At 37.4% G+C, this 60,948-nt stretch overlaps 2 protein-coding genes across 6 annotated transcripts; one reads left to right on the top strand and one right to left on the bottom strand.

The window, feature by feature from the left end:
* Window positions 1-255: 255 nt before the first annotated feature.
* On the top strand, window positions 256-21,275 carry impdh1a (IMP (inosine 5'-monophosphate) dehydrogenase 1a). 4 transcript variants are annotated; one of them, XM_077193680.1, is made up of 16 exons: window positions 740-1,105; window positions 7,752-7,850; window positions 10,157-10,205; window positions 11,939-12,040; window positions 12,125-12,199; window positions 12,386-12,592; window positions 13,208-13,295; window positions 13,376-13,575; window positions 14,422-14,512; window positions 14,661-14,756; window positions 15,628-15,771; window positions 15,890-16,034; window positions 16,923-17,066; window positions 17,955-18,038; window positions 18,289-18,305; window positions 19,814-20,026. In XM_077193680.1, exons 2-16 carry the CDS (start codon window positions 7,753-7,755, stop codon window positions 19,906-19,908), a joined length of 1,635 nt encoding a protein of 544 aa, XP_077049795.1. In that variant the 5' UTR covers window positions 740-1,105; window position 7,752; the 3' UTR covers window positions 19,909-20,026. The 4 variants fall into 4 exon arrangements, with proteins under 4 accessions (XP_077049798.1, XP_077049795.1, XP_077049796.1 ...); XM_077193681.1 differs by lacking the exon at window positions 740-1,105 and adding an exon at window positions 7,208-7,467; XM_077193683.1 differs by lacking the exon at window positions 18,289-18,305 and having other exon boundaries at window positions 256-1,105; window positions 19,814-21,275.
* Window positions 21,276-28,837: 7,562 nt separating this feature from the next.
* prrt4a (proline rich transmembrane protein 4a) lies at window positions 28,838-40,019 on the bottom strand. Of its 2 annotated transcripts, XM_077193678.1 has the most exons (4): window positions 39,860-40,019; window positions 37,881-38,671; window positions 34,007-34,153; window positions 28,838-32,407 (listed from the first exon to the last, which is right to left on the bottom strand). In XM_077193678.1, exons 2-4 carry the CDS (start codon window positions 38,590-38,592, stop codon window positions 30,507-30,509), a joined length of 2,760 nt encoding a protein of 919 aa, XP_077049793.1. In that variant the 5' UTR covers window positions 38,593-38,671; window positions 39,860-40,019; the 3' UTR covers window positions 28,838-30,506. The 2 variants fall into 2 exon arrangements, with proteins under 2 accessions (XP_077049793.1, XP_077049794.1); XM_077193679.1 differs by lacking the exon at window positions 34,007-34,153 and having other exon boundaries at window positions 39,860-40,004.
* Window positions 40,020-60,948: the final 20,929 nt, after the last annotated feature.

Raw genomic sequence — 60,948 nt, 5'->3', positions numbered from 1 at the left:
ACACACACACACACACACACACACAGAAGAATGAATATGATACCCAAATAAACTATTAACACTTATTTTAATTAACACAAATGCATGCTTTTTATAGCCACACAAACTTTCAAGTGCGCACTGCAATGTTACCTTTGGAGAAACAAGAGGTGGGGCGTGTAAAACCCATCCCTTGTCCTTCACCCCATTGTTGAACACCATGCAAGCACTACAAGTTCCTCCCCCTGTTAAAAGCACACACACAAACACACACATGCACACTTAATGCTGCAATCCTCTTTGTGAAAGTGACGCGCTTCTGTCAGAAACAGAGCTTAGCTGAAGTGAAACAGGGAGAGAGAGAGAAACAGGCTCATTCAATTTCTGCTTGCCTGCCATCCGGTTAACTACTGTTTGGTCCTGTCAGATTTTCTGTGATCTGGTTTTTCTTGCAGATTGATCATCGGGACTACAAAAATCACACCCCACTTTTTGGGAAGTCTGCATATCTCATATGGGACATTTTCATATTGGGATTGAAAGCTATTGATAAGAATCTGTCCAACTTCTTTTGAATTGCTGCAGATAAACTACTTTGCGCTCGCACCATTCGACAACTTCTGCCTGTGGTTTGGAAGATGCTAATAGCTTATGCAAATTGGATACAAATCTAACTGAGGACACCGATGTCTAGCTCTTATTGTTATTTTATTTTGTATTCTTTTAAACTTTGTGGAAAAGTTTAAATCTAAAGTACAACCTGGTGTATGAGCAAACAGCAGAAACTGAGAGGTGGTCTCAGGTGAGGGGTGAGAGACAAAAATTAGGTGTTTTTGGAAGGGTCGGTGGTGCTCAAACAGAGCCACGGTGGAGGACGACCCGCTGGATTTCGCTGAAATGGACGGGTTTGACCGTTATGTGGATGGGGACAGGGACAGCTACCAGATTGACTACAGGCGTATTGTGGGGGACATGGAGCCAGCCAGGCCACGGATGTCGTTACGAGACACGGAACATCACTTTCATGGCCCGTTTACCCATAATACACTACATGGGCATGGGCATGAGACGGCTGCCCAGCGCTACAATGCCACCCGGATACAGGCAGGATATGTGAACCAGAGAGGTGAGAACATAGTACAGGTCTATGAATGAATGAAAGAATGAGCAGGTCTTGGTATCTTTTTCTTAAAATTCTGGCTTAACTATTTTAAGAGATTATTGAAGATTACTTGATCAAATACAATAGAGATGGACATACCGTATAAGACACAAATATACTTTATGTCTATGCCCATTATATATAGACACATACTGTATGTATGAATATATTTATTTATTTATTTCAGGCAGCAATAATGAAAAAAATATTGACCATATGTATAATAAATTATTAGAATGATGTATTTTGACCCGTTAATAATTAATACTGTTTGGGTTATAACTCATGTTGGTTTTGGTCCTCTTTTGTGTATGTATGTGAATTATTTATTTATATTTTAAATTTGTGTTGTGGTGAGAATGTTGATGGAATAATAGAAAAATAACAGCTATACATGAGTGGGAGAGAAGAAGGAGGGGGCAGCTCTGTTTTTTCTATTTTGACCTTTATTTTGTCCAGTCAAAACAAGTGAAGATAGTAATTTATTATAGTAGTTTATCTAGTAATTTATCTAGTGCAAAATTCATCATCACCTGTAAATACTAGAATAAATAGAATAAATCAATATAATATATAAGTGAACAAATAACCATTTTAAATAAGCATAAGGAATAAATTCAACTGTCGGCATAACTTAGAGTCATTTGGGTGTTAGACGCTGAATATGTTCAAAGAGCCTTTAATGGTCTTTAATGGTTCATGAGTTCTAACGCAGTGTAATAGTGCATAATTCATTACACCTTTAAATACAGAATAAATCAATATAATGATATATTAGTGAACAAATAAGCATTTTATTGAATCAGTGTTTATGGTTATTATAGTGTGTATATCACATGAATGAATGGCATTGCATTGCAGTGGTTCTGAAATTGTGAATAAAATAATAGACAAGAAAAGCTGACTGGCTGATGTTAGTTATGATAAAGTGTTTTTGCTGCATAACTATACATGAGAGTTAAGTTAAATGTTAAAGGAAATGAAAATATGTCATTAATTCCTCACTCTCATGTCGTTCCAAACTCGTAAGACCTCTGTTCATCTTCAGAACACAAATGAAGATAAATTTGATGAAATCCGAGAGCTTTCTGACCCCCGATAGACTGCAACGTTATTACCACTTTCAAGGCCCAGAAAGGTAGTAAATATATCGTTAAAATAGTCCATGGGAAGCGCAAAAACACACAAAAATAACAATTTTAACAATTCAACAATTTCTCTTCCATGTCATTCTCTGATGATGTTCATCTGAGCAACACAACACATACGTGTGATGCTGATGCAGGAGCCGGCCAATGCTGAGCCGGCGTTCTGACACAGAATCTGGAAGTGCTGCACTGTGTTTACAATGTGAACAGCGTTAGAGACTGACAGGGAAGAGAAGAAAATGTTGAATAAAGTCGTAATTCTGGTTTGTTTGTTTTTGTTGCGCAAAAAAAGTATACTCAGGATACAAGGCACCTTTTCAAAAACCCCATGAGCGTTCAGTTGGATCTGGCATTACAGTTTATTACCTCATCCCAGCCTTGACACTGACACCTGCGAGACGGGTGCTTCTCTGAGGGTCTCGTCTACCCTCATTGTCACCTCTGCGGTTGACACCTCTGCCCTCAGAGGTTTACTAGTATTTATCTGCCTCAGAACTGCAGATCTTTAGCTTAGCTTGGCCACAACAGGGAAAATGTGACTTTTAAGAAATGGCCTACAATCTACAGTGTGTCTGTATAAGATATTCAAAGCACCTTTCACATCTTCTAAGTTGTCCATCATCTGAAATATTGTCTACTAACTGTGTCATGAGGCTCAGAAGTGAAACGTTGCTGTACATCAAATGAAATCTATGGACTCCCCCAAACACACACACACACACACACACACACACACACACACATCTTTTCTCTTTCCCATTAGAGTCGGCTCTTTTGACAGATGAGAAGAGAACTACTTTGGATTACATTGATAGACCACTCTTTACGTTTAATCTACAGTATAAATCCCATTAGGAAAGAACAGCATGCCTGTGTATGTTGAGAGGGCAAGATTAAATGTCCATCAGGAATAAATTCAACTGTCGGCATAACCACTAAAAGTCATTTGGGTGTTAGACGCTGCCTATGTTCAAAGAGCCTTTAATGGTCTTTAATGGTTCATGGGCTCTAAATGCAGTGTAACTATAGTGAAAAATGCATTACAAACCCTGTGTTACAATCAAGACTTCATTAATCATTAAAGCTTAATTTGCAACAATTAATACAAACCACTAAAGTCCACTGAGTTGTTAAATACAAAAAAATACAACACTCTCAGGGAATAAAATGCTTTTTTTAATGGCAAGCACATTGAAAGATTATTCATTTTTATGTGCAGAAAACATAACCCCGCCGGAAGCTTTGCAAAATTGCCTAAAAAAGGTGTTTGGATAAAATATTATTTATATTTTTATATCCTGATATTTTCTAATATATATTTGCTTTAAAGATTTTTTTAACTGCCAAGGTATCACAAAAAATTACATGAATGAAAAAACAAATGCAAATGTACATACTTATTAAAGTACATAGGCTATAATTAGGATTGAAAATTATAATATAAAAAAATATTAATAAAATAAAATATTACATCTCGATAAAAATAAGCTTTGAATTACTTTGAAGATGAAATAGCATATCACTTCAAAGAACTGATTAAAAAAAGATTCAGTGATGTAATGACGTAATACGTAGGCTTATTGCATGATGTTTAAGGCTAGACTGTTTGCTGACATTCTGCCGTATAGTTCCAGGCAAACGTGCATAACGCTGTTCATTACGGGTTTCCGATTTAGTTTTATAAATACGGTCATTGCATGTGCCCCAATTCAGTTTTTGCAGGCATGACTCTACAAAAAAAAGGTCATTTAAATGTAATATAATTATAATCCGCATATTCATTAAACTACAAATCAGACATGTTCAGAAATTTGTGGTTCCAGCCCTGGGTCCTTATGTGCATACTATATATCCTAAATAGTAAGCATATGTGAGATTAGAATAACTTTGTCCAGAAGTATGTTTAAAAGAGTAGCCTAGTCCAAAAGTCCCTGGATGGTTTACTTTTTCTGTAAGTATGTTTTATTGTACTTAAGTTATTGTTTAAAAACGAATGCTTGGTGACTGCACCTCAGCGTACTTCAGGCTAATATAGCTGTCATTCACTTGGCTTCTTCAAATTTCCATCAAGATCTCTAGATCAGAACAAACACGGGATTTTACGCAAATGATGACAATTCGCTGTATAAGCTGTGTAAGACATCGGACGAACCTGAACACAAGCAGCTGATTTTAAATTCTAAAGATTTTTTTTTACGAGATTTGTTGCCCAATGCTTGCATTATTTGGTACAAAGTGCAAATAAAATGTTAAATGGCAAACTCATGTTTCCTTGTTTTTTACCATAATAAAATATGAGTGATAACACTGCTGTTACAGGGCCGGATTAAGAAATCAGAGGCCCCTGTGCACAATGTCTTGTAGGCCCCCCTTAGGCAGGACAAATATATAGTTTTTCCAATTTGAATTTGGCATTAACACTTTTACTGACTTAAAAGGAACTTTGTTGTACTAGTAAAGTTCATAAATGATCGTTCTTTCCCATAGGATTTTTATTTAAAAATAATGGTTATTCCCATTGTACGCACAAATCGCCATGGTTAAAATCACCATGGTTATCACTTAATATTTCTGTAGTAGCCTAGCTACGGCCAAACAGCGTAGTAGATAATTCATAAACTCATAGGCTTCATAAAGGAATGTGCATGCTAATGCCTCAAGTCTACGCCATATAAGATTGCTGTAGGCTATTATACACCAATAAAATCTCCCCGCCCCAATCGTCCAGACTGTACCCTGGGGCAGTGCCATAGAGAGAAAGAGTTGCGACACTCCCATAGACCGCCATAGGGACTTTGGAATGCGGAAGTAACGCGTGTCGTGGAGCAGCCAATAGTTCCAAACACTGATAGTTCCAGCCATCATATAGATAGACGCCCTATCGACCGCTACTGCCTATTGGCGCGGACGAGCGGTGGGGGCGCCATCTTAAACCGGTCACCCGCTCCGCTCAGTGTAATCTGTTTGGCAGGTGCAATGAGCTGCCAGCACATTTAATTAATCATATCTCACTGAATACCGAACTGATTTTCACACGATACAGGACACATTGAATATTTTCCTCACAAAATACAAACAATAGTACGATAATGTTAAATGTTAAATCTTACTTGTGAAAAGTAATCCCCGAGTGATGGTCCGCCGATTTGAGCAGGAATATGCTGCACAGTGCTCTGGCATCTACTGCTGCTATGTAACGCAAATAGGAGTATGACCGGTTTAAGATGGCGGCCGCATTTCTTGCGCCACAGCGGCCAATAGGGCATCAGGTCTCTATATGATGTCTATGGTTCCAGCATTGAACCCCATTCATTTTCAGTGTTTCCGAAGTACGCTCGCTGGTAAATGAATGAAATTACTGTATTTTTTTTACTTTTACACACATTAGCCGACCTCTCGTGAATCTAGTCAGTAGTTATATTTTATGTAGCCAGTTTTAGTTAATGTTTATTGGAAGATAATAGGTTAATTGCAGCTATAGCTTACGTGACACTAACGTTAGCTAACTTACGGTAACCTGATGTATATAATATATAATATTATTAATAATAATATTATATATTTATATATATATATATATATATATATATAATATTATACACACACACAATTCATTTATTTAAATGGGTTAGGGTTATGTGTATATATTATGCATATTTGTCAAAATGTGTGTTTGTGTAATACATATAGGCCTACATAAATACACATGCATTTATATATATATATATATATATATATATATATATATATATATATATACACAATTAATATATTATGTGTATGGGTTAGGGTTAGTAGTGTGATTGAAATATATATACATGTGTAGGCTATAGGCCTACACAGTAGCCTACATCATATACATGTATTTGTGTGTGTTTGATTAGGGTTAGGGTAGGATGAAGGGGTACATTAGCCATACTGAAATGAATCCCGTTAACAGTTATTTAGCAACGTATTTAGGAACATAGTTGCTTTCTACGTTATGGGAGCAGTGCATTTCCCTCCTAAATCATTCATTTGTACATTCACAGCGTAATTATTTATTTTGGTTGGAATTCTCCAACGGACCGCCACTGCAGACGTCTTAGCGTGATCACGAAGTTATGGCTGAATCGGAATTTATTAGCAAGATCACGGATCAATAGCCTAATACAGCCCAGTTGTGCTAAAATAAATATCATGAGACGTCCATCATCAGATGAGCCGCTAAAGCCAGTGCTACTACCCATGCGAACATGAAGCTTTTTCCCTCCAAAAAAACCCTAAAAACCTAAGTAGCCTAATATACAGTTCGTTGTCACCCTGCCTCTCCAAATGCAAAACTGACATTAACTAAATGCAATAATGCAGTAACAGCTGAAAAAGTACTTGGGCGTGTGTTTTATTTTATATTTACCGTTCAATAATGTAATCGCTGCTGTCTGTCCCATAGAAGAACATGACAGCCAGCGTATGTTTTGGAACTGTTGGGGTTTACATGAACCACGTGACAGCCATAGCGGCGACATCAAAGCGTGTCGCAACTCTTTCTCTCTATGGCACTGCCCTGGGGTTAATCGGAGGAATCGGTTCAGAACTACAAACACAAATAAGTGTTAAAAAACTGGACAATGTGAAGTTTTATAAATATCAGTTTCCTGATATTAAAAAAAACAACGCAATTGTATGAGTTAATATATATATAAGGTTTAATCGAAAGTTTAAGATTCGACTCAAAATAACGAATCGTCTAGCAAGAAACCTGTGATGTCAGTCAGGTACTAAGAACATTTTATGCGCTGTTGCTTTAAAATACACCAACAAGTAGGCCTATTCAAAAATGTAAAAAATACATTTCTGACCAAAAAACAAACAAAACAAAAAAACAGGTTTGGGGAGTGTTCAACGACGCAACCTTTCCTCTTCCCTGAGTGTGTTCAGTTATCATGTGACTTCAGTTCACACGGTTGAAGGTCTCTGGACACACGGCTGATTGTCTCATGACACTCTCATCCAGAGCAGCTTCACCCTCCTCAGAACGCTGCGGAACTAGAACTGTTCCCCGCGTTGATATGTAATGGACTTTAATATAGCCGTCACCATGTGAGATACTGTTCTGTATACGAGGGTGAATATTCAGCAGAAAGAAAGGAAGTGTTTTCATAATTGGTCCGAAAGAGAAAGTAGCTTCTCGAACCTGTAAGTGGATTTATATTTGCTTTTCTATCTAACGCGCTTACCGAATGTTTCTCGATGTGAATGAACGCCAAGTTTGATGCAAGTTAGTCATTTTGAATTCGTGCTTCTCATTTTGAATCTATCTATCTATCTATCTATCTATCTATCTATCTATCTATCTATCTATCTATCTATCTATCTATCTATCTATCTATCTATCTATCTATCTATCTCATGACAAAGTCGAAACCAAATTTTATTTGCATGTGTTACAACCTCTCTTTTGTGTGTGTGCATGATTGTAGCATGGCTGATTATCTTATCAGTGGGGGAACTGGGTACGTGCCAGAGGATGGACTCACTGCCCAACAGCTGTTTGCCATCGGTGATGGTCTCACATACAAGTAAGTCTAAAAGATGAGGATCATGTGCACAAAACACTTTATTTTTTCCTGATTCCCTGCTTTGTAATCAGACACATAGGTACACACACGTACTGTCATACAGTAAGTCAGATCGACAAACAGTAATATCAAAGCAGGACCTATCATGTGTAGTTTCACTTTCGCAGGCACATGCACTCTAGGTAGGCATCTCTCTGGACATCTGTCAGAGAGATGGCTCTCAGCTCCATGGCAACCCTCTGTGCATCTCCATAGCAACGGGGAGCTCAAGTGCTCGTCCCAGCACATGCAGCCCATGTTTATGGGACGATGCAAAATCAGAGTGCATGTGTGGTCCATTTCGTCCCTGTTTTTCTCTCTTATTCACGATCCAGATGTAATATCATGCTGATCGTGTGCTTTAATATCAATTAGAAATACAGCATGGGATTTCATGAACATTAGTCCTTTTTATATGCTGTACACCACTGCATTAAATGAGCCTGTTTGTGTGTGAATACAGGCATGTGCTTTCCCAGCCTTCTAAAACCCTTTCTAACAGAGCAGTGGTCTCCGTTTCTATTTTTATCATGCTGGGTTGAGTGTTTAATCTGGTCTAATGGAGGTTTTATGAGCGTTAGGCCACATGGGACGGGACACTGAACTGTGCCTTCTTCTCACACATCCCGCTGCGACAGATAAATCCAGTCCCTATCAAAACATTATGGTGCTTTAAATTAAGGGATATTGTTTTAACACTTTCTAATAGTAGCCATGATACACCGTGCTTTTAACCGAAGTTAGATCCTAACAACATTAATAACATGCTTTTGTATATCAAGTACCACTGGGTACCACTTCAGTTTTGGGGTCATTAATGAATATTTCTATTTAGCAATGATGATGTATTAAATTGACTTAAAGTATTACTGTTTTTACTGTATTTTTGATAAAATAAGGCCTGGTGAGCATAAGAGACTTTCAAAAACAAAACAAAAATATTACCAACTCTAAACTTTTGAATAGTGTCTGTGTAAAACTAACCTAAATCTCTTATCTTTTTAGTTTGCCCACACTTTTTCAGTAAACTACTGCTGCTTTAGAAAGAGGCTACGTGTGTGTGCGTGTGACATTGGTGATACGGTTAAGAACATTAACAGGACGTCTCTGTACGTCACACCTTAAGTAGATTATATAATTCCTCCTTGACAAGATCAGAGACGTACGCATACAAGTGCATCATTTGTGGCTACTCAAAGTATTCATGCTACAGGCAAACACGAATATATTAATTTAAATTCGGCTTGCACTATTGTTCAAAAGTTTGGGCTCGGTCAGATTTTGTAATGTTTTTGAAAAAGTCTCTAATGCTCTTTTGGCTCTTTTTAAGAAACATTTCTTCTTGATGAAAAGAGTTGTGCTGCTTAATATTATTGTGGAAACCATGATAATTGTTTTTCATGATTCTTTGATGAATAGACAGTTCAAAAGTTGAAATAGAAATCTATTATACATTATAAATGTCTTTACTCTCAACTTTGATCAATTTAATGCATCCTTGCTGAATAAAAGTTAATTTCTTTAAAAAAAGAAAAAACAAATCTTACTGACACTATATTTTCAAAAGGTAGCGCACAGCAGTCACACACATTGCTGTCATGTTTGCACAAACTATCAATAATTCTGAATCAACCTTGGTTTGTTTTATGCTTGTTTAATGCCTGGTTTCACAGACAAGACTTAAGGGATAATTGACCCAAATATTTATATTTTGTCATCATTTACATACCCTCAGTTTGTTTCAACCTGTATGAGTTTCTTTCTTCTGTTGAACACAAAATAATATCTTTTGAAGAATGTTGATAATCAAAGAGTTGATCAAAGGAAGTCAATGGCTGCCGTCAGCTGTCTGGTTACCAACATTCTCTAAAATATATTATTTTGTGTTCAACAGAAGAAAGAAACTCATACAGGTTTGGAACCACCTGAGCGTGAGTAAATGATGACAAAATATTCATTTTGGGTGAACTATCCCTTTAAGCCTAGTCCCAGACTAAAATGCATGCAAATTTGTCTCAAGATGCACACCGGTAATGTTTTTTTCTAAGGCTCTTTTAGAAAAGGACTTCAATATCCTAATTTAACTAAGTCCTACTCTTGGCTTAATCTAAGTCCTGTCTTTGAAACCAGCTCTGTGATTTCCCTTTTTTGACACAGATTTGAGTCTTTGTATAAGCGTTCTGTAATTTTGATAATGTTCTGATTCATAAATTGCTGATCTAAAGGTCATTGTTGCCTAACTCTGCCATCTGCCCTTCCTCATTCAGTGATTTCCTGATACTGCCTGGCTTCATTGACTTCACATCTGATGAAGTGGTGAGTACCAATGCTTAGCAGAGGTTAATGACAAATTGCACTTGTATTAGTAGACAATTTAGTGTAAAGGATCAGTTTTGCTCACTCTGTCGATGGAAAAAGAGCTCTTCAACTATCAACGAGGGGGAAAATCTGCAGAGGACAGTATGTGTTAACATTGCTGTGTTAGCATCCATATAGTCCCTGGTGTGCTGGGCATGTTGTCACAGGCAGTGAAGCTCATGTGTGTGTGTGTGAGACAAGGACGACACAAATATCAATAATTTCCCTTGGAGCCACAACTTTAAACACATTTTTAATTAAAGAAGCAGCAAATTCACTTTCCAGCGATAGATTATTAGCAAATAACTTAGTTAAACTGGAAATCACATCAATTTAATCGGGAATATTTTTGTTTGTTGAAAATTATGCTAATTTCTTATAAGATCGGTTTAGGGTTTTTAGGGATATTTGCAGGACTATAACGTATTTTTGTGTTTGCTTATGGCATGTGCGTGGTGTTATTTTACATTTTTGTGATTTTGGAATTGGGAATTTAGGAGTCTAGTTAAAGTGTTTGGATTTTTCCCTGTAGACTAGGTGGATTCGCTTCCTGCTGATGTAAACGCAGATACACAACGCTGTTTGTGATTTCTTTAAGCACTTCTGAGAATTATGCTGTGCTACGGCTAATGATGGGACGCAGGTGTTGCAGAGAAAGAAAAATAAGACATGGCAGTGTCTACAATTCAAAGAAATCAATTGGTGGGGCTCTCTGAGTCAGTGTTATTTTAGTGTTATTTAAATATTATAGTGTAAATTAATATTTTGAATTAGCTTTTATTTTTTAAATAGTGGTTTTAGTCGTGCATTTTTATATTTCTATTTAGCTTTATTTTATTTTTTATTTCAGTTTACAATTTTGTAATCTTTCTTAGTACTTCAACGTCAACTCATTTAGTTGCCAAGGCAACATTTCAAATTTTACTTTATTTCAATTAAAGAAATATGTTTAATATTTTCAGTTTTAGTTAACAGTAACAACACTTCTCAGTTCCCAGTCCCCTGTACTGTAAATTTTTAATTTAAAGAAATTGTTCAACCAAAAATGGCATTTTGTCCTTATTGGCTCACCCTTATGCCGGTCCAACCCTATATAATTTTATTTCTCTCATGAGACACAATTGGTAATTTTTAAATACACCAAAGTATCAGACTTCAAGTCACCTTTATTAATATATACTGTAAGTTTATGCAATACAGATTGTTTCAAAGCAGCTCTGCAGTGATAAACAGGAAACCAATGATGCAAACAGAATTCAATTCTGCTGTAAAGCAGTTCTAAAAAGACAATAGCAAACAGTGATTATTCAGCTGAATTTAGTTCAGTGTTGATTCAGTTCACGAACTGTGTAAAGTTAATTGTTTATTGAAATTTAAGATTTCATTTCATCAATAAATAAAACAGTTCTGGGGGAAAACACTGATGTCATCATCCAGCTCAGTTCAGTTCTCACCCAATAGTGTCAGTGCAGAAGTCAATATTGCCGAATATCAAGTGAGGAACCCAAAATCCCATCGGTGACGGAAATGGTGGAGAAAAAAGCAGGCACTGTCAGGGGGCCAGTCCTTGTGTCAGTTCTTATGTCAAGGTCCAAAACCATCATAAATTAGTTGAATTACTCTCATGTCGGTTTACATAGACACTTTGCCCCCTTAGATTTTTCGTAACGGTCAATGTGTTATGATGTCAGGATTTGACCTCTGCTCTGACCCGGAAGATAACCCTGAAGACGCCACTCATTTCCTCTCCCATGGACACAGTCACAGAGTCCTCCATGGCCATCGCTATGGCTGTAAGTAACACTCACAGAAACGATATATTTAATCTGGTAAAGTTGCGATTGCTTTTCTATTTAATTCACTGCTTTGTCCTGTAGCTCATGGGTGGAATTGGAATCATTCATCACAACTGCACACCTGAGTTCCAGGCCAACGAGGTCCGGAAAGTCAAGGTCAGTCATGTGATTGTTGAGAGACGCACTTTTGGCGGAATTCAATACAAATGTAAAAGTTGTATTTTGTAAATCTGCTCAACTGTTGATGTAAAATTCACAGGCTTATTTGATTTTTTGGTTCAGTATATACTTAATATAATATAAAGCAATAACTGTAATGTGTTGTATCTGTCATACTGGCAGAAATTTGAGCAGGGCTTCATTACGGACCCTGTAGTGATGAGTCCACGGCACACTGTCGGTGATGTGTTTGAAGCAAAGGTACGGCACGGTTTCTCCGGCATCCCGGTTACTGAAACCGGCAAGATGGGCAGCAAGCTGGTGGGCATCGTTACATCACGAGACATCGACTTCCTGTCAGAGAAAGATTACGACAGGCCACTGGAGGAGGTTTGTGTTTAAAATTGTCTAATTTAGCTTTAATAATTTAAATTTTAATTCCAATTTAAGTGATGTTTCATAATCTAAGCATTAATTTAACAGGCACTTTTGAGTGAAACTGAATGACTACATTTTTTAAAAGAAATTATTAAAATTTTGAGATTTTAACTAATTTTATTCAGCAATGATGCATTAAATTGTTTAAAAGTGTCAGTAAAGACTTGTTACCAAAATTGTATATTTCAAATAAACAGTTTTTATTTTTATTTGCAATATTTTAAAAACATCTTGACCCCAAACATTTGAATGGTAGTGTAAATGAAAGATTACAATGTAAAATATACACCACTATAATATATACACTAGTCAAATATCATTGATCAATGTTGAATCGAATAACTATAAAAGAGGTACATATATTAAAGATAACTTATGTAAGATTTTTGTAATAAAATATCAAAAAAACACTTCCACAGTGTGATATTTCAGTTGTGCACTTACATTATCCCAAAATTGAGTTCAATTTTGAGTACATGTTGACCTTAAACACTCATAATAGTCCTAAATGCTACTAATATCAGGGAATGATAATAGTTTCTGAATGATTCATCTTCAATCCTTCAGGCAATGACAAAACGAGAAGATTTAGTGGTTGCTCCAGCGGGTGTAACGCTTAAAGAGGCAAATGACATCTTACAGCGCAGTAAAAAAGGTATGAGCGTGAACTTCTGTCCTGTTTGTGATGTGATGTTTACAGAAGCTTGCTGATCAGGTTGCTGTTTTCTCTTTCAGGTAAACTACCTATAGTGAATGACAGCGATGAGCTCGTAGCTATAATAGCTCGTACCGATTTAAAGAAGAACAGAGACTATCCTCTAGCCTCCAAAGACTCTCGCAAACAGCTCCTGTGTGGCGCTGCCATCGGCACCCGAGAGGACGACAAGTACCGGCTTGACCTGCTCATGCAGGCTGGAGTGGATGTGATAGTTCTGGTGGGTACAAAGGGGAATGGGGTGACCTTAAACTTTAGCAGTACTCAGTCCTATCTCTGGAGATTTAGCTTCCTGCGGCACATTTGCTGCATTCCATTCAACTTGTAATTTGGGAAACTGCAACAGAACTTGAAATCAGAATTTAAATTTCTCATGCAGAAATCCATTATTTGTTCTGCCGAGATGCAAACTTGGCAACAACCAAGTAGCGTGTCAAATTTCAAACATTATAGATGGCAAAAAACCTGTTTAGCTCATGTTTGCAGACAGATGTGTCGAACATGGTAAATGATAATCAAACACACACAGAGCTCATGCAGTGGAGACTGCTTGCAGTGGAGACTGGTTGCAGTTTCTTTGTCCCTTGTGTCAGGTAGGGGAACACCGCATTAGTGTGTGTAGGGCCAAAAGTATTTAGAATTAGAAATAAATTGAATTAAAGTGAACCTGAGCTGCTTTGCTAATCCAGATATTCTCACAAGGCTGCATTGGTTTCAATCAAAAAATTGTGATTTTTTTTTAAACTGATTTAAAATGTAATTTATTCCTGTGAGGCCAAAGCTGGATTTTCAGCAGCCATTACTCCAGTCTTCAGTGTGACATAATCATAATAAATGTCTTTACCGTCACTTTTGATCAATTAAATGCATTGCATATGCTGAATAGGCAAAATTACCGACCCTAAACATTTGAATGGTAGTGTAACCATTTACATCGCTTATTTTAAGTTTGCATACTTTGTATCGAATCAAGGGTCAAAAATCTTACATAAATACACACAGTGTTTGACCTCTTAGCTCTTAACCCTACATGATATATAATGGTTTTTCTGTTGTTCTGTCCCAGGACTCTTCTCAGGGGAACTCTGTGTTTCAAATCAGTATGATCAACTACATCAAACAGAAATACCCAGAACTACAAGTGGTGGGAGGAAACGGTGAGGCTTTTCTGCCCTTTGTGGTGCTTCGTTTTCTATAAACTGAGGGTAGCTTGAGTAGAGTGATATTAGACATTTTGAAGATTGTGCATGGACTTGATTTTCCTTAATGAAGTTTCTTTTCAGTTTCTTATTCTCTTGTCTGCAGTGGTGACTGCTGCTCAAGCAAAGAATCTTATAGATGCTGGTGTTGATGCTTTACGAGTGGGCATGGGCTGTGGATCCATCTGCATCACACAGGAAGGTGTGTGTGTGTGCCCTTCTTACTGACTTAGGAGGACAAAACTGCCGTGGAAAGTGGCCAGAAGTTGGTTAAATATGGAAGAACTTTATGAGGACATACTTTAATGGAAAAATGGTGCCTTTATTCATTTTGAAAAATGGAACAAAGTTTTATTTTATTATTATTTTTTTTATTTAAAAATGAATAAGAATTAAATATTTATATAGCAATGCAAATGTGTATTTGTGGACATACTTGTAAAAATAGTGCCTTTATTCATGTCTAAATTCATGGGTTTGGGTTTTTTGGATTACAATTGTCATCTATTTTATATATAAGCTTGTTTCCGCCACAGAAAAAACATTTTAAAAGATAATTGCGACTTTTTATCTCACAATTGCGAGTTATAAAGTCCGATTCTTAAGGAAAAAAGTTTTTTGTGAGTTTGAGTCTGAATTGTGAGTTTATATCTCATAATTCTGACTCTATAACTTGCAATTGAGTGTTATTAAGTCAGAAGTGATCCTCGTAATTGCGAGGATAAAAAAGTCAGAATTGTGAGATTAAAAGTAAAAAGTCAGAATTGTGAGAAAAAGTCACAATTACCTTATTTATTTTTTTATTTTGTGGCGGAAACAAGCTTCCATAATTTTATTTGAATTATTCTAGAAAAAAAATAATAAGACTGACATTATTTATATAGCAATGCAAATGTGTATATGCGGTCATACAAATGGTGTCTTTATTCACTTCTAAAAATTGTTTTAGGGTTAGGATTTTTGGGATAGCAATTATCTATTTTATTTAATTTTTTAATTTTTTTTGTTAAGAACAAGAGAAATTAATTAGAAGTTACTTAGCAATATATATATATATGTGTGTGTATCATTAGTGATGGCGTGTGGGAGACCGCAGGGCACGTCTGTGTATAAGGTGGCTGAGTACGCCCGGCGCTTCGGGGTTCCAGTCGTTGCAGATGGTGGCATTCAGACGGTTGGGCACGTTGTCAAAGCCCTGGCACTGGGAGCATCCACAGGTGTGTGTTTATCTGAGTGATTTGCCTGAACGATCATTGTTATCAATGGCTGGGGATTTGTTTGCCTAAATTTTAATGTCTATGACCATGCCCTTCCCTTCGGCCTGGTTTGGTTTAGTTATGATGGGTTCATTGTTAGCGGCAACCACAGAAGCACCCGGGGAGTATTTTTTCTCAGATGGTGTAAGACTGAAGAAGTACCGTGGTATGGGCTCTTTGGATGCTATGGAGAAAAACAACAGCAGTCAGAAACGTTACTTCAGGTAAACCAGTATTATGCTAAGATATCTGCATGTGTACAATAATAAAGTGTCTCTTCAATTATAAAAACATTACATTTTGGCTCCTCTGTGCACTGGAATTGTTTGTTTTTTTACATGTCATTTTTTTCTCCTAAAGTCATGAACATTTTCACCAGTGTCAATTGCAATCTCAAATGTGTTCAACAGCATCCTCTGGTGGAAATGAGAGTATTAACTCCTTTGTCTTGCTAAGACAAATTTTATCGCTAGCATTTTAATTATCCTAAATATAAACAATTAAATCAAATAAAAACTTAAAATAATTAATATCATATTTTTTATATTAATAAATATTGAAATCGTTCCTTGTTTTGGACTTTATTTGTAATATTTTATAGTAACAATTCATATTTTAAATTATAAATAAATCTAAATTATATTTACCTTAATTTATCTTTTTTGTCTTCATATATCACATGCATTAAATTTCATTTTATTAGGGGCAAAATATTTGTTGTGGAGGAAATGATACCAAAATAAATGGACAGTGCTGATTTTTGAAAGATTATTATACTTGTTTTTTATGCAATAAAATATTGAAATGGTTTATTTTTATTTCACTTTTTGTTTAGAATGTCTTGTAGTAATTTATAGTAATAGTAATTATTACGTTTTTACAGTTTAGGTCTGAAACTATACATAAATAGTAAAAAGTAAAAATAAATGATGAAAGCATTATTTTAATGTTACCGTCATATAACAAAAATAAAGTGTAAAGTAAAAATCATAAAAGTGCCCATATTTGAAGAAACACCTCAATAATATACATATCATCTGTTATATTTAAAATGTTTATATTGTATGCTATATATAATTGTTTGTGTGTGTGTGTGTGTGTGTGTTTTCCAGTGAAGGTGATAAAGTCAAGGTAGCTCAGGGAGTCTCTGGCTCAGTTCAGGATAAAGGCTCGATACACAAGTTTGTTCCATATCTCATCGCTGGAATTCAACATGGCTGTCAGGATATCGGTGCAAAGAGTCTGTCCATTCTGCGGTAAGAGCGGCTCTTTGGCTTATAGACAACTTTTAGTAGATATATACATTTAAAAGTATTTTTTTCTTCTCGAAAAAATGAACTAAAAATATTGATACTCATACTCTGCACTAGAAAAAATTGTCCAGTAATTTTCTCTGGAATGAGAACATCCCCTTCTTTTGAATTATAAATATCACCTACATCCAACTAACAGAAGCTAGTATCAACTGGTTTACTGTGTCTTCGGTCGTGCTAATATTTATACAGTATTTTCTGTCTCAAACATTTCATTCTGAAAGTGTCCTCATTGCTTCCATTCATTGTATCTGATTTTGCCACGCTGTACACTGTAAAAAATTATATGATCAATAATTTATGACAACATATGTTTTTACATTGCGTTAACCCACCAAAATAAGTTAAGCAATTTTCCACACTGTAAATATTTGTTATCACAACATTTTTTCTTTCATCAAATCAAATTTATGTGGTTCAGATAACATGGTATTTTGAGTTTCTGTTAATTAAACCAATCTCCAACTCAATTTTCTAATTTCAATTAACTTAAAGTTAAGGCAACCATTTTACTTGGTTTTTTAAGTTAAACCAACAATATTTTTTCCACTGTTAAGTTATACAAGATTCAACTAATTTTTTAAGGTCAGTTTAATGTTATTTAAGTTGAAATGAATGTTGAAGTTGATTGTACTTAAAAATTTAAAGCAGCAACTTTTTTATTTATTTATTTTTTACAGTGAATGTTAACCAAAGATTACTAGCTATATAAAAAAAGACAAGCTCTTTAATATGTCTTGCCCCAAATTCCACAAACAAATTCCAACACGAAAAAAGTATAATTTCTGTTTTTATGTATGTCTGTTTAAGTCTCACCTTCGTTACATATAGATCGATGATGTACTCCGGAGAGCTGAAGTTTGAGAAGAGGACAATGTCTGCTCAGGTTGAGGGCGGAGTTCATGGACTGCATTCGTAAGTCTCCGCCCACTCACTTAGCCCTGCCCACTCACTTAGCCCTACCCACCTGACATACCATGTTCATGTCTCTTTCCTCTCAGCACATGCCCTTAAAAGAATGGCTGTAAACACATTTCCCATAAAACTCAAAGTTTAGCAATTCCTCCCAGGCATCCTTAGACCATCCCTTCTTAAGTTGTTATGGAAAAGTAGAGTTTACATGTGAAAATGTCTTCTCTTCCTTTCTCTTTTGCTGTCACCATAGCTATTCTTTTGTGCCATGTAAGTACTCATCCCTCGTGTCTCTTATAATAACGTTGAGTTCTGGTGGAGGGGATTGTGTTGTAAACACTGGTAAGGTCTGAACTCTTTAGTGGGCATAAAATGAGACCATTTAAGTTTCTTCTTGCTGTTGAATCATAGAGACAAACCACTGTCCCAGTGTCCTTCTGTGGTTATGTAATTGTAACACTCTCTAGCCCCTTTCACACAGCGCGTTGATCCCGGGAAATTGCCAGAACGCCTTCTGTGTGAACACAAACATGACCCGGGATTGATCCCGGGATCGATGCCTGGTTGGGGACCTAGTAACATTGCCGGGATCAGTCCCGGAACGCGCACTGTGTGAACAAAAGCCGTAATCAATGCCGTGTCGTAATGATGACGCTGAAGTGAAGTGAAAGCAGGCTAGTGAAACGGTACGTAATGCGCTAGTTTATGATCGAATCAGAGAAAAAATGCACAAGTGTGGTTTCTCCAGTGAGAAATCGCAGCTCATAAGCAAATATAGACACTGCTGAGACATTTCATGTCACATCGATGTCACGTGTCTTTACGGGATTTTTACGGGTTGTGTGTGAACGCACTCTCGGATTCCGGAAAATCATTGGCAGTCTGAATGAACCAAAATCAAACGAACCCGGGTCAAATCCCGGGTCACTTTATCTGTCTATTTTCCGGAATCTCTGTGTGAAAGGGGCTTCTGAGACTTGACTTTGAAAGGGAGGTTATCTTGAAAAAAATCCCACTTCTACTTTTAAAGGGATATTTTACCCAAAAATAACAATTCTGTCATCATTTATCCACCTGCATGAGATCAAGAATTTTAGAACTTTTCTTTTCCAATCTATGGATGCATATGGTGGGTTGGCAAGCTCCAAAAAAAGACAGAAAAGCACCATGGAAACATTTTTGGTAACATTTTCAATTATAATTTCTTATTATTATCACTGCTGAAAACAGTTGTGCTGCTTAATATTTTTGTGGAAATCATTGATGCATTTTTTCAGGATTCTTTGATTCTATTTGAAATAGATTTTTAAAAACTTTATAAATGTCTTTATTGTCACTTGATCTTACTGACCCCCAAATTTTCATAGTGTATTTTAGTCAGTGTATCAAAAATAAATAATCCAAATGACTTATGCGCTATATTTAATATATTCTGATGCCTTATGATACATCTGTGTGAAGAACAGACTGAAATTTAAGTCGTTATTCAAATATGACACAAGATTTGACGTCTAATGAGGCCAATGAGAACTCATGGGCCTCGTAACCGATTGCGATATGCAAATTTAAATATGTGGCTGAATAATTACAATTTTAGTCTGTTCCTTGATCAAATGAACTTTTATGATACTTTCATGGTGCTTTTTATTTAAATTTTTGGGCAAACCTTTCCTTTAATTGGCTGTGTTAATATGTTAGTAAAAACCCTTAATTTGGACTATCACTTTGAATGTTTAGACAATATAACAACATTAATGTTTATTTTCTGTTTCTGGCAGTTATGAGAAGCGGTTATATTGAGCCGGGCAGCAGGGGGCACATGAGAGCAGGACCCAATGTCCCGTCACCAGCCGTCACCAAACACAGCAGCTAAACGTCATTTCTGTTATCCTCACTCCTGTACTTTTTCCTCATGACTCTTGCCTCTAGATCAACATTAAAAAATCGAATAGAACGGTCTGCTTGTAATAAAAGCCAGCAACAGCACTGAATGTATGTATGAATGTTTTGATTCTCTTTAAAAAACTTTTTTTTGGTTCTCCCTGTAAGAAATAGAGAGATTATTTTCAAAATCCTATGAATGTACTACACCATCTGAAATATGAGGATGCCACAGTACATGTGTTTATATGTGTGAGAGAGTGTCTATTAAGGTTTCTGATACAGTAGGCTATGTGATGGTAATTTTTGTCAAACTGTCCTGTTCAAAACGTTCTAATTAAAATTGTCTGTTGGGTTTTTAGCAATAATACTTGTCGTGGTATATGAGAAAATCATGTGCATACCACATTGCCATTAGAGTGTTATGAGTTAAGGCCCGTACACACCGGGACGAATATCGGCGCGCGTTATTCGCACGCGGTTTTCAACGCGTTTTTTGGTTTCACACCCAAGCGATTTTCGCTGACGATGAGCCGAGTGAACATGCATATTCATTCCCTGACATTAGATGGCGCTTAATGTAAAACAGAAATACCCCAGAAATAACAGAAAATGTTGGAAAAAGTTACAAGCCTATGTACATGAAAGACAATTAAACTCACCATCAAGGCCCATTTGCTCTGTAATACCACTCCATATCAGTTCTCTTTTATCAATATTTTTGTAGTCGCTGACGCGTTTGTCATACAGTTCCTTATGTTCCGACACCAACGAGACCAGTAGCTCTACATTTATCTTGGCTTGCATCATCCTCGTCTTCTGACAGGCAGTGTGTAGACGCCACTATGGTTGACGCTACTTGGCGTATATCTTCTTCGCCGTTATGTATGTGTGCTCGGCAAGACCGTTTTGTGTTTGAGCGCCCAAAAGTTGTGTTTACTGTAACTTCAGAAGCTCCAGACACGTGGAGCAAAAGCGCCAATCTCATTGGTCGGATAGTTTTTGACGCGGCGCGTAAGACCAAAAAACGAACCCGAGGCGTTTTTTAAAAATGACGCTTTTACGCGTGGCGTTTTTCGCGTCGGTGTGCACACTCACATTGGCGCCCTTTGTTTAATCACGAGGCGTTAAACGTCGGCGAATATCGCGCGAGAAATTCGTCCCGTGTGAATAGGCCTTTAAATGTATTTGTTTTCTCTTTTTTTCCAGAAGGGCAAGTTTGCAGACTGTTTGTGTCACAACGCTTTTCAGACTATCCAGTTAGTCACATGGCACTAGAAATATATATTTTATGGATCAGATTATTAGTATCAGCCTCAAAATCAGGGATTGTCTACTGTTACTCGCCTTACACTGGTCCAGGGACGTGCACAGGAATTATGAGGGGCAGTTGCTCTGACCTGAAAAAAGGGCTTCCCCTACATTCAGTTGTGCTTCTTGCTCGTATTCAGTTCTGATGGTAGGCTACGGGCAACTACGCATGATTTGAGGTATGATTGCGTAAAGGGAACAGGAATTCCGGTAGGCAACAGAATCGACTGCTAAACCCAGGGCCGATCCTGAACTCCCCCTGGGGCCCTAAGCAAAAGGGGCCCTCTACCTGACCTGTGAGGCCGTGAGCTATGTAAACCATTTGCCATTGCCACACAATCACACCTGACACTTCAGTGCTCCCAATACAATCCTCCCTCCTTTAAACAAAACAGTCAAAGAATAAGTACAACAATATAGAACAGAATGAGGTTCAAACAAACAATATTTATTGAATAGAGTATTTTCTATAGAATGTTAACATAACAAGTGAATATTAACGTAAACATAAATAAGAAGAAAATAATAAATTATAACCCTGAGCTTTGGCTTTTGGGATTAACTTTGGTTCTCTCTACAGCCTGGGTATTTTCGCCATCAGTATGATTTTTTTTATTTATTATTATGCATGTTGAAGCAATTCTTGATTTATGGTTATTATTTACCGAGGGATGTGCATCCATATTGACCAGTATGTCCAGCTAATCAACATTTTAAATTCAATATAGCCTATAAATCAATAGTCAATCAATGTCAAATTGTCAATACATTGCTTTCTATCTTGCATAATTAGTGCAGTTGTTTAGAGTTTTTAACTACACTGAGACTAGATAATCAGTTTCTTGTTTTATAAATGTGACTTTGATTGGGAGTGCCATCAATTCACGTGCATGTATTGTACAGTATGTCTGGTCTCCACATATTTCTGCTTGAAAAATGCGAGTTCCCTTTCGAGAGGTCTCTCCTATTGCGTAAGTAGCTTACGCTATGGGAAAACTCCTTTTCTCGAGAATATTGAAGTCTTTATGTAAAACGCATTGCAGCTGCACAGCTGACAGCAATGAACGAAGGCAGCTCGGTCATTGGCTGTGCTGCGGCAACTTGCTCGAACCAATGACGGGGCGACTCTGAATGCGCGACCAATGAGCGCGCTTCGCGCCCGCGCGCGTCAGAGCCCGCCAAGATGGGCGTGGCCAAGAGCTATATATTGGGCGCCCCGTCATGAGAGTTCTTTAGATTTAATCTCCTTCAGCGAACACCTTCTTCGCTGGATCCTCCGGATTATTGAAGCTTCGCCGTAGAAAAGCATACCAGCGGGATTTGCTACGAGGACGTCGGCACCTTCAGCCGCCTTCTAACGCGATCCTACTGAGCCATCCGGCGTACTGCTCACGCAAGTATTTACATCTGTTCGCTCTGCGACACTTGTAAAAGAGCAAATTTTCCAAGGCGTTGTTTCAAATGCCTTCCTGCGCGTCGTGCAGAGACCTTCTCCCGGACGGGGATCGTCACATCATCTGCGCTCGCTGCCTGGGCCGGGACCACGCAGAAGCTGCTTTGACCAAGGGCGGATGCCCCGAATGTGACGACCTGGGTCTCTCCGCACTGCGGGCTCGCCTCGCCGCTTTCGCCGTGAGCGAGCCCATCGCCGCCATCCCTCTGTTCGAGCCGCGCACTAAGAAAAAGCGCCGCTCACAGAGGCTTCCTGAACCTGAGCTCAGTGACGTCACGCCGAGCCAGTCTCCGCGTGCTTCACCGCGCGCTCTTGCCTTCCCCACCGCCGGTTCAGTTCACCCAGCCGGACCCACACCCCTCTAGCAGAGCGGTGGGCCTTGTGACTTTCGGCGCGTCCGAGGACGACGGGGGAATGGATGACAGCTTGTCAATCGACGCTGCATCGGACGACTGGCCGGGCTCCACTCTCGACCCCGCCCCGTCGACGCTAGCTAGCGCGAGCGGGGGCTCCACCATGGCTAGCGAGATTATCCGCGTTCTCTCTAAGGCCGTGGAAGACCTCGGGCTCGATTGGTCTTCTCCCGAAGAACCAACCCGGAGCCGACTGGATGAGTGGTTTCTGCAGGGGCGCCAGCAGGCCCCTCGGCAAAGGCCTTCTCCCTTCTTCCCGGAAGTTCACGACGAACTCACCAAGTCGTGGAAAGCCCCCCACTCTGCGCGCCTAAAGCCTTCTTTTTCTTCCTCGCTCTCCTCTGTGGACGGCGCAAAGGAAAGAGGCTACGAGGGAACACCGCCCCTCGAGGAGGCCGTGGCCAATCATCTCTGCCCGCCCTCCACCACCGGATGGAAAGCCAAAGCTTCCCACCCCTCGAAGCCCTGCCGCACTACTTCAGCTCTCGCCGGTCGCGCCTACGCCGCCGCCGGCCAAGCTGCATCAGCGCTTCACTCTATGGCGGTACTTCAAGCGTTCCAAGCCAAGCTTCTCCGCTCTATGGACGAGTCTGGCCCCGAACCCGAAGCCTTTAAGGACCTACGCAGCGCGACTGACATAGCCCTGCGAGCCACGAAGGCCACCGCCCAGTCTATCGGCCGTGCCATGGCTAATTTGACTGTTCTCGAGCGCCATCTGTGGTTGACTCTGACTGAGATGAAGGACGCGGATAAGGCGCCATTTCTCGACGCGCCTATCTACACCAGCGGGCTGTTTGGACCGGCGGTAAAGGGTTTCGCCGAACGCTTCACTGAGGCCCAAGATTGTGCTGAACCCCGAGCCTCGAAAGCCGTCCTAGCCACAAGAATGAAAAGAGAGAGTGCGTGTCTCGCAAAAGCCGGACCACTCTCTCTGCAAAAGCTCAAGCATTACCCAGTCCCCTTACAGGCGGCTGGATATGTTCATACAGCAGTCAATGGGCCAGTCACAGAGCTCGCTCACCTGCAAACAAACGCCGTTTTTACGGCGACGCACAGAAAACACAAAAAGAGTCTTTTTCTGCCTGTGTCACTAAGGGTTCACATGTCCACAAGGTGTGCATTCCCAGATACTGTCAAAACAGTGCCAAATTCATTCCCAGCTCAAGCTGCGCACCCCATGAATGTAGATCACGTGCCTACGGTCATGTACGCACCACTACACACAAGCACTGTTCACACAGTAATAAATTCATCCCCAGTAAAAGCGGGAAACATTATAAAAGTGACGCGTGTGCCTACCACTGTTTATGCACCCCCACTTATAAACACTGTCCTTACAGTGTCAAACACAACCCCAGCCCAGGCTGCGAGTTTTACAGACACAGCGCGCGCTGCTGTAATCACACACGCGCCCATTCACTCAGCTGCTCAGCGCGCGCCCGCGCCTCTGAGAGCTATGAGCTCAGGCGATTCGCTGGCCGGGTCCCTGCGTCACAGCGGCCCGCCCCTAGCCTGTATTCAGCCCATATCTGTACACGCAGCGGCATGGGAAAATATTCCAGATATGCCGAAATGGGTATTGAATATAGTAAAGCACGGATACTCGCTCCAGTTCGCTCGCAGACCACCACGTTTTACGACTGTGGTCGAGACGAAAGTGAGAAAAGAGTGCTCACATGTTCTACGCACCGAGGTGCGCAAACTAATAGAAAAGGGCGCTGTGGAAACTGTTCCCCCCTCTCTGAGCGAGGCAGGTTTTTACAGCCGCTATTTTCTCGTCCCGAAAAAGGATGGCGGTCTCCGCCCCATCCTAGATCTCAGACACCTGAACAAAGCACTAATGATTCGCTCGTTCAGAATGTTAACAACCAAGCATATCCTCGCGCAAGTACGCCCAGGAGATTGGTTTCTCTCAGTGGATCTGAAAGATGCTTACTTTCACATTCCAATAGCGCCTCATCACAGGCCGTTTCTGAGATTCGCTTTCGAGGGACAGTCGTACCAGTACACAGTACTTCCGTTCGGCCTGTCCCTGGCTCCCCGTACATTCACGAAATGTATGGATGCAGCACTTTCCCCCCTAAGGCGAAGGGGAGTGCGAATACTGAATTATCTCGACGATTGGCTGATTCTAGCACAATCAGAGAGTCAGTTAATAACACACAGATCTTGGATTATCAGCCATTTAGAATGCCTGGGTCTAAGAATCAATTTTGCAAAAAGCATACTATCTCCCAGCCAGAGGATTTCTTTCCTGGGAATAGTTCTAGACTCGATGCAAATGACAGCGCGTCTCTCATCAGAGCGCGCGCTCACCATCCGGCGCCTTGCAACATCATTCAGGACGGGCGCGCTCGCCCCCGTCAAGCGGTTTCAGAGGATGCTCGGTCTCATGGCCTCAGCATCGGCCGTACTCCAGCTAGGATTGTTGCATATGCGCCCTCTCCAACGCTGGCTCAAGAGCCGCGTCCCTACTCACGCGTGGCGTTCGGGCCACCTTTTAATCAGAGCGAACCACGGCTGTATAAAAGCCCTGACGCACTGGAAAGCCGCCGACTGGTACCAGTCAGGCGTGAGTCTGGGTGTGAACACAAGGAGAAAGATGATAACGACAGATGCCTCCAAAATAGGTTGGGGGGCCCTTTACGAGGGCAGGCCTGTCTCCGGCTTTTGGTCAAACCCGGAGAAGCGCCTACACATAAACTGTCTGGAAATGAAAGCGGTCGCTTTGGCTCTCAGAGCCCTGCTCCCACAGCTGAGAAACGAACACGTCTTGGTCCGAACGGACAACATGACGGTAGTATCGTACATAAATCGCCAGGGTGGACTCAGGTCGAGCTCCATGCATTCAATGGCCAGGAGACTCATTTTATGGTCCCAGCACAACTTGCGCTCGCTGAGAGCAGCGCATGTGCCAGGTGCCCTGAACCAGGGGGCGGACATGCTATCCAGAGACAAAATTCTCCCAGGAGAATGGGCTCTCAACCCGCTGACGATTCACTGGTTATGGAAAACCTTTGGCAAAGCGGAGATCGACCTCTTCGCCTCCAAGGAGAACGCGCACTGCCCTCTTTTCTTCACGAAAAGCATGGATGCGCTCGCCCAGAGCTGGCCGAGCCGTCCCTTATATGCCTTTCCCCCGATCGCGATGCTACCGCAGGTCATCAGTCGGGTCAGAGAGGAGAAAGACGCAGTGCTGCTGATAGCCCCACTCTGGAAGAACCAAACATGGTTTCCAGATCTGATGCAAATGCAATCTGCACCACGGCCGATTCCACTGAGGCCAGACCTCCTCAGTCAGGCCAACGGGATGATATTTCATCCCCGCCCCGATCTGTGGGCCCTTCATGCATGGCCCCTCAACGGGTTCCCAGGAACCTCACGAGCGGAGCACTAAAAACCATCGCTGAGGCGCGGGCGCCCTCCACGAGACGCTTATATGCCCAGAAATGGAAAGTGTTCAGTGTCTGGTGTAATGCCAAGGGCCTGAACCCTGAAACATGCGAGATTACGAACGTACTCGCTTTTCTACAAGGGCTTCTGGAGGCGGGCCGCGCCCCCTCCACGCTCAAAGTATATGTGGCGGCCATCACAGCATCACACGACCCTGTAATGGAACGTCCATTGGGAAGAAACGACCTAATTATTCGTTTCCTAAGGGGCGCTAGGAGGATGAACCCTTCACGCCCCCCCTCAGTGCCGATCTGGGACCTAGCTACTGTCCTAGACGCTCTTAAAGGGCCTCCGTTCGAACCAATCCGAACCGTGCACCTTAAACAGCTCTCGCTCAAGACTGCGCTCTTGCTGGCACTCGCCTCGGTCAAGAGAGTGGGCGACCTGCACGCGCTTTCGACAAGCGCTGCCTGCCTAGAATTCGGACCTAACGACTGCAGGGTCGTCCTTAGACCGAAACATGGGTATATTCCTAAAGTGCTCACCACTCCCTTCAGAGCACAGGTTATCTCCCTAACTGCGCTATCGTCCCCAGCAGACGAACACGACGCTAATCTACTCTGCCCCGTTAGGGCTCTCAGAGTGTATTTGGAGCGTTCTGCCCTATTCAGACAGACAGAACAACTGTTTGTATGCTTTGGCGGCCGTACGAAAGGTTCCGCCGTTTCAAAGCAGAGAATCTCTCACTGGATAGTTGAAGCTATAGCGCTGGCTTATGAAGCTAAGGGACTTCAATGCCCCTGGGGAGTCAAAGCACACTCCACCAGGAGTGTGGCTTCTTCCTGGGCATGGTCGAGCGGGATACCGATCGAGGATATTTGTGCGGCGGCAGGCTGGGCCTCACCGTCCACATTTATCAGGTTCTACAACCTACAGGTCCCGACACTGCATTCCAATGTACTATCAGCATGATGCTAGTTGAACTACGAGTTCGTATCTAGATTATGTATGTGCTTGTGTCACACTGAGCGCCTTCTAGCCGCTCTGTATTCTTTCCCACATATAAAGCTCGCCTCTGCCGGCTAGTTGGATGATAACTTTGCTTTTTTAGCTCAGGCACCTGCCTCTGGCTATCATAAGGCGAAGTTCAGCACGCACGGCGTTTTGCATGGTGTTCCCATAGCGTAAGCTACTTACGCAATAGGAGAGACCTCTCGAAAGGGAACGACTCGGTTACTAACGTAACCTCGGTTCCCTGAGAGGAGGGAACGAGTATTGCGTAAGCTGCCGTGCTTGTGCTTGGTTAGTTCGCTTCAGTCGTTTTAACCTAAAGAACTCTCATGACGGGGCGCCCAATATATAGCTCTTGGCCACGCCCATCTTGGCGGGCTCTGACGCGCGCGGGCGCGAAGCGCGCTCATTGGTCGCGCATTCAGAGTCGCCCCGTCATTGGTTCGAGCAAGTTGCCGCAGCACAGCCAATGACCGAGCTGCCTTCGTTCATTGCTGTCAGCTGTGCAGCTGCAATGCGTTTTACATAAAGACTTCAATATTCTCGAGAAAAGGAGTTTTCCCATAGCGTAAGCTACTTACGCAATACTCGTTCCCTCCTCTCAGGGAACCGAGGTTACGTTAGTAACCGAGTCGTTTCATTTCGTGCACGCGCATATGAACGCACGATAACACACGCGACGCGGTTATGTTTTCCGAGCTGCAGTAAACAAACACCGTTGCACTTTGTCGTTTATCAAAAACAAACGTAATAATTTTTTTTATTTTACTCTCACTTTTGTCAGGCACAAAGTGATGCAAGAGATGCACTGCCTGCCCAGCTAGGTTAGCAAGACCGAAAAACATCAAACTTTGCTGACATCAAACTTAGAGAGGAGAGAACACAAGTTTACCTGATTGTTGTTCCCGCAATTCACTCTCATGGGTTTTTTCTTCTTCCTCTTTTCGTGACCAGAAGGATAGTTTCGCTTCATTTTGTCATGGATGTTGTACACATTAATTGACACGCTATGACACGAGATGGAGGCGGGGCCTTAAGTAATTTGTGGGGTTTTACGCACCGGTCGCGTGCAGCGCTGCAGCCACGTAAACAGTTTGCCCTTCCCTTACTGACTTTCACTTTCGGTGCACGAATGGAAGTGAATGAGGCTTTGCGATTTAAAAAAAAATAAATAAAAAAATGTATCTAGGCCTATGTGAAATTCTGCAGCCATTGTACGATTTTTTTTTTTTTTCTCGGAAGGGCAACTTGAGTCGAGAAGGGCATATGGGCAGTTGCCCGGGCAACCGGAGCAACCCCCCTGTGCACGTCCCTGCACTGGTCAATAATTTAGACAGACATTGCGAATATTTTAAGTTTATTTTCATAGTGTCACACATTTGCATCATTTAGATAGATCAAACATTTTACAGTATATAAAAGTAAGCAATTGAGATTTTACAGGGCCAGAAGTGAAGGACAGTAAAAAGCATTTGCTGTGAAAGTGACACTTTTAAATTTGGGCTCCATTTTGAAGTTTGAAGACTGTTGTGTTGTAATTCTGAATATAATACAGTTTAAATAATAAAGAATGAGTTTTATAAACTGTGTTTCTTACTGTCTTCCTGTAGTATCAGTTTCAGTCTATAATAATTTGCTTAAATATTTTGAATATGTGTAACAACGTTTTCATATTTTAAATTGTAGATTTAAATTACATACACTTTTATGAAGACAGAAGCATAATGAGTGTATATAAATGTAATTCAGAAAACTTAATTGTCATTTAGGAGAAGCAGCCACTGGGTTATTTACTAAGCACAGAGAGAAAAAGCATATCCTAAATATTTGCAACAAAAAAAATTAAGTCCACAGTGAGACGATCTTAGAGATTATAAGCTGCTCTGTCTTTTAGTCTTTTGCTTTTTATGTTAAGCTCCTGCTGTCAATCACAAAGATGTGCACTAACAAATATGGAAATAGAAAAAGCTGTCACAACTTCATGTTATTACACATCCACAGCCAACAGAGGGCAGTGTCTTTGCACCAATTTGTCAGAGGCATAATAGGTACATGGTAGATCTTTATGAAGCACTTTATTTTGTAAAGATGGAGGCTATGTTCTAAATGGACTACTAGCATATTGCTGCATACTGTGCCGTTTATATTTGTGTAGATATACAGCAAAAAAAAAAAAAAAATTCTGTAGTAGGCTCTGCTACATTGCTTTCACATGAACTTTATTATATGCATAGTACAGAAAATTCACATACTGAAGAAACAACGCAAGCCGTATACTAGCATGCTATTCCGAACATAGCCACAATATGCAATATGCGAATTGGCAGATACAAATTATTTCAGTACGATTATGTGACATGTACATGAAATAACTAATTGGCATTTAGTATTTAAAATGAAACTGCAATGATTTTTCTGTTTTTCATTGTTATCTTCACACTGCCTTTTGCTAATGACATCTTTCCCATAAGTCTATGCTCAAGCTGAACACGTAAGCCTCATTCCAGAACAGAATGTTACCCAAGTAACAAAGCTGCCACAAATAGTGTGTTATAAGTGTGTTATGATAGTGCTGCAATGAAATGCAAATGAGTTCTATAAGAATGTGTCTCTATACAGTAGTTCAGTTGCCAAATTAGTGTTTATGTGATCCATGCTGTAATAGCAAAGCCAAAGACTCATCAAAAAACATGTTCTTAAGTGCTAGCTTAATTGCTGAAAGGTAAAGTCTTTTGATCAAGTCAAGCAATTTCAACAAGATTATATGTGATTTGTGAAATATGGGATGTGGGTTTCAGGGATGTGGGTTGCTGGATGTGGGTTTCTCACATTGATAAGGAAAGAACATCGGTCTTTCAGTGGTTGCTGTTTGTCATTTTGTCCGTGTCATGTCTCTTAAAACAGCAATTTCCTCTCAGCATCTATCTTAAGAAAAGTTCTGTACATTGGAGTAGTTAGGGCTGAAATTACTTAAGGGTGTTGGGTTAGTTGATTCAGAGACTTCTTCCCCTATAGGTCGATCGTATCACTGCTGATACTGAGTGCATCTATCTGCCTGCAGACGTTGATGAATTCAGCCTGAACGGCAAGCTCATCAACGCGAGAAGTTGTCTCCACATTCACACTCCCTCTGGAGGATGTAGATCCCAAGACTGTGTATCGTCTGTGGAGTTGCTGAGAGTCCCTGCGTAGGCTGCTCTGAGACTGCTGTGCTGAGTTTAACCCACTGACATGGACCGAGACCTGAGCTGGTCTTCCAGATATAGTGCTCCATTGCCTGGGTCGGTTGGGTACAGTAGCAGGGTCCACATCCCCACAGGAGGCAGTGCGGTATAGGCTGGGGTCAGTGGAGATTCCTCGACAGGGTTGTCCATCCGGGGGTCCGCGTGTGCTAAGAGAGAGCCTGGAGGAGCCGAACAGGCTATGTTGGAACAGGGCCTCGCTGTTCAAGGCCTCGTCGATGCTTCGTCGCAGGTTGATGGGTGAAGGGGGCCGAAGGTCTGCTGTGGAGTCCGCGTCCAAGCTGGCAAAGGAGGATGCGTGTGATTCTTTGCTCTTCTTTGCGGTGTGGGAAAGCTGTGTGGAAGACACGTGCTGAGGGGTGCTGGGATAGTGGAGGTCTAAACCATCAGATTCGCTGTGCGGAAGCTCCACCAAGGTGTAGAGTGGCACGCTTTCACTTTCCCGCCGTATTATTCCCTCACACAACCCCAGCTTCTCGGCGGGCCTTAGTGACCAGCCACACCGACTTGAGAAGATGGGTTTTCCCAGTGTGGTTCCTTCTGTAGGTTGCTTTTTGAAGAACCAGCTGCAGCCACGAGGTTTGGAATGGGGCACTCCGCAACACAGAAGGGGGTGAGTGATTACAAGAGCGAGGGTGAGACATACCCCTGTTTCACACACTCGGCAGCTGAGCTGGAATCCCCACCAGGGCCAGGGCATCAGGCCGACCATGACCCCACCGGTTAGCCCTCCTGCGTTGAGCATGGCATAGAGACGGAGACTGCCACATGCTAAGAGAAAGAGGGCAGAGAACACCCCAGCCCTGGCTGCCCTTTCCCACATCTGTGCCTCAGTGAATGGACACCTACTTGCGTGGCACGATGGCCGCTCAGGAGAGCTCTCGTTCAGCCGGTAAATGTGCTTGATGTCTGGCCGGGCACAGCAGTACAGAAGCAGGTACGTGAATGACAGGAGAGAGGACATCAAGACGAAAGCTGCAGGCGGTAATAGAGGCACAACTTGCAGGGTGGGAAAAAGTTGCAGTATTGCCATGGAAGCCATCACTATCGCTACGTGCAGCAGCACTAGGGCAGCCAACAGGCAGGTGCTGCGCTGCAGGGTGTTCTGGGAAAGTAGCTGGGTACAAGAGCGAGCAGTTAGCAGTAGCAGCAGTAGGCCAAAAGATGCCGTTAAACAGGGATAGGCAGCTTCGTGAAGCAGTCGTGCCCAGACAACGGGAAGGCGCTCTTTTTGGCCGTATGGATCATAGAGGAGCCACAGAGCTCGGCTGGAACCTGTCAGTAGCTGGAGAAGGTGGAGGAGGCTGAAATGGGCACATCCAGAGGGCCAGCGCAATGGCAAACACATCAGGCTGAGCACAGACAGCACAGCCACAAGCGAGAACACGCAGCTGAGCCCGTATACCTGTAACTCCCAGGCCAGGCCCCACGTTGCCATCGCAGCATTCCAGTCAGTCAGTAGAGGGACTAACAGAGGCGGAGTCAGGGCTTCCAGAGCTGGGGTTATGAGACCAGGGGGTGTGGTTTCATAAACAGGAGGTGGAGTGGACAGAGTTTTGTTAGTTGAAGAATGATTCTTCGAAGAGTCAGGTGACTGACAGATCCCAATGCCAAACAGGTTGCAGTCCGGAAGTGTGGAAGACTCACGCCAGTTGCCACCTGGATATGCTGAAATACAACATAAAGTTTAGTTTAAGATGCATTTAGTTTTATTATATTTCAACTTTGTAAAAAATGTAAAAAATTTGAATGTGCAAAATATTATAGATTATAAAACATTCATATAGTTACATTATAACTTAGTTATAGTAAAAAATTTGGTCTGACAAGGTAATCCAGCTTTAAAGTCTGTTTATGCACTCATGAGGTTATATTCACAAGACACTAATGTTCTCCACAAGCAGCTTATGCATTTTTTTTTACCGAATATAAAAAAGTTACACTTGAAACAGCACAAGGTATTTAAACCACAGAGAAAACACAGAACAACAAACCATACACTGATGTATCAAAGATAATCCTGTATCTCGAAGCATACAAATCTAAAAATCTAAAACAGGTAAGTAGATTACGTGCTCCAGTATGAAAAGCTTTAAGCATTAATACAAGAAAATACACCATCAGCCATAAAGTATATAAAACAATGACTATGTTAATTAGCTAGGGGAGATGTGGAAGTAGGCTGTTGTAAATGGGTTGCACACTTTATCCCTGACACACATTCACAAACGGCACAGATAAGAGGGCATTGACCCTGTTGCCATTCTCATGAGTGAGACTATTTAAAAACTAGAAACTGACACACTTTCAGGACATTACATCAGATAAATATGCCTGCATGGAAGTGAGATGGAGAGGCTTTAAGTGTGTGTTTCTGAATACTGCCTAATTTGTTTTGTTTTTTACAAATAGCATGCTTGTTATTGTTGATCAAAAGGCACTATGTTGTTTATTGCAGGGTTAATTGATTAATATAGAATTCCAGTAATTATTTTTTTTACACTAGTAATGATCCAGAATACACTGGGGCTGAAACTCTGAGTCAGCATTTGTACTTTAGCATGTGTTAATTAAGGTCCGAGGATCCGGTTTAACTTTCCCCTCAAAAGATTGAATGATTGACCTTTGCTCACAGGAAGAATTTCTTTGTAATTTGAAGGTAGTATCTTATGCTTTCCAAGGCTGCATTTATTTGATCAAATTTGATCAAAACAGTAATATTGTGAAACATTATTACAACTTTTTATTTATTTGTATATATTTTAAAATGTTATTTATTCCTGTTAAAGCAAATCTGAATTAGCAGCCATTACTTCAGTCTTCAGTGTCAGATGATACTTCAGAAATCATTCTAATATCCTGATTTGTTACTCAAGAAACATTTGTTATTATTATCAATGTTGAAATCAGGTTTTTTATATTAAATTATGGGAAAGCTGTGACCTTGAATTTTAGTTGTTTTTGATTCAACAAAAATAATTGCGTAATAAGAGTAATTTGTGTGTGAATCGGACTAGTACCACATTGTGTGTTTGTTTTTGGGTGCAGTCTGAAAAGAATAGCCTCATAAGAGGCTAAAATTATGAAACAGGTTACATGCAATAATAATGAACCAAGATAAAGGAGCATACTGAAGACCTTGAGTCGTATATATTATGTAAATTCAGAAGCTTTGTAAAGCACTGGAAAGCCATTGTGCTCTGCTCACCACCAGAAAAACACAATTTGTTAGAATAGAGGTCATTCTGACAATGAAGGCTTCAGTACCTGCTTTAGGATTGGTTTCAGTGACCTTGATCACTGTGGTGGTCGATTGGCTATTTTGTTCCTTTTTCATTTGGTGAAGAACATCCTCATGTTCTTCTCTTTCAAGGTCAGATCTTGTCACATTGAGAGTCAACTTTGTCAGACTGTCTGGAAGAGAAAGAGAAACCCGTTCTTTAAAAAGAGGAACTGAGAGCTAATGCTAGCCCAAAAAGTTACTGTACCATTTTTCATTTCATTTAACCTGCATTTTTTACCCATTAACCTCAGCTAAATTTTATTTTCAATAGCTTACAAGAAAGAAAAAAAAACTGTAAATTGCAATCAGTTTCCCAATGATTCACTAGAGGGCTTGTATCCCACTCACATCTGCAGTGATTAACGGCTTGTTCGCTGCTGGAATACTGATATTTTCACTGCAGCTTAAGGAAAAAGTGGATGCACCATAAATGCAGACATTTATGCAGAAGATTTTATGCCAATACAGCATTACCAAATAATTGCAGTAGAAGTGCAATGATACCGATATCCCTTTATTACAGAATTTCCACATTCTATTCAATTTAAAATGTGTCACAAACATTTTTCTCCAGCGCCGTTGATCCGCCAAGATGTCATACCAGAGTAAAAGTGAATTTACTGTCTTAATTAAAAGTGATGCAGTAAAAAGACCATGTACGGTGTACCGCAAATGATGACAATAAGTCCTTCATTCACACACAAATGACTCTTAAGAGGCAATTCTTTGTAGTGAATCAAATACTATCCCTGTTTCTCAATGTCCATACTATCCATCCTAAACAGTAGCCTTTACTAGCCTATGGGAGATTAAAATAAGTGTGTCCCAAAGCATAGAAGCCTAAAAAAAGTATGCCAGAAGTCCCCGGATGGTCTACTATTTCCTGTCGATTTTAGAAGTGTGGATCCAGAGCATTCTCTGATGGATCCGTGAACACTCTAAAGGCTAATATTGCCCACAACCCAATGCGTTTTAGAGGAGGAACTACAAACACGAGTAAAGTGTTAAAAAACTACAAAACATGGCGGATATGCGCGACCGACGGTGAGAGGTTTAGATAAAGGTTTGAGTGACTAATCAAAGTTTAACCTGATAAAAAAATATTTATTTCATGTTATCCGTATTTCATATGCAATAACAATGTGGACTTTTATAAAGATCCGTTTGACCATTACCACCCTCGGTGCTCTTCGGTCATTTCTGACCAGAACATTTTCTGTTTTGATTTTTTTTAAATCACAGCTTCGTCGGTTCAATGCATAGACAGTAAAGAGAAATGAAATGAAAAAAGAAATGGACACAGCGACCCCATTGATTTCAACCATAGATTTCAACGTAGAAGACTGAAGCCCGATTATTGCACTTCCTGTCTGGTGGCTGAGCGACTGCGCAGGCTCAAACTGAGATTGACGACAGTCTGACAGTTGTAAATCTTCTAGTAGCTGTGCCAAGAAAATTTGAATCACCTAATTCCTCAAAAACGTTGTTGAAATATTTTGTCCCGTTGCTTTTATGGACTCTCTATCTATAGGTTTATCCCTTGACTTTATGCCTCTATGTCCCCGTCCCCCCGATTGCCTCATAGACAGTAAAAGATTGCCTGCGAGCTTCTCCTCCTGTCTACACGGTAATGTCTCTATTGTGCGACAGAAAGTCGCGTGGTTATGACGCAATCATTAGCCCATTTTTACAAAAACGGCTTCTACAGGGCCATAACGTAAGATACAAAGTAATGGAGCCTTTTATACATTGTCGTGTTTCTTTAGAAATAAATAATGGACAAATGAAGTCTTTGGACGCCTCAGATGTAAAGTTATTCGCTGTCAAAGTGACGCCAAAATGGATGGGAGTCAATGGAATGCTAAAAGCAGGTGAAGTTCTGCTACAATGGCGGCTCCCGCGAGGCTTCATTTTCCGGCTGATGGATTACCCCTTTGGTTCAATTGTACGAAACTTGGTGATTTTTATGGCATTTGGAATGTGAACATGGTCACACTTGTGCTCTTCGGTCAAAAATGACCGACCATAGGAAATGAATGGGAAATCGACAAAAACACAAAAATTATCTACAAATCGGCCACGATGCAGAAAAAAGTGCTCAGCAATGAAGGGGTGAAACTCTAAAACATCAATAGTGAAAAACAGACCCAACCACTGTACATATTTGTCCTATCGAAAGCTCGGCCGATCAGCTGATACAGGGCGGTTTTTATTTCTCATCTCCATAAATATAGCCTATCTAGTAGCAAAGCTAATACAAGGGCTAGAAATCCTTTACTGACACCCTAGATTCAGGCCCACGCCCACCTCGACTTAATCCAGGCCCACCCATCTGTCACGTTCTGCATCCGCCACTGACATACACAATTATAAGCACAGATGAACTGGTAGGGCTATTACCATACAGCATAATTGAGTCAGGAGACTGAAATAAGAGGTTAAAATGAGATCTGATCCAGATGGATTAAGCTGTAATTATTATAATAATATTAGTATATAAATAATAATAATAATAATAATAATAATTATATAAATAATAATAAGCGGTGATAAAGCATGCTGTTTATTTATTTATTTTTTATTGAATTTTAATGTTAGGCCTACCTGTAACAAAATGCTTTCTCTGTATTCGGGTTTTGACTGTAGTAATAATAATGCAAAAACGCGTACACGCGTAACACCATGAAATTACATGTTTTATTTTATTTTCTATCAACAGATGGCACTAATCTGACTTAAAAAAATGGATTTAAAAGGCCCAGTAATCTGAAATACAGTATTTGGCCTAATTGAACAAATATTTTTTTTAAAAATTGAAAAAAAATGTTTGTATTATTTTCAACGGCAAAAAGTAACCATAATTATTGCATAAATATTAATAAGTACCAACAAATCCTCAAAAAATACAAAATAAATATTATTGAACAAAAATAAATTTCATTGGTTTTACTGGGGTGGAGGAGGTTTCATTTTTAGGCCACAACCAAATGGGGAGCACTTTAAGGGTTGCATCATGCATTAATATGAGGAAAGTTCTCTGCATGAAATTCTGCGACTACAGATCAACAATTTTAACTGTGACAAGATGATTTACAGACCAGTTTACTGTGCCAGGATGCGACAGAGAGCAACCATTAAAGACGCAATTGTATGACGTGATAGTATGTCCCAGAGCTTGTGTACTCTTTTGCTACACACTCAAAAGTATACTTTTTCTTCACAAAAAGAGTAGGCTACATACTTTTAGGGCGTAGTACGCAGCAATATAGCCTACCGTGCGACCAGTCCGATTCACAAACAAATGACTCTCATGAACCGGTTCCTTTTAGTGATTCCTTAACATGCAGCGTCACCAGAGTAGTCTGATTCACGAACACTCAAATGAGCCGGTTCTTTTTTTTTTGTGATTTGCGAATCAAAACAAAAAGTTTTTACAAGAATAGTGTAATTTTCGTACAAAGTACTCATATAAGCTGGTTTAATAAGGCGTGGTACCATTTAAAAGCAGTCTGACAAATCCTTCACTGACAGAATCTAACTGAATGCTTAATTAATTAACATCTGACTCACTGTAAGATATTATTATTTTCAGCTACACTAGTTGTTGAAAATGATATACCAGCTTTACTTAAGCATTCCAAATTCACCAGTTAACTTAAGCATGTTATCAGCACCAGACCAGCATGAACTGATCCAACAATGAAATTCAACATGGTCTTAAGTTGTTTTTTTTAAAAAAGAAAAGAAAATCAGTTCATCGAAATACCTGTGTCTTCCATTTATTTTTTGATACTTTCACACGCTATCAAGTTCTGTCGTGACATGGAGAGTTGGCTTTGATGTCATTAATTGGATTACCTGTAGGAGCATCTGTCAAATCCCTTGTTTCTTCAGATGGCCACAGATAGTCTATCAGCCCTCTTGGCAAAGTGGTACCATCTAAGGTTCCTCTGGCATATGGTGTTTGGGTAGCACTAAAGGACTTCCACAGTGTCTGGTAGGTGCGAAATCTTGTTTCAGCATGAGTCTGAGGTGTATTTGTCTCTGTATTCCAAGCATTTGGTGTCTTGGACTCTGTACTCCAGGCCTGAGAAGGAAAAGGCTGCAGTGTTACCAGTGCAGAAGGTTTAAGTGATTGGTCAGTATTTCCTTGCTTACTAAAATTTGGCCGAACAGATGCTTCCGTTTCAGGTCCCTCTTCATCGTTCTGGATGTCTGAAGGAATTTCTGTCTTAGGAGAAGTCAAAGATTTGATCAGTGGTGTTCTTGTGGCTGGAAGTCTTGATAAACCACGATTCTCCATTGTGACATAGGGGTTTATTTCAACTAAAGGGTCCACCTCAAGGTTTCCGCTAGACGTCTCTGATTGTAGTGCATTTGGGGATAAACTGAGGATGGTTGGAATAGTCGTGTCCATTTGCTTCGGTAGGAATGTCCACAGTGAGCTGCTAGCTGGCTCCGGGTCAGTGCTGGTCCAAGCTCTTTCCTTTCTATTTAAATATACAGCATACAGACCACCACACAGCGAGAAACTGAAGAGCAGCAGTAGAGCTTCACTGTGAGGGGTCATGCTGACGCTCCTCTGAAGAAGTTACACCTCACAAAGTCACCAGGCTGTCTCCCTTTGACTTTCACATTCTGCGCAGGCTCTGAAAACAACAACAAAAGAAACGTTCAAAAGATAAGAACAGCTGGGTCACTGGATTCAACCAGAAAGTGATGTCATAGGCATGCACCAATATTAAAAATCTATACTTATTTGAAAAATAAAGTAATAAAATAAAATCGTATAAATTAGTATACATCTATAATTCTTTTCAAAATAAAATAAAAAATTACAATATTTATAGAGTGTTCTAAATCTATACTTCCTTGCGAAATAAATAAAACAAAATGAAGTAAAAACGCTCTCAAGAGGTGCTCTAGCGACTGATGCTGGGGGAGTAGGCAAGGGGCGAGCGGGGCAAGTGTGAGGGGTTACATATAGATTATATAGATAAATCAAAAAAGGGGTAGTGTTGAGGATGTTATGTTAAGATTTAAATATCCAGTATTGGCCTGATAAATTTTCAAATACCCAATAAAAATCCAATACTATTGAAATCAGGGATCCACAATATAATGTTTATCAGTCTATATCTGTAATTTTATTAAATGTAAATTACATCATTTGATAATCAGTATGGTCCTGATATGTGATATGATATTGTGAATCTCTAATGTAAAAATAAATATCTCCACATGGAACTGGTCATATTTTGTCCCCCAACAGCGGCACAAAGCTAAACGTTGAGTGTTGAGTGGCAAATTACAGCCAGAGCTCTGAATTTACACACCACCAGATTATAACCCGATCCCCTCGAGTCATGTGACCCAATTCAGGAAAAAATACATTTGTACCTCACAGAGGAGGACGGCAACCAAACACACACTAAAGCTTTCTATATTAATCAATCCTCATTATAGGATTGCATGTATATTGTGACTAACAGTTTGCAATTTAAATTAGATTTATGTCAAATGATCTGACAGCTGCTGCAGTGAACACTCTGCTTCTAAACTCACACAGACCTTTTCTTTTTCTTGCCTTTTTGCATTTTAACTCATTTCTCAAGACTCTTTTCTTGAGTGGATGCATTTATCATTAATATCTGGGCAATAGAGAGATAAAAAGAGGGGGGATGCTGGTATACATTCCCAACCAGTGCAGCACTGTTTAATGCATCTTCTCTTCAGCAGCAGCATCCAGTGACACATTTCCACACCGAACAACTGAACTCACATACACATACATGCATAGACATAAACTTTAACTGTGCTAGAAGAATTGTGCTCACCACGGGACGCATGGATGAGGAGTCTTAAACAGGAGTAATCCCTCCCTCCCGGTCGTCCTGCTGCGGAAAGATTTGATTCTGTCTGTGCTTGCGCACGCCTGTGTGTTTTAGTGCTCACTCTCTCTCTCTTAACACACACACACACACACACACACATACCCGTCTCTCTGCTTTTCGCATGGACACACACATGCTGCCTGACACACCCCCTTTTAGTATCTCTCTCTCTCTCTCTCTCTCTCTCTCTCTCTCTCTCTCTCTCTCTCTCTCTCTCTCTCTCTCTCTCTCTCCAGGTGTCTGATCCCTCTCTTCTGATTCAGTTAAGCTGCATCATAGTTTCCAGAGCTGGATTAGCCATGTTAGGTTTGATTTCCTTTCTCTTACATCACTGAGCACCAGAGCAGGTCATATACTGCAGTGATGCTGCTAAAAAGGAAAACAAATACATTTGTACAGTACATTCACAGCTGTAAATACAAATGGATGAGCCTCTCCTCCCAATTCAGTTAAGGCAATCAATATACAATATTGAACGCAATTTTCTGAATCCCACAGAGAGAGTCAGAGATCAATGTGCGGCGATAAATCAGAGTGCTAAAAGCACTACTATATTTTTCATCATGGTGGATTGAAATAAAGAAAAACCCGGCTATAATAATTTAAACTGGCAAGACAACCTTGGACAACCAGCTCCACCAACAAAACAACGTGGCTAATGCTTGTCCACCTATCTAGACCAGTACCAAATCAGAAATAAACCAACCTGGACTAATTTGACAACTAATTATGGTCTAAATTGGACATTTAAGCAAGATCAGACCCTATAACTGAGGTTTACTTCAAGCTGGGCAGTGTAGCTAAAATGTGTACATAGAATGTACCATTCAAAAAATTTTGGGACAGTAATATTTGTATTTATTTTTAATAGAAAGAAATTAATAGTTTAAGCAGGGATGTGTTAATTTTATCAAAAGTGATAGTAAAGATGTTTATAATTTTCTATTAATTAAAGAATCATGAAAAAAAAATCTATTGTGGTTTCCAAAATTTTTTGCTTGAGCAGCAAATCAGCATATATAATGATTTCTGAAGGATCATGTGACACTGAAGACTGGAGGCTTAATGATGCTGAAAATTCAGCTTTGCATTATAGGAATAAATTACATTTGAAAACATATTAAAAGCGAAAACAGTTATTTTACAAGTTTTCTGAATTGCTAAAACACATTTCTTGAAACCATCACTCACTTTCTCAAAACCTTAAACACAAAACCAAATTCAAACGACATTCAGAGAACCTCTGAGTCTTCTGGCAAAATCAAACAATTGCCTCAAAACCATTTTATCTGTGCTCAAAATCAAACAATGCTTTCAGTTCATATACAGCGAGCCAAAATTATAAACACTACAAATCATTCGTTAGACACTACATAAAGAAAAATGGAGAACACTGAATCCAAAGCATGCAGTTATAGGAAAAAAAGTAAATCCTAAAGCCAGATCCAGCCTTGACAACATTCTCCACACCTGCTCTTCCTCGTCCTCATCCTCTTCCTCCTTGTTCACCACCTCTTACACACATACTTTTCTCTCCCTCGGTTCCATCCATTGTTGGTATCAACATTCAGTGCAAAATTTTGAGTCAGCTTTGGCACTCAGCGGACTTGTATTATGTACAGTTGTTTATTATTACAGTATTATGTACACCTTTATTTATATAGCGCATTTTACTATACAGATTGTTACAAAGCATCTTTACAGAGATAACAGGAAAATAATGTTGTAATAATATTGTTAAATATAAAATTAAATTTCCCCAACTAAGCAAACCAAAAGCCAATGGCGACATCGGCGAAGAAAGTGCGACATCGTTGTGTGTAAACGATGACAACAGTGTTGTAGTTGAGTTTAACTTTTGCCTGCCTGTGTTTAGGGGTTTGAAACAAAAGTGCATCACTGTGCAAAATGTGTTTTAGTGAGTGAGAATGAGTTTAGAGTTTTGCAAAAAGAGTTCATGAGATTTGTAAACAGTGGTTTAACTAACTGAACTTGTTAAATGTTTTACAGAAAGAGTGATGCATTCGACAAATTGGTTTAAGCTATTGAGAATTTGGTTCAGAGAACGGGGTTTAGTGTTTTAGCAATTTAGAAAAACTGTAAAGTGTATCATTTTTATTGTATAATCTGTATATTAAAATTTTTACTGTAGGAATATTTTTTTAAGTTTTTACTTTATTTTTGTTCAAAGAAATGCAGCCTTTGTTAGCAAAAGAGTCCTCTTTCAAAAACATTAAAACAATCTTACTGACCCCAAACCTTTGATGGGTTCATACATACAGTAAAATTCACATTTTGCTCAGACAGCAGTTGTGTGTGCTACACGTTTTCATTGGCTGATCCTGATGGTATTCAAATCTATGTGGGTAAATGAGTGGCAATAACTGGGCAAACACTTCACTGCCATATTCAGAGCATATATAAACACTACTACATATTTAAAGCCATTCCCTTTCAGTGAATCCAGGATGGATGGTCCATTGGGACGCACCAGTGTGTGTGGTCAGACAGAATGAGCAGGATGTAGATCAATCCTTATTAAAACAGACCCTGAGAGAACACAAACTGGGGCAGTCCCATAAAAAGCTAGTTGTGAGAGGACTAGTTAGGACTCAGGGAATATAAATGGATGGATTAATATAGCTGAATAACACATTATGATATCTGGTGAATCACACCAGTGATACATTTAAAGTAATCGTATGTCACAATTCATCAGAGGAAATTTGAATTGATAATCAACCCTGAATCAACACATTTTATTATAAATTCATTCTATAGGAATATTAATTTGTTTTCACATATTCACATGTACTATGGAAGCATTGCTCACTGCATTTGCTAGTCTGTGTACAGGAAGGTACCAAATGAGCTGGAACTAAAAGGGGGTTTGGATTGGGACAATGACCCAGATGAGCTGATAAAACATATGACATCAGCGTGGCCCACAGCCAGTTCCAGCCAGGCTAGAGGATGCTTTTACTGCCCTACCAATCATCTGCATCAGTGCTGCTGAAGGGGGCTTGTTAGGCTGGACCCCGCAATGCTGACTTATGCAAACAAGACAGCAGCAACAATACACAGCACACATCCTGCAGAAAAACAATTCAAATGGATACTACTATGAAAGACTAAAGAAAAAAGTAAAGATTTCTCATGAAGGGACAAAACTGTAATTTCGAAAGGGAAGCTGTTTAGCATAAACAAATTGAAGGTCTACCAAATGAAGACATAACCCCAAGCTTCAGACCCAACCCTGTCAGTCCAAAAGTAGAAAAAAATGCTGAATTTGTTGTAAAATGTATTGAAACTAAGCAATAAAGTTTTCACCTTATTTGCCATTCTGAGAAACAACAAACAAAAAAACCTCACCGTCAATTACATTTTCCTAAGAAAACGAAAACAAGGCACAAGTTTGCAAAATGTAAGGTACACTACTAGTAAATAAAAAAATAAATACAAAAATTTATGTATTACCTTTTGAGTTCTTTTGAACTTTTGAACATAAAAAATAAATTACGGTTTTAACAAAAATATTAAGCATCATAGCTGTTCATCCATCAATATAATCACTTATTTTATATACTTCTACTGTCACTTCAGGAGGCTGACTGTCATATGATAGTGATTTAACTCCTGTGGTTAATTTCTAATAGTTTGATACAATGTAGATAGGGATTTCTCTCCACATGTTTTGGACACACTTATTGATAGGATGGGTTCAGCCGCAGCGCACAGGAAATTGAAATGATGACAATAAACAGCCTTCTCTTGTAGGGTGAAGTCAGCTTAAATGGGCTATGTTTTGGTAAATTACTTATACCACGATCAGATAAGCTATGCATGAATCTAACAATATTTTTTATAAATTAGCATGTGTCTCTTAAATATATCTTTTTTTAAATGTGAAAAAGTATAATTGTTTTAAAATTATGAGAGTATCAGCAGGTACCTTCTTGAGCCACAGCACAACTTTCAGTTAAAATGGGCAAATATATAAAGAGAACAACACCGCGCAATTTCTGCGCTAAAAATCATTTTATTTTTAACAGTAAATTGACACTATTGTCTTTAAGTGTGCCATAGCCACACCATGAATCTATTTCATTACTTAGAAAGTTGAACAAATATGTCATTAAAAAATGCAATTAAAAAATTAACTGATCATGTTGTATAGGTGTGTGTTTCTGTGCATTAGTGTCATTTGTGTGCATGTATGTGTGTATTAGGGTGACCACCTGCTAATAAGCCCAAGGTGGGACAAGGGGTATGTTTCTGAGGGACAATGTGGGACACTGCCTGGCGCGGCGGTGCCCCCACCCCACGGACAGACTCACTGATAGTGGTTTACCCATTTCTAGCACATACCACCTTACATGGTATATTAATAATGCCCTATTCCCCTAAACATGTGTAATTGCTGATGTATGCTCATGAATAGGCCAACCAATGTGTATTTTTTTCTAAATAAAGATTCATAATATTTTGAACATTCAATGAATTGACAGATGCACTTCCACTTACGATTTACTTTAGCTATTTAATTTTATTTATTTTTCATTACAATTTATTCACCTTAAATAAATAATAATATAAAATTATAGGATTAACAGGAATAGCTTGTTTTCACATGACGTCACGTCACTGCGTTGCCATAGCGATACATACAGATGGAGGGCAGGAAGTGATTTTCTATATTTAGGACTCACTATAACAAACTCAAAATGCCTATGTTTTGCGTCGTTTATGGTTGCTCAAACCGATCAAACCTCGAGGAGTTTTTATCGTGTGCCAAAATTTGTTGTTCATAAGGGGGGAAAATACAAGAAATTGACTGAAAAACATCGGAAAAATTGCCGGTCGGGAGGAGCCGAATGGGAAAATGCCCGTGTGTGTCAGTGATCACTACGTCAAAGCTGGGTTAATACAGCTTATGTGTCTGTTTGTGTAACGTACCAGTTTTTGAACTTTGTAAAGTCAAAGTATGTCTGTGAGACGAGGTAGTTGCTGATATCTACCGCCTCAATGGCAGGCAAATCTTTCAATTCAGTTGAAAATCGGTCCTCTTCATAACGTATGGATCACGTCCAACATATGTTTAGATTTTTTGTTTATATATTTCTCTTGTAATAGCGTCTAAAGTAGTACAGTACGGACTTTCCTCCATCACGTCCATTGCGTTCTTCACTTCCTGCCCTCCATCTGAATTTCGCGCGTCAACACAGTCACGTGACTGCAAACAACCTATTGTGGTTGCTCAACACCACAGGAACAGTTTAAAAAAAATCTTAACTCACAACTCCAGAGGTTCACGGAACGAGAAGTCACTGCGCTGTCATGACAACATTGAAAAAGTTGACAACAACCTAGTCAGCAATTCAACTGAGGTCACGTGGGTGTGGCAACAGTAGCGTGCTGAACTGTTAAGTAATGTTCGTTTGGGTGCCTGGGGCTCGAGGATATAGAGCGACCGACTTTTTTTTGAGCAAGCATTGATTATGCGTGACACGGTCTCAATTTGCGGGACGCATGAATTGGGCTTCAAACGCTGTGCGCGCACGCGCTACGCGGGACGGGTGGTCACCCTAGTGTGTATGCTTGTCAAATATTTGTCAAACATTTTGTTAAAGATTAGAACATCTTTGACAATAAAATTGTGTTTAATGTGTATCAGTACAGGACGCCAGGATATCAGAATTACGTCGGTTAAAAATAGTTTTTAAAAAAGTCAGTTCACCTAAATGAACCATTCCAAAGAACCGAATCAGAGAAATGAATCGGACCTTCCAGATTTTTCAATTCTTTTCAACTGGCTAGCTCATAGACAGTAAAAGGGCTAGCTAGAAGTTTTTTTTTTTTTTTTAAGAAACCACAATTCTCCTCTGCCACCTGTTGGTGGTGGTGAAGAAGAACATTTACAGTAGGCACCTAATGCCATTTAAAACTACCGGTATATCACTTACTACAAAGAGTACTGCTCACTAGCCTTATATATGTAATTATATTCGTATATGCATGGTTTAGTCAATATAGTTTCCTATATATATATTGCTTTGCTTGCCTCATAGTTTCATGCTCAGAGCGTCACCGATCAACTGGTGCTCGTGCACGCCAGAATCTGCCCCAGCTCTCGTGTCCTGTCAGCAGCAGGTTAAAAAACGCTGTCATATAACTCTCATATATATCTATTTATAGTATATGCACAAGTGTGCACAAATATAGTCCAATTTTTGTTGTTGCTTTGCTTACACGCGCCTTTCACAGATTTCATAACAGAACGTCCCCGATCTGCCGGTGCTCGTACACGCCAGCATCTGCCTCAGCTCTCAAGTGTTGCAAGCAGCAGCAGGTAAGAAACGCACTTACATCTTTGTTTCTGACGTTGTTTTGGGATACTGTCATTAAACGTAAAGTCTGTTTACACATAGACTGATCAGTAGAGATCTGCGACAGTTTATATAAGTAAAAACCCGCAGATTTGTTTTGGTTTTGTCCTTTAGTTTGCCGTTGCTAACATGACAGCTAAGATAGTCATGCCAACAAGTAACTTACTAACGTTAACAATCTCTTAAACTACCACAGGCTGCTCAAAATAACTCGATATGTACGGATAAAGTTAAGCAGAAGTCAAGGCTTATATTCCAAACGTTTTCCTAAAATTGTGTTTTGACATTTATATAATAAAGGGCTGTAATGCGGCTAATTATGTTAGCATATTTGAATGAGCATGATTTCATGTAATTTTCTGCAGCGTCTTCACCATAAAGTAAAGTCATTATCATCATCAGACAGCAGTAGATGATCAGGCTTGATGATGATCTTTTTTTTATTTTAAGACTGGGATTTTGTTTTGAATGACATGTTGACTTTGACCTTGGAGCACACGCATAGTTCACATAGACCTGATTCACGTAGCACAGTATGTAGCCTACCCTTTTCACAGACTGTGATGACGCGTTTTAACGGTCAACAACATGTGAAACGTGAAATGGTCAAATTACCAAGATGTACCAAGTATCTGCTGATTTTTGGACCATAAGCGTTTCACTTTCCACATATGGCATAATGCAATGAGCCATTTATTGCACCTTCTGCCCAATTCGAGTTGGCCTTTCTTGATAATTTTCAAGGACATCGACAAAGGGGAGGGGAACTTCAATATTGATTAATACATATATTCAGTTTAGGGCATCTAGTACTGTTATTGACCCCATGGCAAGGTATTAGTACATAATAAGGTTTTATTTGTAATCAGAACACTGGACTTCCTTGAATATTTATGAACCAAATTCTGATGATTATTTGTTTATGCAAATAAGTTTTCTGTTGATTGCTCAGGCCGTTTCTTAGTGGGTGGAAATTTAAATGTTTGTATGGATACAAAACTGGATAGATGATCCTCATCTTGACCCCATCCCATCATCAAAGCTCTTCATGATCTTTATGAAAGACTTCAAAATAATTGACATTTGAAGGCAGACCCAACCTAGTGACAGGGACTATTTGTTTTATTTCCACCCACATAATACACATACAAGAATAGATTATATCTTGTTATAAAAACGTTTAGTTCCAGTCCTTTATCCTGATTGGGCTGTGTTTTATTCACGATAAAACACGGCTATGACTGGTTCAACCCTACGGTTCTATGTATTACTGGTGGTGGTTGGGGAGAGATCAGGGGCCGGTTGCACCAGTTGTGCATAAGTTACAACTTAGCCTAGTTTTGATGTAAATGGGCACTAAGTTACAACTTACGAACTACTAAATATCTTTACGTTGCACCATTAAACTTACTTTAAACGTAATTCTACGTTCCAACTAAATATTTAAGGCATCCTCCGATCAGGAGTAACGGTTGGAGTAAAATATCAGACAGACTGAACTGCATCAATAAGCTCTTCTTTTATCTGACAGACTTCAATTCTTTAGACATATATGATAATGCTGACATTTACACTCGCTTACATTTTAAGAGAGAGAACGTTATGTTAAAAGATAACTTTGTTAGCGGCTCTTTAACACCAACCCGTCCTAAACAGCGCCGCTGTGTGCATCGGTCCGTGTTGTGCATGTCAAATATCAGTCATAATCAATAAACGTACTAATATCTTATGTTTTTTGTATCAATACTTAAAAATTGATCCTTATTAATTTAATTTTAAATACAGTTTCTGAATGTTATTTACATATAAAAACACTTATAATGTATTTAATGGAAACTTATTTTTACCGTTAGTAACGTGAGGCAAAAGAAGTTAGAATAAAAAGGATAAACTGAAATTCATAGCATTTAAAGGTGCAATGTGTAAACATTTTTAGTATCTATTAACAGAAATGCAATATGACATCCATAACTATGGTTTCAGGGGTCTATAAAGAACTTACTTAATAAACCGTAATGTTTTATTACCTTAGAATGAGACATTTAGATCTACATAACCGCGGGCAACCTCTTCTATGAAGGTCGACATATTGTGATGTCATGTTTCTACCATAGCCGACAGCGAACAAACAGCGCTACAGAGCGCGTTTTGTCACTACCTTGAAAGAGAAGCAGCAGAAAGCTAGAAGCTAGCCATAAACACCGTGAGTAGTGACTTTTCCCTTGTCAGTGGTGTTAAATATGTAGTTGGATTGTTTCATGTAACTTAGTTCTTCTCCCTCGCTGTGTTATGGCTTTGCTATGTGGGGATAAATGTGCTGGTTACGTTCGTGAGACAGCTGATTAGTACTCTTGTCATTGACCGTAAAACAGTATGTTACAGGAATCACCAACCCGATCGAGCATGTTCGACAAGTCGATCTTGGAAACATTTTAAGTCGATCTTGGAAACATTTTAAGTCGATCTTGGAAACATTTTAAGTCGATCTTGGAAACATTTTAAGTCGATCTTGGAAACATTTTAAGTCGATCTTGGAAACATTTTAAGTCGATCTTGGAAACATTTTAAGTCGATCTTGGAAACATTTTAAGTCGATCTTAGAAACATTTTAAGTCGATCGCGAAGAGTTTTCAAAATCAGAGAGAAAAAGCCTATTGTGTGTAGTAAATGGTGTCTAGGGGATGCGGAGGCGTGCGCGCTGTTACAATCATGTCATTTTTGCCACGCGCACCTTTGGGCTCACGCGGACGCGTCGAGTTTAAACAAGGCTTTACGCTTTAACCAGCCCAGTCACAGTAACAGCTCATATTTAGCCAGCTAAACTTTTACTACCCTGTTAGAAAAAATATATAGTTGCATAGTTTCATGTGGTTCTTCTCCCTCGCTGTATTATGGGTTTGCTATGTGGGGAGAAATGTGCTGGTTATGTTTGTGAGACAATCAGCTGATTACTATTATTATATTATATATTAAGACCCTTGATCCTCACCTGACTTTATCCATGATGTGGTTTATAATGGACTGTGGTACAGAAACAGTGACAATGTTACACACTCATGGCTTACTCTGGCTATTCTCTGCTGTCTCAGACGATGATATGTTTGTCCCGTTTTAGCCACCGTAGCTTCTTCGAAAGGGAGGGGTGAGCAGTGGGCTGAGCCCTTAGTGCAACTCGCAACCGTACCGCTAGATGTCACTAAAAATCACACAATGCACCTTTACAACTTCTGCTCACATATTTGAAGGCTGCTATTGGATCATCGACACTAAACGTCATATTATGCAACTACGAATTAGGCATAAAAAAATTTGTTTGGTTCCGGTTTCCGATCGACCCTTTCAATTTATGTGCGGGCCAAATTTATTTTATGAGCTTGGGGAAGAAATAATACTTATTAAATAAATACACAAATAAAAAACTTTGAGGCGAACTATAATTTATGTTTTGGTACAGCACCGTATTTGTATAGCCTGTTGTTCTCCAGCAATGCTAACAAACGAGGCAGCCACTGGCGTTCACACATTGTTGTTGTCATGTAGATGCACTGCTGCGCTTGTGACAGGGCGCATGAACTGAACGAGCAGAGATAGAGAGAAAGCCCCGGTCGCGCGCGCGCGCGGCCTCTCTGCAGAGCCAGGCGAAAGTATAGGCTTCACCGTCTCAAAACTAAGCACTGTCTTGCTCTCTCTCCCTCGCACATATTAATGAAAATAAATCGACACGATGGCAAGGTCGGAAGACTAAAGTTTCATGTGGAGCATTCGGAGATTTCTTTTTTCCTGAATTACCGCTAGGTGGGAATTGTGCTAAAATACGTTGCCTTATCTTCTCTGAAAAGCGTTCCACACTTTCAGCTGACATGTAAAACACGCTTTAAATAAACGAAAAAACTATCCAGTGATGAAATGTTTTCTGTGATGACAATAATCTTGTGGGATGTCCTAAACGCCGGGATAATCACACAACGCGCACACGTCCGATAATGACACGTCTAATTCGCGAACTAATGACTCATTTGAACCGATTCGTTTTAATGAATGGTTAAAACAACTGATCTTTCCAACACTGAACTCACGAGACGTCTGAATCTGTGTATAACTAATCGGTAACACTTTACAATAAGGCAACCCCGTTTGCCCCCGCACACACATTTAAAATCAGCGTTTGTGTGTGTGTAACATGCTGGGACACACAAGGTGGTAGAGTACATGTACAGGTAGGCTATGTTATGAAAAAATAGAGTAGCTTATCAATCGCTACTGTAAATAAAAAAAATAATAATTTCCTTCCTTTCCCTTGCTGCCACTGGAAAAAAAACAAGTCCCTACTGACCCATGACCTCAACTGACAACCAACCGGAACCAAACTTTTTTTTTTTTTTACGCCTTACTTTACAGAGAGCTTACAACCTACTAGCTACAGAATGCCTTACGAACAAATTGTGCAACAGAATAAAGTACAGAGTTAGTTACAATCTAGCTAGTGATTACTAAGCCTCTAGTGTGGACTTTACGTTCCAGTTTAAGAAAGAACTTACGAACGACTGGTGCAACTCTACCCTGATGAACTTAACCTACCCTACTTCAGCCGCGGTTGAACTGCGAGTATAACGCGTTGTCTGTGACTCTCGCTGCAAGGAAATACATTGTTTTCTTTTTATGAACGTAATCTCATCATGCATTTATTCTTCACACTAAGCAAGTCTACCTGCATTTATCATATATATTGCATCTTCCTTCAGGTCAGTCCTGTATTCGTAATAAAAAATCTGTTTGAATGTCTGCTGCGATATATTGTCCTTTTAACAGTTAAAGGGATAGTTCACCCAAAAATGAAAATTCTGTCAGTACTCACCCTCATGTTGTTCCAACCCCGTAAGACCTTCGTTCATCTTCGGAACACGAATTAAGATATTTTTGATGAAATCTGAGAGTTGGATCACTCCTCCATACTCCTCTATAGGCTTCAAAAGGATTGAAACTTGCCGGCCTCGAAAAGTTATTAATGACATAGTTAAAATAGTCCAAGTGACTACAGTGGCTCAATCTTAAGTTTAATAAGCGACGAGAATACTTGTTGTGCGCAAAAACAAACAAAAATAACGACTTTATTTCAACTATACATTACCTTCTCTGTTGGCCTCTAGTCAGTTAACTTAGTGTAATAGCGTAGAGCTACGTCACATGTAGGCTCACTATTGGCCGACGCTGGTGATGTGGGTGATGCGTGTGACGTACAACAACAGAAGCTCTACGCTTTTACACTGGTGAACTGAGTCGAGGCCCACAGAGAAGGACATGAATAGTTGAAATAAAGTAGTTATTTTTGTTTTTTTGCGCACAAAAAGTATTCTCGTCGTTTGATAAACTTAAGATTGAGCCACTGTAGTCACTTGGACTATTTTAACGATGTCTGCAATAACTTCTCGGGGCCTGCAAGTTCAATCCCTCAAGAAGCCTATGGAGGAGTATGGAGGAGTGATCCAGCTCTCAGATTTCATCAAAAATATCTTAATTCATGTTCCGAAGATGAACGAAGGTCTTACGGGGTTGGATCAACATGAGGGTGGGTAAATACTGACAGAATTTTCATTTTTGGCTGAACTAACCCTTTAAGTTAAGGGGTTTTCCGTTCCCTGACACGCTATCCATTTGTCAGTTGCATCTTGCTTGCTTCTCCGTGTTCTACTGACTGACTCACTCATAAAGACAGTCTTTGCCGCCATCTAATGGCGAAATAATGTAACTTTTGCTGCTGTTCATGGCCAGGGATTATTTTTTTTCCAGCGGGAGGAAGGCTTTTAGTGATTTTACTTCATGAAAGTTGCATTTGGCTTTAAAATGTGAATTGTGTGGTAACTGTTTTATAAAAGCATTAAGGTACTTGAGGCTCAGCCTCTCGTACCTTATTGCATACTTAGGCCCTATCTGCTCAACTTTCATATCGTGTTAGCAGTGTTGACGATCTTTCTGAATGCTGAGTAACCACTCTCCCCTTGTTATATATTACAGTATATCTCTGTTATTACCTGACAAATTGAGATACAGATGGAGGCTTAACCCTAATCTCCTTGATCAGCTTGAATTTTGTATGTTCATTGTCATTGTCAAAGATCAAAGCAATGTTACTATGACCTTGGGGAGAAAGCACATAAGGTATTGGCATAGCAGCTTAAAGTGGCCCAAAACAGGTAAATGATAAATTCCATAGATATTGATAATAACATTTCCTATAACCCTATATAGAGAGTTTTATAGAGAACTTGATGGTGTCCCAAATGGGAGCTTTTATCTCCTCTGTCGATGACAAACCATTCTTATCTGAAGAAAATAGACATAGCTTGGATAAACCATTTTCTGTTTCCGAACTGAATTAAGCTATACAATTATTGCATAATAACTCACACGGGGAGAATGGTTCCCCCCCCTGAATTTTACAATAAATTTAGACATTACCTTAATCTCACTTCTTAATACGGACTATAAAATAGTAACTAAAACTAGATGGTAAAGTTCGTAGACAAACTTTAAGTTGGCTTGGAAAAGCCTAGCCAGAAAGTTTGAAAAAGTTTGCAGAAAGAAAGAAAAATTAGTTTGAAAAAAAGAAATAAATAAATAGTTAGAAATAAAGAAAGATTAGTTTGAAAAAAAGAACGAAAAGAAAGAAAGAAAAGTAAAAAAGAAAGAATAATTAGAAAGGAAGAAAATTAAAAAAGAAAGAATAGTGAGAAAGAAATCTTAGATAAAAAGAAATAATAGTAAGAAAGAAAGAGAATAGTTAGAAAGAAAGATACGTTAGTTAGAAAGAAGGAGATAGATTAGTTAGAAATAAAGAAAGATTAGTTTGAAAAAGAAAGAAAAGTAAAATAGAAAGAATGGTTAGAAATGTTAGGAAAAAAATAAAGAATAGTTAGAGAGAAAGAAAGAAAGATGGATTAGTTAGAAAGAAAATGGATTAGTTAGAAAGAAAGAAAGATAGATTAGTTAGAAAGAAAGAAAGAGATAGATTAAGTTAGAAAAAAATAAAGAAAAGAAACTGAAAAAGGAACAAAAAGAAAGAATAGTTAGAAAGGAAGAAAAGTAAAAAAGAAAGAATAGTGAGAAATAAGAAAGAAAGAAAAAAGAAAGAAAGAAAATGGATTAGTTAGATAAAAAGATAGATTAGTAAGAAAGAAAGATTGATTAGTAAGAAAGAAAGATAGATTAGTTACAAAAAAGAAAGATTGGTTAGAAAGAAATACAAATTAGTATGAAAAAATAAAGAAATAAAAAATAGTTAGAAAGAAAGAAATTAGTTTGAAAAAAGAACGAAAAGAAAGAAAGAAAAGTAAAAAAGAAAGAATAATTAGAAAGGAAGAAAAGTAAAAAAGAAAGAAAGAAAGAAAGAAATCTTAGATTAAAAGAAAGAATAGTAAGAAAGAAAGAGAATAGTTAGAAAGAAAGACAAATACAGAAAGAAAGAAAGATAGATTAGTTAGAAAGAAAGAGATAGATTAGTTAGAAAGAAAGAAAGATAGAATAGTCAGAAAAAAATAAAGATTAGTTAGAAATAAAAGATTAGTTTGAAAAAAGAAAGAAAAGGAAAATAAAAAATGGTTAGAAATGTTAGGAAAAAATAAACAATTGTTAGAAAGAAAGAAAGAAAGATGGATTAGTTAGAAAGAAAGATAGATTAGTAAGAAAGAAAGATAGATTAATTAGAAAGAAAGATAGATTAGTTAGAAAAAAATAAAGAAAAGAAAATGAAAAAAGAAAAAGAAAGAAAAGTAAAAAGAAAGAATAGTTAGAAAGGAAGAAAATTAAAAAAGAAAGAATAGTGAGAAAGAAAGAAAGAAAGATGGATTAGTTAGAAAGATAGATAGATAGATTAGTTAGAAAGAAAAATTAGTTTGAAAAAAAGAAATAAATAAATAGTTAGAAATAAAGAAAGATTAGTTTGAAAAAAAAAAACGAAAAGAAAGAAAAGTAAAAAAGAAAGAATTAGAAAGGAAGAAAAGTAAAAAAGAAAGAATTAGAAAGGAAGAAAAGTAAAAAAGAAAGAATTAGAAAGGAAGAAAAGTAAAAAAGAATAGTGAGAAAGAAAGAAAGAACGAAATATTAGATTAAAAGAAAGAATAGTAAGAAAGAGAATAGTTAGAAATAAAGACAAATAAATAAAGAGAGAAAGATAGATTAGTTAGAAAGAAAGATAGAATAGTTAGAAAAAAAAAAAGATTAGTTAGAAATAAAGATTAATTTGAAAAAAGAAAGAAAAGTAAAAAAGAAACAATAGTGAGAAAGAAAGAAAGAAAGATGGATTAGTTAGAAAGATAGATTAGTTAGAAAGAAAGAAAGAAAGAAAGAAAGAAAAGAAAATGAAAAAAGAACAGAAAGAAAAGTAAAAAGAAAGAATAGTTAGAAAGGAAGAAAAGTAAAAAAGAAAGAATAGTGAGAAAGAAAGAAAGATAGATAGATTAGTTAGAAAGAAAGAAAGATGTATTAGTTAGAAAGAAAGTAGATAAATTAGTTAGAAAGAAAGAAAGATAGATAAGTTAGAAAGAAAGAAAGATAGATTAGTTATAAAGAAAGAAAGATAAATTAGTTAGAAAAAAGATAGATTGGTTAGAAATAAAGAAAGATTAGTTTAAAAAAAAGAAAGACAAGTAAAAAAAGAAAGAAAGAAAATTAAAAAGATAGATTGGTTAGAAAGGAAGAAAAGTAAAAAAGAAAGAAAGAAAGAAAAAAGAAAGAAAGAAAGATTAGTTAGAAATAAAGAAAGATTTGAAAAAAAGGAAGAAAAGTAAAAAAGAAAGAAAGAAAGAATGGTTAGAAAGGAAGAAAAAGTAAAAAAGAAAGATAGATTAGTTAGAAAGAAAGATTAGTTTGAAAAAAGAAAGAAAAAAAGATCAGCTTGAAAGAAAGATTAGTAAGAAAGAAAGATTAGTTAAGAAAAATTAGTAAGAAAAAAAGAAATAAATAAATAGTTAGAAATAAAGTAAGATTAGTTTGAAAAAAAAAACGAAAAGAAAGAAAAGTAAAAAAGAAAGAATTAGAAAGGAAGAAAAGTAAAAAAGAATAGTGAGAAAGAAATCTTAGATAAAAAGAAATAATAGTAAGAAAGAAAGAGAATAGTTAGAAAGAAAGATACGTTAGTTAGAAAGAAGGAGATAGATTAGTTAGAAATAAAGAAAGATTAGTTTGAAAAAGAAAGAAAAGTAAAATAGAAAGAATGGTTAGAAATGTTAGGAAAAAAATAAAGAATAGTTAGAGAGAAAGAAAGAAAGATGGATTAGTTAGAAAGAAAATGGATTAGTTAGAAAGAAAGAAAGATAGATTAGTTAGAAAGAAAGAAAGAGATAGATTAAGTTAGAAAAAAATAAAGAAAAGAAACTGAAAAAGGAACAAAAAGAAAGAATAGTTAGAAAGGAAGAAAAGTAAAAAAGAAAGAATAGTGAGAAATAAGAAAGAAAGAAAAAAAGAAAGAAAGAAAATGGATTAGTTAGATAAAAAGATAGATTAGTAAGAAAGAAAGATTGATTAGTAAGAAAGAAAGATAGATTAGTTACAAAAAAGAAAGATTGGTTAGAAAGAAATACAAATTAGTATGAAAAAATAAAGAAATAAAAAATAGTTAGAAAGAAAGAAATTAGTTTGAAAAAAGAACGAAAAGAAAGAAAGAAAAGTAAAAAAGAAAGAATAATTAGAAAGGAAGAAAAGTAAAAAAGAAAGAAAGAAAGAAAGAAATCTTAGATTAAAAGAAAGAATAGTAAGAAAGAAAGAGAATAGTTAGAAAGAAAGACAAATACAGAAAGAAAGAAAGATAGATTAGTTAGAAAGAAAGAGATAGATTAGTTAGAAAGAAAGAAAGATAGAATAGTCAGAAAAAAATAAAGATTAGTTAGAAATAAAAGATTAGTTTGAAAAAAGAAAGAAAAGGAAAATAAAAAATGGTTAGAAATGTTAGGAAAAAATAAACAATTGTTAGAAAGAAAGAAAGAAAGATGGATTAGTTAGAAAGAAAGATAGATTAGTAAGAAAGAAAGATAGATTAATTAGAAAGAAAGATAGATTAGTTAGAAAAAAATAAAGAAAAGAAAATGAAAAAAGAAAAAGAAAGAAAAGTAAAAAGAAAGAATAGTTAGAAAGGAAGAAAATTAAAAAAGAAAGAATAGTGAGAAAGAAAGAAAGAAAGATGGATTAGTTAGAAAGATAGATAGATAGATTAGTTAGAAAGAAAAATTAGTTTGAAAAAAAGAAATAAATAAATAGTTAGAAATAAAGAAAGATTAGTTTGAAAAAAAAAAACGAAAAGAAAGAAAAGTAAAAAAGAAAGAATTAGAAAGGAAGAAAAGTAAAAAAGAAAGAATTAGAAAGGAAGAAAAGTAAAAAAGAAAGAATTAGAAAGGAAGAAAAGTAAAAAAGAATAGTGAGAAAGAAAGAAAGAACGAAATATTAGATTAAAAGAAAGAATAGTAAGAAAGAGAATAGTTAGAAATAAAGACAAATAAATAAAGAGAGAAAGATAGATTAGTTAGAAAGAAAGATAGAATAGTTAGAAAAAAAAAGATTAGTTAGAAATAAAGATTAATTTGAAAAAAGAAAGAAAAGTAAAAAAGAAACAATAGTGAGAAAGAAAGAAAGAAAGATGGATTAGTTAGAAAGATAGATTAGTTAGAAAGAAAGAAAGAAAGAAAGAAAGAAAGAAAGAAAGAAAAGAAAATGAAAAAAGAACAGAAAGAAAGAAAGAAAAGTAAAAAGAAAGAATAGTTAGAAAGGAAGAAAAGTAAAAAAGAAAGAATAGTGAGAAAGAAAGAAAGATAGATAGATTAGTTAGAAAGAAAGAAAGATGTATTAGTTAGAAAGAAAGTAGATAAATTAGTTAGAAAGAAAGAAAGATAGATAAGTTAGAAAGAAAGAAAGATAGATTAGTTATAAAGAAAGAAAGATAAATTAGTTAGAAAAAAGATAGATTGGTTAGAAATAAAGAAAGATTAGTTTAAAAAAAAGAAAGACAAGTAAAAAAAGAAAGAAAGAAAATTAAAAAAGATAGATTGGTTAGAAAGGAAGAAAAGTAAAAAAGAAAGAAAGAAAGAAAAAAGAAAGAAAGAAAGATTAGTTAGAAATAAAGAAAGATTTGAAAAAAAGGAAGAAAAGTAAAAAAGAAAGAAAGAAAGAATGGTTAGAAAGGAAGAAAAAGTAAAAAAGAAAGATAGATTAGTTAGAAAGAAAGATCAGTTTGAAACAAGAAAGAAAAAAAGATCAGCTTGAAAGAAAGATTAGTAAGAAAGAAAGATTAGTTAAGAAAAATTAGTAAGAAAAAAAAGAAATAAATAAATAGTTAGAAATAAAGTAAGATTAGTTTGAAAAAAAAAACGAAAAGAAAGAATTAGAAAGGAAGAAAAGTAAAAAAGAATAGTTAGAAATAAATAAATATTAGATTAAAAGAAAGAATAGTAAGAAAGAGAATAGTTAGAAAGAAAGACAAATAAATAAAGAGAGAAAGATAGATTAGTTAGAAAGAAGAAAGATTAGTTAGAAATAAAGAAAGAAAAGTAAAAAAGAAAGAATTGTGAGAAAGAAAGAAAGAAAGATGGATTAGTTAGAAAGAAAGATGGATTAGTTAGAAAGAAAGATAGATTAGTTAGAAAGAAAGATAAATTAGTAAAAAAGAAAGATAAATTAGTTAGAAAAAAGAAAGATTAGTTAGAAAGAAAGATAAATTAGTTAGAAAAAAGAAAGATTGGTTAGAAATAAAGAAAGATTAGTTTGAAAAAAAGAAAGACAAGTAAAAAAAGAAAGAAAGAAAAGTAAAAAAGAAAGAATTGTTAGAAAGGAAGAAAAGTAAAAAAGAAAGGAAGAAAGTAAAAAAGAAAGAAGAAAGAAAGAAAGATTAGTTAGAAAAAAGAAAGAAAAGTAAAAAAGAAAGAATGGTTAGAAAGAAAGAAAGAAAAAAGAATGAAAGAAAGAAAAAAGAAAGAAAGTAAGATTAGTTAGAAAGAAATAAAGATTAGTTTGTAAAAAAGAAAGAAAAGTAAAAAAGAAAGAATGGTTAGAAAGAAAGAAAGTAAAAAAGAAAGAAAGAAAAAAGTAAAAAAGAAAGAATAGTTAGAAAGAATAGTTGTAAGAAAGAAAGAAAGAAAGATTTGTTTGAAAAAAGAAAGAAAAAAGTTAAAAAGAAAGAAAGAAAAAAGAAAGAATAGTTAGAAAGAATAGTTAGAAAGAAAGATAGTATAGTGAGAAAGAAAGAAAGAAAGAAATGTTAGGAAAAAAGAAAGAATAGTTAGAAAGAAAGATAGAATAGTTAGATAGAAAGAAAGAAAGAAAGAAAGAAAGAAAGAAAGAAAGATGGATTAGTTAGAAAGAAAGATCAGTTTGAAAGAAGAAAGAAAAAAAGATCAGTTTGAAAGAAAGAAAGATTAGGTAGAAATAAATAAAAATTAGTTTGAAAAAGTAAAGAAATAAAAAGTAGTTAGAAAGACCAGTTTGAAAAAAGAAAGAAAAAAATATCAGCTTGAAAGAAAGATTAGTAAGAAAGAAAGATTAGTTAGAAAGAAAGAAAGATTAGTTTAAAAAATGAACGAAAAGAAAGGAAGAAAAGTAAAAAAGAAAGAAAGAAAGAAAGAAATCTTAGATTAAAAGAAAGAATAGTAAGAAAGAAAGAGAATAGTTAGAAAGAAAGACAAATACAGAAAGAAAGAAAGATAGATTAGTTAGAAAGAAAGAGATAGATTAGTTAGAAAGAAAGAAAGATAGAATAGTCAGAAAAAAATAAAGATTAGTTAGAAATAAAAGATTAGTTTGAAAAAAGAAAGAAAAGGAAAATAAAAAAATGGTTGGAAATGTTAGGAAAAAATAAACAATTGTTAGAAAGAAAGAAAGAAAGATGGATTAGTTAGAAAGAAAGATAGATTAGTAAGAAAGAAAGATAGATTAATTAGAAAGAAAGATAGATTAGTTAGAATAAAGAAAAGAAAATGAAAAAAGAAAGAAAGAAAGAAAAGTAAAAAGAATAGTTAGAAAGGAAGAAAATTAAAAAAGAAAGAATAGTGAGAAAGAAAGAAAGAAAGATGGATTAGTTAGAAAGATAGATAGATAGATTAGTTAGAAAGAAAAATTAGTTTGAAATAAATAAATAAATAAATAGTTAGAAATAAAGAAAGATTAGTTTGAAAAAAAAACGAAAAGGAAGAAAAGTAAAAAAGAAAGAATTAGAAAGGAAGAAAAGTAAAAAAGAATAGTGAGAAAGAAAGAACGAAATATTAGATTAAAAGAAAGAATAGTAAGAAAGAGAATAGTTAGAAATAAAGCCAAATAAATAAAGAGAGAAAGATAGATTAGTTAGAAAGAAAGAAAGATAGATTAGTTAGAAAGAAGGAAAGAAAGAAAGAAAGAAAGAAAGAAAAGAAAAAATGAAAAAAGAACAAAAAGAAAGAAAGAAAAGTAAAAAGAAAGAATAGCTAGAAAGGAAGAAAAGTAAAAAAGAAAGAATAGTGAGAAAGAAAGAAAGATAGATGGATTAGTTAGAAAGAAAGAAAGATAGAATAGTCAGAAAAAATAAAGATTAGTTAGAAATAAAAGATTAGTTTGAAAAAAGAAAGAAAAGGAAAATAAAAAAATGGTTAGAAATGTTAGGAAAAAATAAACAATTGTTAGAAAGAAAGAAAGAAAGATGGATTAGTTAGAAAGAAAGATAGATTAGTAAGAAAGAAAGATAGATTAATTAGAAAGAAAGATAGATTAGTTAGAAAAAAATAAAGAAAAGAAAATGAAAAAAGAAAAAGAAAGAAAAGTAAAAAGAAAGAATAGTTAGAAAGGAAGAAAATTAAAAAAGAAAGAATAGTGAGAAAGAAAGGAAGAAAGAAAGATGGATTAGTTAGAAAGAAAAATTTGTTTAGAAAGAAAAATAAATAAATAAATAGTTAGAAATAAAGAAAGATTAGTTTGAAAAAAAAAACGAAAAGAAAGAAAAGTAAAAAAGAAAGAATTAGAAAGGAAGAAAAGTAAAAAAGAATAGTGAGAAAGAAAGAAAGAACGAAATATTAGATTAAAAGAAAGAATAGTAAGAAATAGAATAGTTAGAAATAAAGACAAATAAATAGAGAAAGATAGATTAGTTAGAAAGAAAGAAAGATAGAATAGTTAGAAAAAAGAAATATTAGTTAGAAATAAAGAAAGATTAATTTGAAAAAAGAAAGAAAAGTAAAAAAGAAAGAATAGTGAGAAAGAAAGAAAGAAAGATGGATTAGTTAGAAAGATAGATTAGTTAGAAAGAAAGATAGATTGGTTAGAAAGAAAGACAGAAAGAAAGAAAGAAAGAGAAAGACAGAAAAGAAAATGAAAAAAGAACAAAAAGAAAGAAAGAAAAGTAAAAAGAAAGAATAGTTAGAAAGGAAGAAAAGTAAAAAAGAAAGAATAGTGAGAAAGAAAGAAAGAAAGATGGATTAGTTAGAAAGAAAGATAGATAGATTAGTTAGAAAGAAAGAAAGATGGATTAGTTAAAAAGAAAGATAGATAAATTAGTTAGAAAGAAAGAAAGATAGATTAGTTATAAAGAAAGAAAGATAAATTAGTTAGAAAAAAGATAGATTGGTTAGAAATAAAGAAAGATTAGTTTTAAAAAAAGAAAGACAAGTAAAAAAAGAAAGGAAGGAAAGTAAGAAAGAAAGA

The sequence above is a fragment of the Siphateles boraxobius genome, unplaced genomic scaffold (genome assembly GCF_051911475.1).
Source record: "Siphateles boraxobius isolate OS27281-9 unplaced genomic scaffold, OSU_SipBor_1 31, whole genome shotgun sequence".
In the NCBI taxonomy this organism is placed as follows: Eukaryota; Metazoa; Chordata; class Actinopteri; order Cypriniformes; family Leuciscidae; genus Siphateles; species Siphateles boraxobius.
The sequence above is the reverse complement of the archived record's forward strand: the minus strand, read 5'-3'. Positions and strand labels throughout refer to the sequence as shown.

Bases quoted from the DNA above. Each gene is read 5' to 3' on its own strand.
- impdh1a (XM_077193680.1), top strand. From the start codon at position 7,753: ATGGCTGATTATCTTATCAGTGGGGGAACTGGGTACGTGCCAGAGGAT. The intron at 13,296-13,375 runs GTATGAGCGTGA...TTTCTCTTTCAG, and splicing joins CTTACAGCGCAGTAAAAAAG to GTAAACTACCTATAGTGAAT. The intron at 14,757-15,627 runs GTGTGTGTGTGT...GTGTATCATTAG, and splicing joins CATCTGCATCACACAGGAAG to TGATGGCGTGTGGGAGACCG.
- prrt4a (XM_077193678.1), bottom strand. From the start codon at position 38,592: ATGACCCCTCACAGTGAAGCTCTACTGCTGCTCTTCAGTTTCTCGCTG. The intron at 34,154-37,880 runs GTAATCCAATTA...TTTCTCTTCCAG, and splicing joins TTTGACAGATGCTCCTACAG to ACAGTCTGACAAAGTTGACT. The intron at 32,408-34,006 runs GTACTGAAGCCT...GTTGTATTTCAG, and splicing joins TGAAACCAATCCTAAAGCAG to CATATCCAGGTGGCAACTGG.